At 33.7% G+C, this 60,948-nt stretch overlaps 2 long non-coding RNA genes across 2 annotated transcripts in view; both read left to right on the top strand.

The window, feature by feature from the left end:
• The first annotated feature begins 24,050 nt into the window (after positions 1-24,050).
• Positions 24,051-34,761, top strand: LOC127835081 (uncharacterized). The gene is made up of 2 exons (XR_008028337.1): positions 24,051-27,914; positions 34,643-34,761. It is a non-coding gene; the product is annotated as an uncharacterized LOC127835081 (long non-coding RNA).
• A 23,522-nt stretch (positions 34,762-58,283) lies between these two features.
• The window catches only part of LOC127835076 (uncharacterized), a 4,230-nt gene continuing 1,565 nt past the window's right edge, over positions 58,284-60,948 (top strand). Inside the window, exons 1-3 of the long non-coding RNA XR_008028333.1 lie at positions 58,284-58,361; positions 59,603-59,682; positions 60,101-60,322. This is a non-coding gene — a long non-coding RNA (uncharacterized LOC127835076). The remainder of the gene's footprint in view (positions 58,362-59,602; positions 59,683-60,100; positions 60,323-60,948) is intronic.

Raw genomic sequence — 60,948 nt, 5'->3', positions numbered from 1 at the left:
TCATCGGATTAAGGTACATGTATATCATGCATTTCGATAAGCATGGCACAATAAAATATCTATGTTTAGCGTAGCTTTTCTTTTCACGCAATTAAAACAATCCAATAGTTTACTGCATTGTATTAATATCTGTTTAATAAATGAAAAAAGGTCCCACATTATTGTTAAAGATATATAATCAATTAGTTTGATTAAAAATTCCCAAGAAAGCATACATTTTCCTCATGAAGCCCTGCCACGGCTTGCATCTAACCTATGAGTTGCAACAAGTTGCACATGTTTGGTGCGAAACTTGTCCTGAATTTCACTCTCAATATTGTTATAACGTTTAGAGCAAAGGTTTTAATGCATTACGCTATTGGTTCACGAACTTTGTTCTTTTAAATAGTTCATCCGCATGAATAAGTTTGGTGCTTCCTTTATAGGATAAGAAAATGTGCATATAACAAGTATACAATTATTTGAAATACTTTACATTCAAATAACAGAACAATCTACGCTTAATATTGTCCATTATTTAGAATACCATATAAGTAACCCTTATGACGTTGTTACACAATAATTAATTTCTATCAATATGTTATTGTCATGTTGTACATAATAACTGTTAAAATGAACTTGACGTTTATACAAGGAACAGCATAATACACTAATCGACTAATGCATGTACTTAAACAGACTTTGCAAACAAACGCTTTCTTCACTGCGCATTCCTCTTCCCGGCTCACGGCCACCACCACCTTCAAGAACTAATCAATAGAACAAGCTCTGAAACTCATATATATCCTTTACTCAACAAATCATACACATTTAAGTTACAGATGTAAAAGCTTTTCTATAATAGTATACGAATTTTATTTAAGGAGAAAACCAGGGTCTAAAACGGAACATTATGCGTAAAATATGTTTCTTTAGGGGTGACGCATTATATTCGCCTTCTTTATATGACGTAACGTTTAATTTTAAATTAAGGTAGCGCACCTCTAATGGGCACATATCCAAACATAATCTAATTAATTATTTTCTTAATCAGCATCATTTCTCTGAACTACATGCAAATTTGTAGGTAGGCTTTCCATGCTTTTTAAAAAAATATACCGATTTTTTCAAAACCACCCCCACGCTCGGCTTTTGTCCAGTTTATTTTTACCCCTGGGGTATATAAAAGTTCCATAATTCATTCAAATTTCCAAATATGGGCATGCAGTTGGTCTGTACATATGCTGTTAAGGTGTTTAAAGTTTAAACATGATGAAATAAGTATTCTTTTACAGACATTTATTTTTTACAAATTTGTATCTATTGAAGAGCGCCATGAAATGTAAGTGATTTCAGCCAAGTAAAATTGGGTCGGTTAAAAAAAGAGGTCATAAAATTCAAAATAGTATCATTTAAGTCATATTTTAAACTTAGTTTTTATAGAAACACTATATACAGCAAAAATACCAAGAACTAGACAGATTTACCGTTTACTTTTTGAAATAAAAATAAAAATGCAACACGCATGGTTCGTATTTTCAACAGTAAATCACCCAATTTCGCCATAACGTTGTTTTAATTTTCATAATTGAAGAATGTGCATAAAAATTGCAACATATTTAACAATAAATATAGCTTATATGCCAAATTAAATCAAATTACGTAAGAAAATAAATAAAACGCGTCGCAAAAAAGTATACGTCGTCGGGAGGATTCGAACCTGCGCGGGAATATCCCAAAAGATTTCTAGTCTATCGCCTTAACCACTAGGCTACGGCACCTAATAGTAGGCTCTTCAACCTTCGAAGAAATCGCGGGAAATCATTAGAGGTGCGCTACCTTAATAAAATAAATAGCGGCGTTATAATATCATAAGCAGCTAAATATTTTGTTAGCATTTACTTAATCTTGGACGCTCTTTCCGGAACATTAAATATGTTGTTTAATTAGTTATCAAATAGTCACATGTATTAATATTATTTAACTTTATGGTATGTTATTCAAGCGCATAACGTTTTCATATAAGATGTTTGGTTATAACTCTTGTTTTAGAGCTAACATCACTACACATAACACCGTTCAAATCGTAAATGTAAAATGTATTTGTTCTAAATCGAACGAATTGAAAATTATATATTAGACATATTATTATTTTAAGAACATAAATGTATACACTTATAGAAGAAGTACAGTCGAGTCTAGGGACAGCTATTGTTGGCTAGTCTCATTGGAAAACGAATAGATCCAGTAACCTAAATTATGATAATTTTGTTTTTGTATTTTCGTTAATTAGAAATTCGGATCGTGAACTAATATGCGTTGTTTTCCATGTTTCGTTGTGTCATATACAAAACAAACAAAAAACGAAAAGAAGGCATATACACGGACCTAATAAGCGCTGCATCATCATCCCTTATAATATGTACTTTTGTCAGCGTAAAGCATTGTATTTTTGACCTGTGTTAAGGCGTTCCACACCACAATCGTGGTTCTGAAAAAAGTTATAAATCATGTATAAGTCAATACAAAATAACTTCATAGGATCACGACTTTAATAAAACAGCAGTAAAAGAGAATAAATTTTACTGCTTAATATGTATACACAATACAGAGAACCAGACCCGTTACTGTCTGAGGCACGATGAAATAAAACCCAAATGAGAATCAACTAAATCTCTGTTTAATTACAAAGCGTAATATACATAGCATGATATATCTTAACATTCAGGCTATCGTCGTGCAATTCAGGACGAAGTAGAACACGTTTATAAAAGGCCAAATTACAAGCTTGGTTGCGTATATCTTACCACATATTAAAAACAAATGACATTTAATGCATTACATCAGAACATGTCAGTGTCCGTTCATTTTTGAGATAGATACAATTGAAGAAATGTGTCGATGGTTACAATGCAGTTCGGAGTTTATTGTAGAATCAGCGTATATGTCTCTGGTAAACATAATGAATTACATCGTTTGACTTGGTAATGTTTTACGATATGTTGGTATGGTACTTAAAAGTGGTTAATTTGAAATTTGACATGTTTCTTGATATACGATATGACTTTATCGGAAAGAGTAAACACTATCGATTTTTATAAAGTTGCTTTTATTGAACAAATCGACAGCGCTATGGTTGCACTGTAATTGGCATCAACATACCAGCGCTACATGCTAATGTACATATAGTAACTGAGTTGGCCCTTGATAGCTTATAAGTGTCAACTGTGATGTATCAATTATACTTACGGTGAAAATGTTATACTTTCAACATTACTTAACATTTTTTGGCAAAAATATATTTAAGCCTCGCTCAAGGAAACCTTGGCTGAATGCATGTGCGTTAAGTGCAATTCTAGATTATCGTGTGCAGTTCGCACTGGCTAATGAGTGACGACAATATCTGATTTTATAGAATGTTTCGATTACATGAAAATGAAAATTCAGTTTAGGCGGAAAGTGTCTTCCCAGATGAGACTTTGAGGACTTTAGTGTGTGCTTCATCGATGTTGAGCAACAAGCGCAATCTATAGGAAACATCATTAACAACTAAAAATTACAACTATATATCGTTCAAAGCATTTTACTTTTGTCGGCTTTAATTTGATTCCCATTCTGTGTCGTACCATCCCCCAAGGGGCGTAATCGTCAACAGTGAATGATGCACAAAAACAATTCAAATACCATGTAACGAAAATTCAAATACTATTTGACGATATTCCATCAGAGCGATAGTTTATGCCGAAGTGCAAGTCTCTGCTGAACTTGGGAGCTAGCCATGGTTGTTTGAAATAAAATTGACTGTGTATTCAGAAAAGTCTGTTGTAAAATCTTATTATTCATGGGACATTACTCTTTGTTGATTTCGTAGGTTGATTCATCCATGTATTTAACACAAAACCATTGGGAAATGACCGACGCAAATTCATTTCATTTTTCGAAATCAGAAAACTACAAATGTGTCAACGAATAATTATTTTTTAAACATCGAACTTTCATTCCGAAGAATATAAATAATTATAATTCGCGGAAAATATATTGTTAATAATTTTACAGAATGTGACGTTAATGTTGATTTACACTTAAATGTTTTGTGACTAATTTTGGGCGATTTGTAATGTGTTGAGCAAGTTAAAACCGGCTCATAGCCTTAATGCTTTGAGTTGATCGTTTCAAAGCGGTGATCACATGTGTGTTTGTTGTGTAAATGTTTGTCGTGTGTACTATATTTGTATTTGTTTCAACGTTTTTCTTACTATCTACAACCTGACGCACATCGGGTGACACGTCTATATTTGAAAGAGCCATGCATTATAACATTACATTACTTTAACTTCGAATAGGGTGAAACTTTGAAGAAAAATATGTGGTTTCGGTTTTAAGATGTGTTCATTGATGTGTGTTACATCTTGTTATTAGTGATATTTATATGCTTTTAGAGGTAAAATAGGATGTTGTCAGTTCGTGTACGTATACCGTTCGTAGCAAACAATTGCGTCCTGTATCGAATCCCAGCGTACTGACCCTGTGATACCGAGCCGCATAACACCATCAACGTCGAAGCAGGTCCATGCCCACGCGCGCAACAAACCACGCCTACGAGCACCGGCTCCCGGAAATGATGTAACCGTGCACTTTCTATCCTCCCTCTTGCTGCCCGATACACCAATATATCCAGGAGCTCCCTGTGGTTTCAGACTGCGCGTGATTGAGTACGTTAGGGATTGATGTTTGCCTAAATAATCGTGTTAGTTTTTTTAAGAAGTATTTTTCGTTGAATTTTCAGACTTTTAAACTTAATTTAAATGCCGAATAATACAATCATTACACTTTACTTACGTTTAGTTTATACCTTGGCAACGTAATGAAGCACGGTTCCAAATGTTCACGATCTAAAGAGACCTAACCACATTGTAGGAAAAATTCACAATCATCTAGAATCTGTCAGTGTCTATGATTTAATTGACAGAATATTGTTTATACTTACGTCCCTTTTGACAAGTTCTTTACTACAGTTATACAAAACTATGAGATTATTAAGTGTACTTTTAAAGCATGCACGTTGAGATAAGATATTAGCTTATAAAACACGGAGAAATATTCCCCGTTTAGTTTAAATCTATTTATTGTAGTTCGATTGCATCGAAAGCCTCAGGCTTATTGAAACGATCTCGAGTCCGTTCACAGTTTGCCACCCAGCAATAAAATCGTGTTGATTATATACAGTTCTGTTAAAAAATTGGTTGGTTATATTGAATTCGCCGATGAGACTTTTCAGCAAAAAACAAAAACAAATCGAAAACATGTTGATAACACGATCTATATTTACGTGGTGAAATGCACACTCTAACAACGGTCATAACAGCACAACGACATGATAATCGCTAACAGAAAAGATAGCTTTTAATAATTGCAATATTATATTTTCATGTTTAACGTTTAAACAAGACTAACCATATAGATTTTCAGATCTACGCCTGATTTCTGCTTCATATGTTATGGACAATGCTTTGACTTGATTCAATCTCTTAAAACATCGTATAATAACAGTATACTATGTGTCAACGTTGATTCTAACTTATACGAGAACGTTAATACATTATATTTACCTTAAATGTTATATACGGATACGTCTAAATGCGCTTATGCTTAGATGCATTTAAACAAAGGTACAGTGTTCTTTCAAATTTTACCTGTACTGTACTACTATGGTTCATCGAAACATTAGGTTTCCATTAAACTTCAGTAGCATTACATCTTAGTTTAAAGCGATAATTTACATAGCTGAGCCTTACACCTACAATACTGATATTCTGCATTGACAGTATGGTTGTTACTAAGCATTTTGACTTCATCAAGACGAAAAACTGCGATTATGTTCGTAAACTAATTATTTTCTTACAATTGTATTTTTCGATTTGGTTAATTTTGAATAATTACAAGTGACCTCGCTTAATAAAGCATCTGTACTCATAATTTGATCTCGGAGACAGAAATAATTTTCCCAATTCTCATCAACTTAAAAGTTTGTTTAAGAGTATGCATTATTTTTATCTATAGAAATTTTATATCGCAAACGGCCTTGGTGAGAAGGTGCTCTCGTCCAGGTAAACAGCGCTTTCTGAATGATAACCTTACTAGTAAGTTCAAATCCTGCAAACATATGTTCTTCCGATCTGTTTATACATTATCTCATTTTATTATTGTACATTTTAGGCGATATAAATACCATATTTGCAAAAAGCAATTATTTTATGTAGTTGAACTCACAGAAAATTGGGATATTTCGACGACATATTTCTTTTAATGTGGCTAGTTGCAAATAATCTAATTAATCAAATTAAATGAATGTTATATACAATTCTCATCATATTTGTTAGAGTTCATGTAAATAATACCAACAAAGTGACTTGTTGCTGATATGCGGACTAAGTTATATTTATATCATACATGAGGCTCTATGCTTTCTGAATAGTGCACTAACATTTGTTTCTTTCAAGTAATCTTTAAAACAAATGCATATTGAATCGTGGGTTTTTCCAAATGCTACTTATTTGGTTATATCCTATAACTTTTTACAATTTTACCCCTTATTTCTCATTCTGCAAATGCCATTGCGCTTTTCGATTCATGATAATTTAAAAAAAAACAACAACAACATTGTTATATTGTTTAAAACATGAACACAAAAGTGAAACTTTTTGTTTAAAAACAGGACTATGGGTTGTTATATTTATTGTCTAGCTTCATATTAAAATTGTTTCGGGTTAAATCACCGAATTTCTTTTTATTGTTTGTGTCTATACATACCTTTATGTAAAGATTGTACAAGTTTTGCATCATGCTATTGTGAAGACATGTTTTTTTATACTACCTTTATATAGCGCCCTTTTCATACTCGAGACGTGCGTTCAAAGGCGCTTTACAGTTTTTCCCTGATCACTGGGTCATAAGTCGTCCGTTAACATCTTGGCGCAGTATGCAGCAACGGCACATTGGCTTATTTACCTCACAGGTACCCGTTAACACACCTGGGTGGAGAGGAGCAGTTGTGGAATAAATTCCTTGCTCAAGGAAATTCCAGCGGTCAGGGCGGGATTCGGTCAGGGCAGGACATATATCACCCATGTTATCTTAGCCAGCTGCGAATTGAGATTTTTCCCTTACTTCAAGTTGAAGATATAAGAATAATAGATAACAAGAGAACGGCATCAATATCATTTGATTTACTATATCTGCATCAACATATCTTAATAAGTATGGCTTGACAGATGAGCGACATGGTCATCGTAACTTACAATGTGTATAACCAAACGTAATTGTTGTAAAATGCTAGACGCCACATAAGCTCCAAACATGGTTATTTCTTTAAATTGTATAGTTTGTTTCCTGTCCAAGTTTGCCATCAGCAAGTGAAATATCGTAAACCTTCTAACATTTTAACTAAATTTTTTCTGATAAACCTTTTTTTGGGTTTACTCACTTAATCCATTAACGTGTATGTTAAATCGATTGGAAAAAAAGACAATCATGTAATTTTAGTTCAATTTCGCTCAAGATGTCTCGGATCAAGTGTTCTTATACTGATTTAAAAGTGTAAAAATGAGCATGTCGACAGTATTTCCTCTGAATATAGATATAGTAAAACATCTAGGTATTTACATATTCTAAAAATCGATCATCGGTGTAAAATGTAATACAAACACAACCTAAATATGTAAACGCTTTATAGTGAGCACATAATCTACAAACATATTATGAGAAAAAAAGAGAAATAATTAATAATAACATGTAGTCAACAACTTATTTAAGTACAACACATATAATAAATGCGCGTTAATACAATATATAAAATGCTATACACACATGCCTTATTTTTCACCTTATCCATACGATTAGCTATTGTCGCTTAAAAAATGTTTTAATTTTGCATATAACATACTTGATTATGCTTGTGTTGCCCGTTAACAAAACGAATATATGAGTTAATGAATATAACGTGCACATTTTAAATAAATATATTAATACAGAGAATACATGGTTGGTTCCGAGATGGATAAAGTTTATCCGGTGAGGCTTAGAAGAAGAAAAATAGGGCGAACTTCAGCGAGTCCTATTTTTATTTTTCGGGAATCTTTCTCCATCTCGGCACCAACCATGTATTTGATTTACCCTGCTTCTAGTTAACTTATGTCGTTCACACATTTTTATCAAAGACGATTAATTGACATAAAATAATAATTTTGGTCGGGCTGCCTACATATACACAGTATTCCTGACGACCGAACAACTACCGCTTGTGTCACGTAAAAAAATAGTTTCACATTAAAATGTTCATTTTAATACTTTTAATACTTTGCTATTGAAAATATGAGAAGAAATAAAAAACGAATCGATAAAGTGATACTTTTCTTTGTAGAAATTGAAAAACAAATGCAACAGCAAAACAAACACAATTTTATTTACCTCAATGACAGCTTTAATCCGATGCTTATAACAATAAAGTTACAACGATATGCACTTCCATGTTCTGTTCTGCCATATCTTTATCGAAAACCATTTTCTGTTCTTCCATCCCTTTATCGAATTGTATTTTAAACCACACTTTTTTATATGTATTTGTATCGATGCTAACCACTCTAAGACTCTGAGTCTGACCCAAAACACGATTTACGAAATCGTAATCCTGTAGGAGTGAGTTATTTTATTCATAAAAGGCTATCGAAGTTAACAATTATGCAGAACAAACAAACAATTCGAAATACGTAATGGATTCGTTCGATTCTTTAAAAAATATATATAATGGTTAAAAATCACCACGTCAAAATTGTCTCTAAAATTCAGAAAGCATTGCTTAAAGTTTAAACTATTATGTTTCGTCAGAGAAATGACGTCACACTAGGTTCGTCATAAATTGTGTATTATTGCATAAACTCTATCTATAATGCCCTCTAGCGGGGTGCAGAAACTTGGCAAAAGGAGGGCTTGAACTGGAGAAATCGTGTATTAACAAGGCGACTCACGTGCCGTTCAAGCCTTGTTATTTGTTTTTCATATCCATAAACTGGTCCACGCGCAGTTACTTCCCTTAGCTTTGTAAATAACTCCAGCCTTCGACGACTTTCCAAGCATACATGGGGAACTGAATAAGCACCAGTTTCCTCATGCATGCAGGGATAAAGGCAATTAATATTCCAATCCACTTTTCAAATTATACCATCTGCACTCTCTTGACAACAGCTTTAATTTATTGGAAACGTCAATGGAGTTAAGGTTATTTACTCAACACTTTCAAAAGACTATGCTGTAAATGTAAGTGTTTATGTACCTTCAACGTTCCTGCTGTATGCTTGAAATACTTCAGTGATACTATGTTGGCAGTATTAATTTTTAGAACATATAGTTGGAACGAAATAAGATAGACCTTTACGAAAGAAACATCTATGAAAACAATGACTTATTCTGACGTTATTTTTATTCGTCACGACCAGTAAATTCCAAAACAATTCCTCATTTCTTACTTTGCGCGGTTGCATTTCAAATTTGCATTAATCCACTGTCTAAACACATTTTAAATTGAAAATTGCCTATCTGAAGTTAAAGCCTTGTCATTTCTGATGTTGACCGAGTGAGGCATATGTAAAACACAACCTCGAACTGTATGACGTCATATGAAATAATGGAATTATTTTGTCGATGTCGAATGAGCAAGAAATATTGTTTTCAATGTTATTTTAATTTATTTTGGTATGTGTCATTTGTTTATGCAATAATAGCGAAAATACAAATTTTCTCGGTCATGATCATCTGCAGGCGCTCTCAAAACGGATTTTTTTCGAGCGCCCACAGATGATCATGGCCTCGAAAACGTGTATTATCCCTATAATCAAGTAAATGAAAATAAAACATACGGAAAGCTGGTTCAGTAATATATTTAAAAAAAAACAAAACAGGATCATATAGAAATACGATAACATTCATGATGCTTCTCAAACAATTTCAAAGGTCAAATATCCGAACATGTTAATCGGCGCGCAGGAAGACGTACTTACGGTAGATCGCGGTCAAGCGAGGTACTGCCGGATATCAACTAGTTTATTCGACCCTTCTTTATTACGTCAATGTTTGCAACACAGGCAGGATAAATATCATAATATTATTTAGCTTTTTTTTGTAAAACTAATTATGAATCTATGTTTATGTTGATTTCTTATGCATTAAAGACAATATTCATTGTTCAAATCTGACATAAATTAGATGTTCTGATCAACTAACTAAACTTTGCTCTATATGTTCGATAATGGAACACGATAAAAACTATTGGATTTACAGTTAAGGCAAACTTTTTAATACACAACAAACGGTCGATTTCGAAAACAATCCTATGTATTTGAGATCCATAGATTGCTTCCAACGTTGACAATTTCCCCTTACATAATTTCAATGGGGTCATACTCCTTTCTTATTATTAAAAATTATGGCTTTTTTGTCATGTAGATTCAATTTATGTACGATCTTTTGAACAAATATTTTGTTCAACAATTTCTGTTTTAACAAAACTATTTTGTCAGTTTAATATATTTTACAGAAGAAACATAGCTGTTCATGTACTTCTAACTCTTAAACATATCCTACGTTTCGGTAATTCATGGTTTCATGTTTTGTCTGCATTAATGCATTTTGATTGAGATCGATTGAAACATGTGTTTGGTTAGCGAATATGGTTTGTGATTATTTCTGGAGTAACTTTGAGGCTCGGCTATCAATCAAACTGGTCCAAATCTTCAATAGTGTTTATAATTGTTCCAAGGGGGTTTAAAGTTGATGTTATGTAATAAAGCAGTTGCTGTTAATAAGGCTATCTATCCTTACAGAGGTTCATACGTTTTATTGTTTGCTATTCATGTAGTATTACAAAAAGTTAAATAATGCCACCGTAGGCAATGGTGATTATATCAAATGCTAATTATATTTCTCGTCGGCCACCTTGGAACATGTTTCAGCAAAAAGTCAAACACGACATTATTTTAAAATTAGATTAGACATGTCTTTAACTAAGTTATACGGAACGATCATTCTATTATGTATTTGTAAATCGATACGCTTGTGATGCTTAAGTTACATAAATTGTTGTTCTTACGATTTGCATATAAATTTAGGAACGTCCAGTGCTTAAAGTAAATTTTCACTTTGTCATAGACACGCGTGTACACTGTTTTATGTGATAATTGTATCAATTGATTGAAATTTCAACAAATAACCCCAATATTGACTTAAAAAAAAGGCTAGATTGACTTATTTATGAATAACGAATTGTCAACACTGATAAAATATACATACATATATGTAAGTATATATATATATATATATATATATATATATATATATATATATATATATATATATATATATATATATATATATATATATATATATATATATATATATTGCATTCGATAATTATGTAAGTCGAATAATTGCGTTCTGTTTCTTCGATGTGGTCAGCTTGACCATACCTATCATTACTGTAGAATAGAACTATACACATTGACATAATTTTAAATTAGTTTATAGTAGTGAATGTCATGCCCCAGAAGTAAACTTGAGATTGTTATTCAAGTTATTCAATTGATTATAATATATTCAATTATGCTACAATTTACCTAATTAGAGTCGAAACTTTAAATCAATTTATGTTTAAGAATATAATCGATTTTTCTAACGTACATAATAAAAACATAACACAAATTTAGATAGCAGAGGACACGTGTATATCTTGTTAGTATATAAATTATGCTCCCAAATTGTATGCATAGAAGACCTGAGTATCTGTGCATGTATACCTATATATGCACCACTTTTAAAGAACAGTGTATGGTTTGTCGACTAAATTAAATGTAAGGATAATCGTCAAAGGAGCATATACTATGTAGCTATATATATAACTATAGTATATATATATATAAACTGTTATAATCCGGATTGTGAATATATATATTATGCCCTTTGTGGCTATATTATTGAAGGGAATTATTTTGATTTTAATGGCAGTGTTCAAAATATAAACTTATATGTCATGTGATATACAGAATGTGATTTATGTATTAGTGTGCAATGGATGCAGAACATATTATATAGGCCAAACTGGCGATAAACTTAGAAATAGGCGATCTGTCCATGAATAACAAATGCGAGACCCCTCAACAAGACAGATGCCTTTAAATAAACATTTAGATGATTGTTCATTTTATGAACCAAAATAAAAAATATTTCCATTTCATAAGGTATTTGCGAACAATATTTCAGATAAGTTAGCAACAGATCAACATTTTATACATGTATTTAAACCCCAATACAATTTCATAAAATATTTATTGAAGTTATGACGTCATAATTGATATGACGTTATCCCCATGACATTTTAACGTTGTAATATATTGTATTATGCCCTGATGAGCTGTGCGAAACGCGTTGGCTATATCAATATGTATTTAAATCCCAGACGAGTGTTTTTACTTTTATTTTATATATATACATTTAAAGTTAATATTTCAAATATTATATTGATATAGTTATGCTACGCAATTTCATTTACTTTTAACAGGTCAAATATAAAAAAGCATTTCACAGTTTTTTTATTATTACTACCATAAAAAGTAATTCAGTTTAATCATGATAATATGTGATGCATATACTTCGTTATATAACGAAACAGCATAGGGCATTCACGTGTGTCCTTATAAAGATGTTTTAGTATATAATTTTGTATATTAATACCTGCAATGTTACTTTTTAAACAAATAAAGAGGTATGCCGATAATAAGAGTGTGTTTGTTCCTACATAACATTAATACGTTTTAATATTTTGACTTGTTAAAAGTCGATTGTCGCTTGTAAAACATTCACCAGTCCTATTAGGAGCCATAATGTAGTTGTAAAGGCAGTTGATCATCTGGTCGGCCACCCCTTCCCCCCACCCCCCACATATAAAACAAACACATATACATATAAAACAGAGTAAATGCTGATATAAAACGGAGTCAATGATGAGGGACAACCGCAGACCATTGAGGGTCTTCTCTGGGGACTTCACGGTGTGACCTACGTACGCCGCATTGTATCGGGTAATGAGATATCATAGCGTATTGTACACAACATTAATCACGTATTGGATCAACATGTGTTTAGAAGAATGTCAAGGAATGAAGTTCGTTTTTCCCTCAAACTTGTGTGTCATTTATCATTAAAATTTAACCCTAAATATACTTTTGGATGCCTTCAGACGTCTATTAAAGTTTTGGTTTAGTATTACTTCTCTTATTTTTGTAATAATGTAGTTTACAGCGTTTAAGTATATTTATGTTGAAGCATATGCTATATTTTCTTGTACAGCACTCTCCATTAGACATTATTTTGCTTCCGAAGCCGCCATCTCATTTCCCGAAAACAAATCACGCATATGAGCCAGATACCAGCCAAATTGTATATGTTTATGTTTTACAAACGTTTTACTAGACTCAATGACAATATTCCTGATATTTAATTACTGGTTTTGGATTGCACAGGCTGTATAAAGGACGAAATCTCTGATATAAATACTACTTAAATTGTATTTATTGTGATCCTGTTAATGGCTGTTTTGATTGCATAGTAATCAGAAATTAACATCGAGAAATGATCGGTTAATCTGTTGTGTTTAAATTATTTACGTTTGGTCACTTAAGGAAGCAGCTGCAACTTTCCCTGTGTCAGGGTTCCTATATTAATCTGTGTAATGATTAAAAAAATAATACTTGCATAGTTCACCTATGCAAAGATTTGAAAATCACTTCTTATGCGTTTGGGTCTTGATCATAGAGATTTGTCGCCGCCAGAGATATGTCCAGATTGTAATCGGATATTCTTAACAAGGGATGACAGGAAATATGTGGTTCTTGGCACATAAGATAGCTTAACTATTTGTGTGTGTTTCAGTTTTTTTAGGTACCATAGGGTGCCACTCACGACAAAAGCATTAACTGACTTGCTTGCCACCGTGTCTGTGCTCGTGACCAGTTGCGGGGGATTCGCTATTAACGGTCGCAGTGCCAAAGGAAGCACAATGGCGTCCACTTCCAGTAAGTGTTCATGTGTGCTAACAAACGCCCATAGGTTTTTTTTAGAGCCTTGTGCTGTATTCTGGATTGCTACATGTACCTTAAAATAAGATTTACTTAAAACTCTATATAATTGCGCACCATAGTCTGTCTTTAGACGTTTTGAGATTTATAAGATTGCATTATGACTTTTGTTTCTATACAATATATTGTCCTTCTAAGCGTTGACTTGATATCGTTTATGTAAATATTCATAAATTGTTTTATAAATAATGTATCATACATGTGCCTTCGAGTTGTTAAATATATATATTTTTAAAAGTTGAGCTGCTGATCTCATTTGTTATGCACGTGAAACATATTATAGATCGGTCTTCATATTGTCAAGAAAAACATTCTTTATTTTTATTTAGTGGTTATACCTTTTTTGAGGATAATATTATCATACGAACGCTTGAACTGTTCATACTTGGCCTAGATATTTTCAAGATAAACATGCTTACATAATTATATCAGGACTGAGTCATACGTAAGGCTTCTAGAGTGGCAACTGTTCTCAAGACAAATACCTGGTGGCCTAGTTTTTTGGATGAACTTTAACCACATGCTAAATCGTTTTTTGTATTATGAAGTAAATCGTTCTAATATGTTCATCAAGATTTGATAAAAGATATGGCTCCCTCAGAAGAAGCAACATTTTTCTGTGTTTTGACCTGGTAACCTCATTTTTGGTCGCACTTGACCAAGATTCAAACTCGACCTAAATGGTGTTATGTTACATATTATGACAAGGTGTGGTCAATAATGGTTGAAAACATGTGACATTAATAGTGGTAGCGAACTTAAAGTTGACTTCGCACGACACACGGCGCACTACGACGGAAGTCTAACCCAGACTGGCTACAATCGATCACTATGATCACTTATTAAACAGGCATACGTATTTGAACAGCAAAATACAACTCGGATATACGTTTACATTCCGTTGATATAGAACACGTATTACTCTGATCTTATATTATGCCAATTTTTAATGGATGAACGTTTTACGATAAAATATACACTCCCACAAAAATCAACAAACCCCTACATTTGGAATCTTAAATAATTGCGTACATGAATAACAATTAAAAAAAATGCAGTATTAATATCTTTTGTGCGAATGCACGTTGTACGTCATTATATTTAATTAAAATTAATTTCATTATTTCATCTTATATTTCCGTTCTTTAAACAACTTTACCTCTAATTAAATAAATACATAACGTTGATAGGAATGGTTCATGCATGTTAAGCTAACTTTGAAAACTCTCTTATTAAAATAACATTGTATTTCAAAATATTTTAGCAGGCTAAGGCTAAAAGGTTCCTTTATACAGATGTATTCGAGATCCATTAGTATACAAACAACACCGGACAGCATGTTACACAATATAAAATAGTCGAGCTTCAAGGCTGTAATTCTGTTAAAAGATTTGGTCTCAATGTTTGCCAAATGAATTGTATTTCAGTATTCATGTCTTTAATTAATGGCAATCTTATCTGAAATATGTATTCCTTGAATGGACGTTGTTATATTTAAATGAATTCTATAAGCAACGTTACACAACACATAGTCTAATAGAACATATTTATTTATAAGTCTATTTTTGTGGTTTACTTTTGTTTTAGGTTGTATTCAGAATATTCATGAACATAGAGATTCAATAGCAACCACCGTATACGTTGAATAAACAGAAAGCAAAGCAAATGGAGAAAATATTTCCTTTGAAACTAGCGCAGGTTATGGACGATATTGGAGTGAATAAAGAAATTGTATCTTTGAGACGCTACGTACATCTTGTGTATGAACAATATTGGCCCATGACTATGAAGTCATTTACTTTTAAAGATTTCATATTTGGTAGTCAAAGCGAAGGCTCTACGACCCTTGGTATGACGTCAGACTCCGATCATCTTTCTTATAATATAAACGATGTCGCCTGTGTAAACTTGTCGGATTATCAGGATTCAAAAACAAATTACATTGTTATAAAAGAACCAATGTCTTTACCGCAATGCTGCTGCCTTCAATTATTTAAACGATCGGAGAGCACAACATATTGTCTGACGAGCAGGGACATCGAACCTGACAGAGAAAGAAATAAAATTAAATTTATATTTGATGAACAAGGTCGAGTATTGTTAAATTCCATGTATTATTTAAACAATTATGTACGAAGTATTAACAACCTGGGTTCTTTCAGAGCGCAACAACATGGACCTGCATTACAATGGAAGGGTATTGACACGGTCATGTCAATACGCTGTCTTTCTTTGCCGGATAATTGTATTGTTTTGTTTAAGAGACCAAGGCCGGGCCACTGGCCAACGAAAGGAACGCTTTCGGCGTTAGAACAATGTGAAGTGTATATGGTTTATCCCGGAGTCCAAGGGCATACATTTGGTTACGATACTGAACGTCGATTAAGCTTCATTAAACTACAATACGACAATAAGTATGTTGAGTCGCAGTGGCGAATATCCACTAACATGACTGAGCGTTTACTGATGTTCGACCTGAACATCGTACAGATGAAGGCATTCGTAATAACTAAAATGATCCGGAAAGAGCTTCTACAACCACTGGTAAATGAACGATTAAGTACTTTCCACATGAAAACGGCTCTTTTGTTTACAGTTGAGAAATTCCCAGTAGAAATATGGAGGGATGACAACCTCGCACAGTGTGTAATCTACTGTCTCAAGACTCTCAAGTGTTTCTTGAAAATAGGCTACTGCCCACATTACACTATCTCCTCTGTCAATTTGTTTGAAGGAAAACTTACGAAGAATGAACTACAGATTGTGAAAAAACATGTTACAGAGATGATTGAATCTAACTTATGTTGTCTTCGAAAGTTGTCGATGGATGACGTAGGTTTGCGACTACTGTGAAACCATTATTAATCGTCAGGCATTAATTTTCATAAATTTCGTCAGTCGACCGATCGGCGAATTTAAGATCCTAACGAACAATCATGCTCTATGTTTGAACAAAAACAAATACCAAATTGAACAATATTTTAAAACTATACCGTAGACATGAGGCATTAAATTCCAACATAATCCATGCACACATTCACTGCTGTTTCGTAATCAAGATTAATCCGGTTTTGACACAAAGGGATGTAGATTACACAAGGTACTTAACTGACACGTGACACTTCTTTAAAACGCGTGTGCATTACAGCTGTATCGAATGCGTTGACTTCGTTTATGCAGAATGGTAATGAATTAGCGCTAATTGTTTATAACTTTATTACCCATTAGGTGCATTGTGTTTTTCAGGGGTATTGCATATTAGCCATCACGCAGCGAATGCCGATGAAAGACAATAAACCAAATAAAAAGATGACGATGTGTGATCAACATGCGTATTTATCACAAATTAATAATGAATATTTTAATTGCTGTTTGTTGTTTGATTGTTTGCGTTTAACCACACTTATTACTATTTTATATGTATCAATTTATTTATTTTTAAATTATTGACATTATTGATTTATATACCGGTAGTTTACTTTTTAAGAACAAACACACACATAGAGTTTCTAATTTTAATGTTGATATCAGAAAAAAAGCATTTTATTTGAAAAAAAAACGCTTAACAAACTGGAACCTCTTTCGTATAACACAAACAGTTTTAAAACGGTATTGACAGCATTTTAATAAAAATCATACCAACTAGAACACATACCCAATTGGCAATTGGCTTCGTTGTTACAAACACTCGTTAACGGTTATACGATCCCACTTGTCCGCTTATCATAACAATGAACGTGTTAATGGCATACATTAAGAGGGTCCATTACTGTCCCTTGATAACAAAAGACTAGTTAATTGGCATGTGACAAACAGGCCCCATATCCTGCAGTGATTCTCAAGTGTGTTCCCGCATTCGTACCACGATTTTTCGCAACTGCGATTGATCGCGAATATGTATTACACACAAATCGGATATTGACTGACGCATTTTTTAAAATTCAAAATCAGAAATCGGCGAATTTAAGTGCTGACGAAATCGTCATTTTTATAAAAATGGCGAAATTTTGTGCTGTCGAAAATAAATGGTTTCACAGTATCTGCGAGTTCCGAGGGTTTAAAAAACTGCAATGTACCATCTGTCTCGGAAATTCGTTACACACTTATCATGATGTTGTTAGAACATTTGCGTTTTGTTGAAGTACTGCCATGCATAATTAATTACACCTATATACAATTTGCGAGTGAAGCAATTAAGTCAGCATTTACAATTGACCACCCATACAAGAATGAGCTTGCATTTCTTTTTCAAAGTATATGTAGCAAATTTGCATCACATGAAGCATCTTATTGTATAGGAAACGGCAGGGAGGTGACAAATGACATAATTAAAATGTACGAAACTTCTCTTAGATCACAGGATATATCGAATCATTTAAGATATGCGTCAATGCTTGTATCCACAGGTCAGTTTGAGCGTGACTGTTCATTGCTTGAAACAATCCAAACTATGATGACAACATGTGTTTTTCGAAATGCAGAATTATTAGAACAAAGCATCAATGTCAAACCTAAGTCAGATGAAAGATCAAACAAGCTTATTTTAACAGAAATATTAATGGAATATTCAGCATGCATTGAGGCTCCTATCGTATTTGTTACAAATAAATACATTGTGTTCCAGGCCTTCTGATATCCGAATATTTTAGGGCCATCACAGAAGATGAAATAGAGGTTGTAAATATGAGGAGATGTGAGGTGGTAAGAGTAAGTCGTGGTGATATTATTCATGAGTTTAACTCCAGTTTAATACCATTCCTCTTCTATTTACAATACCTTTCATCAAATGATAAAGAAAAAAAGCAAATTCCATTTTTCTTTCTTTCACTCTATTGCGAAGTAAACAATAGATCATGCGACCACTTAGAAAGACAGCGAGTCGCAAAGCTTGTCGACAAAAGCGTGCGTGAGTTACACAATGTTACGAATAGCCTATTAGCTACAGCATTTAACATGTTAGGTCATGTTTTTGAATTAGAAAATAGTTTACCAGATGCATGGACATCATACAAAAATCCGTTGTTATACAGCCAAAATTCAATTCTGCGTATTGGCATCTTTTCAGATTATTTGGGTACATTGTGTTTACTCAATTTTGCTAATAAATTTAATTGTAGATCGAGAACATCGCAAATACGCGTTGTTCAATAAGTATTATACATTAAATTGTATGCTCAACATATATGAAGCAATAAACACATGCGATTATAGTATTCTGTCTTGCTTTAAAAACGTCCGTATTTTTGTATAAGGAAATGTTAATGTTTCTACATTTTAGTTTTGTTTTTTGCATTGCATTCTGTTTTACATTACACTTTTTGGTTTGAAATATATATTGAGGACACTTGCATTGGCTGGTTAGCTCACCTGAGCATAATGTGCTCATTGTGAGCTTTTGTGACCGCCTTTTGTCCGTCGTGCGTCGTGCGGCGTCAACATTTGCCTTGTTAACATTCTAAATGCCACATTTTTCTTTTCAATCTTCAGCAACTTTGGTCGAAAGATTGGTCTCAATGATATCTTAGATGAGTTAGAAAATGGTTACGTTCGCTTTGGCTGCCAAGGGACGGGGCATGTTTCATAATATGGCTAAATATGGCTATAGTAAAACCTGGCTAACACTCTAGAGGCCACATTTATTGTCCGATCTTCATGAATCTTGGTCACGAGATTCATCCTAATTATATATTGGACGAGTTTGAACTTGATGCCAAATGGTTAGAAAACATGGCCGCCAAGGGGCGGGGCATTTTTTCTTATCTGGCTATAGTAAAACCTTTAAACACTCTAGAGGCCACATTTATTTTCCAATCATCATGAAACTTGGTCTGAAGATATGTCTCAATTTATCTTGGATGTGTTTGAAAATGGTTTGGGTTGGTTGAAAACATGGCCGCCAAGGGGGCCGAGATTTTCCTTAAATAGCTGTGATAAAACATTGTTTACACTCTGGAGGCCACATTTATAGGCCAATCATCATGAAATTTGGTCGGAAAAATTGTCCTAATGATATCTTGGACAGGTTTGATGGTTTCGTTTGCTTGAAAAACATTGCCACCAGGGGGCGGGGCACCTTTCCTTATATTGCTATATATTGCTTTTGTAAAACGTTGTAAACATTCGGGAGGACACATTTATTTTTCGATCTTCATGAAACTTTGTCAGAAGATTCATCCTAATTATATCTTGGACGAGTTTGAACATGGTTTGGGTGGGTTGAAAAACATGATAACCAGGAGACGGGGCATTTTTCCTTATATGGCTATAATAAACCTTGTTTAAAGCCACATGCATTGTCCGATCATCATGAAACTTGGTCAGAAAATTTGTCCCAATGATATCTAAGATGAGTTGACAAATAGTTTTGGTTGTTTGAAAAACATGGAGACCAGATGTCGGTGCATATTTCGTTTTGTGTTGCTATAAGGCTATAACAATACTGTGTTTACACTCTAGATTCCACATGTATTGTCTGATCTTGATAAATCTTGGTCATAAGATTTGTCTCAATGATATCTTGGGCGAGTTTAAAAATTGTTCCAGTTGGTTGAATAACGTGGACACGAGGGAGCGGGGCATTTGCGTTATATGGTTATTGTTAAAACTTGCTAACAGCCTTTACGTCACATTTATTGTCTAATCTTCATGACACTTGGTCAGAATATTTGTTTTAATGATATTTTGGATATGTACGAAAATAGTTCCGGTCTATTGAAAAACGTGGCCGTTGTGGTTTTCACTATTCATGAAAGATGGTTTGAAAATTTGTATTAATGACATCTTGAGCTGCATAGAACATGTCAGTTCCTTTGGATCGCATGTAAGCGACTTTAGGCTTTTTAGCCCTCTTGTTTTACTAAGTTATTTTTGGTTAAAAATGAAGCTGAATTTTAACGACACACGCATGTACATCTTTGTATTTCCCTTTTACACTTATGCAGTATTTTTTTCGGAAAACGATGTAACCTTTTAAATTGTATTAATTAGCTCAAGAAACATACTTGTCGATGCAGTGTTATTAAGTTAGTAGTTCTGACTTGACATGATGTAGAGAACTGAGATAATTACATGAGTAAACATTCTATTTATAAGAGAAAATGTTATGCTATGTTTTGTGATACATTTCCGCCTTGTAAAGTTTTGTGATGTGAATATATGTATGTAACGACAGATCTCCGTATGGTTTCAAATAAAAAAGACGACATATTGTATATGAATAGCTTTAATCTTTACTTGTTTAACTTAGTGTTTTTTGAATTTGTGAAAGAACTAGTTATTGAAAATGAATGGTGAACCTTTTTTAAGTGTGTGTATTAATGCATAAAATGTATATTGGCTGTATTTATGTCGGTTTTATAATATCTTATATTATCAAAGAAAGTAAATAGTACAGACATGTGGTGACGCGGCTTTTGTAGAATCTCTTTACTGATACCATAACTTATAAGGATTATTTTGCATGCATAAGATATACTCATAATTGTTTACATTTTAATAAATATGTGGAAACTATCTATAGGATTATATTATTTCATATATTAGATATATTGTTTAGACAAAAGTGGATTTAAATGTGTCCGCTTGGTGATTACCACTTGTGTATTTCAAGAGAACGTCAGGCAGGTACACGTGACTCGTGCATAAAGAGAACACGTGGGTCAAACCGAGATGAAATGCATGCAGATAGAAAACACGTGGTTACCGGATTTGAGAACGTTTATCCCGTGTGGCTTAGATATTGAAAATATTTTTTTCTCCTCCAATCCGATAAACTTTCTCCGTCCCTGCAACCACCATGTATTCTATTTATTCAGTTTATCCGTAGTGCTACTTATGTTTATGTGTTTAACGATGAGTTTCTTTCTTAAATATGAATTCATGTATACCCAAATGGCCAAAAATTAGTCATTTTACTCTTTCCGTCATTATATTTCAATCTTATCTTGAAACGACCATTAAAAGCTTAAAAATGTTAGCTTGTTGTATCCGTCTTTATTTTTATTGTTATACTGCACTATCGACTGTTAGAAAATGCAATTAGTTAACGTTTACGTTAATCAGTTGTCTAGTTTACGAACCTTAATCTTAGTGTTTTTGAACTTTCATGTAATTCATATAACAATGTATAGTGTTTCTGTGTAATGTTATGGTTTATATAATTAAGATTTGAAATGACAGTTAAATAATAATATTTGCGAGATTAATTATAGATTGTATTTTCTGTTTAGAATGTATTATATAATTATTTATCGGACTCATAAGTGATGTGTTTGGCAAATGCTGAAAAAACATTGTTCATTTATTAAAATATGTGTAGTTTAATGAAATAAGGATTTATTTATTTTGTCTATTTACTGTACTTTTGATCTAAACTTAGCCAATTGAAATCAACTGTTTTGAAATGAAAACGACAACAATAATATATACTTGTAATGCCATGCGTAGATAAACAATGCTTTGAAAGAACTACGATATCTTCTTAACAGCATATAACGGTCGCAGGATTTTATCGTTGGAAACCCCTGGGTAGTGCACTTTATGTTTTTCTGTGCGCTGGTGCGCAGGAATACACTTCTAATCACATAGATCCTACCATTTCTTGTTGACTGAAAATAGCAAACTGTCTAGGTTATCCCTGTATTATGCCTTTATCCTACGTATAAACATATATATATACATATATATATATATATATATATATATATATATATATATATATATATATATATATATATATATATATATATATATGTATGTATATTTATATAAAGGCATATCATATCATGTTTTGGAAGGATCGTTAATATATGTGCAGTAAAGACACTCCGTTCTGTAAGATGTTGGCATGTTTATATGTGTAAATTAGTATATTGTTAAATACACATTAAAACCGTGTATAGTATACGGAATGTTTTTTTTAACCTGCTGTTTAGAATTAGAAATTCGGGATTGCAGTATTAATGATATTTTACCAAGAGATAATTATAAAAGGAAAATAAACAGGTAGCGCATGTTGTGTCATGCTCATATATAATTGTATATAACTTAGCAGACGATAAAAAGCACCGTGATTGTCGCAAGCAATTACCACGTTACAAGTTTAATTTCATCGGAAATATATGTAATGGTCATTTCATCATTGATCGTGTCTCTTTATTTTTTATGTTTGAGTTTCCTTCAAAGGGGATTGTTTCGAACAGAATGCTCCCTTTGTGTTTAGAAGTGAATTGATTTACTATATATAAAGGAAATTTGAATTACTCGTTGTATATTTGATGTAGATAACACAACCTGTTTGTTTACTTTCTGTAAAGCTGTGTGTGTGTTTTTGTGTGTATTTCTTCTAATGATTTTTATAATTATTTCATCAATGTCCTTATACAAGAAACACATTAAGACAATTAATAATTTACGGAACTGATCTTTAAACACGTGTTTCACAAGCTCATCCCTATTCCTGACACATGTTTTATTTTTAAAAACGAAATGCTATGTATTACACAGTTTACACCAATAACATTTTTGCGTCAGCCAAATTGATGTCAAGAACCAAAAACACGATAGGGAATTACATTTAAGGTGCACTCTTTTGACCGTTACTTGCGACTCATGTAGCAATCAATATAAACTGCGTTGTACAATTCACTTTTCACTGACAGCATCATACATTCAAATGCATGTGAATGTTTATCCGGGAAACTGAATGTAACAAAACAACGACACAAGCACTTCCTTATTGTACCATACAATATGGTGGTGTGTATTGCAGAACCATAGTTCTGAGAGATCTGTTAAAGCAACCCCTCAAAAAAACTGACAATTTATGAGCTGTTTGATATGACAGTATAATTTACTGTTCAGTCTTTCAGAAAGACTTAATACCAGAATTACTAGAGTTGCGACACCTTAAGGGTTTCGCGGGATGGAATGAGTGGGGAGATCAATTCAAATTGAAAGCCGATTGTTTCGACAAAAATTTGGGTACGAAACAATTTAGGTACGAAAAAAAATTTGGGTACGAACAAATTTGGGTACGAAAAACATTTTGATACGAAAAAAATGGGTTCGAAAAAAAAAAGTTGGGTACGAACAAATTTGGGTACGAAAAACATTTCGGTAAGAAAAAAATGGGTACGAAAAAAATTGGTTACGAAAAAAATTTAGGTACGAAAAAAAATTTGGTTACAAAAACAAATTAGAGTACGAAAAAATATAGGGAACGAAAAAAATGAAGGTACGAAAACTATTTTGGTACGAAAACATTTAACATTTGTAAAGACATAAAACAAACTAAAAAGATTTTATTTCATGTTTGGGTGGTGTCCATTGTAGTATGTCAGGTTAGTGTTGTTTTGTCAAAGCATGAATCAAATTTGATGATAAACAAGAAACAATCGGAGACGGGTGATGCTCCCCAAAGGTTTTTTGGTCACAATATTGCACTATATATTCAGATAAAAGGAAACGTCTTGAGGGGCATAACTCTGGACAAAATAATACAATGGATGGTTAAGTAACTTAAAAATTTCAAAGGGCCATAACTCTCTAAATAAATCATGTAACCCGAACCCACTTATAACATGCGCATCTCCTAGAGGTAGTTAAGATTCCCATAAAGCTTTATTGTATTCCAGTCAGTAGTTGGGGAGAAATAGCCCGGACAAGAATTGCACTACATAAATATGTACAGTTTATAGAAAATGTAAAAGGGCCATTACTCTGTGAAAAATCAACCGAACATAACCGGCTGATAATATGCACATCTCCTGTTGGTAGTGAAGCTTCCCATGCTGTTTCAGTGAATTCCCATAATAAGTTGCTGAGAATTAGCTCTGACAAGAATTGCACTATATGTTCAATGTAAAATTTCAAAGGGCCATAACCCTGTGAAAAATCATCCGCCGAGAACCGGCTGATAATATGCACATGTCCTCTTGGTAGTGAAGTTTCCCATAAATTTTATTGAATGCCAGTCATTGGTTGCTGAGAAATAGCCCGGACAAGAATTGCACTTTATGTACAGTTAATGGAAAATTTCAAAGGGCCATACATTGTAACTCTGTGAAAAATCATCCGACCAGAACCGGCTGATAATATGCATGTCTCCTCTTGGTAGTGAAGCTTCCCATTATGTTTAATTGAATTCCAGTCATTAGTTGCTGAGAAACAGCCCGGACAAAAATTGTGCACGGACGGACAGACGAAGCGGCGACTATATGCTCCCCCCTTAAAAAAATTGGGGGGGAGCATAATAAAGAAGTTGTGGCAATTTAAAGGTGGTACGCAAACTTTAAAATAGATTTATCAATTATATGCTTATTCTTAGTGAAAAAAAGGCCATAATTGTTACAAAATGCTTGATACAGTTATCTGCTTGTGTTTATACATTGGGGTCATGTTGGTTAAGAAGCAAAATACATGTATGAAAGCAATATGTCAAGGGACATAGAAAATATTTGAGGTGATATGCAAACTTTAACATAGATTTATCTATAATATGCATATTCTAAGTGAAAAAGGGCCTAATTCTGTTAAAATGCTTGATACAGTTGTCTGCTCATGTTTATAGATTGGGGTTATGTTGGTAAAGAAGTATCCAAAATATAAAAGCAATATGTCAATGGACATAGGAAATATATTTGAGGTGGTACGCAAAAATTCCAATGCGCGCGCCAACGCCGGGGTGAGTAGGATAGCTCCACTATATATGTTTCATATATAATAGTCGAGCTAAAAAGTAAATATACTATAAACAACAAGCTAACCTCAATCACAACTTTAATGCAATGCAGTTAAACAATAAAGTTACAATGATATGCCAGGGATTGAAACTAATTTTTTTTTATATTGTGGGCAACCATCTTTAGTATTTTGGTTGCCCAGATAAAGAATAACCAGCCCAGAAATACAACATGTATCAACATGTGAATATTATTATAATAGATAATTATATACATTTGCTGACAATACACATGTTCAATGCATGATGTATTATTATGAGCCTGAATTGAATCATGTCCTATTCCTAAATAATGAATGTTATTTTACTAGTATTGATCCATGGTGATCAATTGTTTTTCAATTTTTATTGCACTGTATTGTTTTATGCTTTAAAAAAAAGAAGTTTACCAACTTTTGAAAATGAGTTGCCCAGGCCAAAATCTACTTGCCCTGGGCTCACGGGAAACCACTTATTTCCATCCCTGTATGCTCTTCATTTTCTGTTCTTCCATCCCATTCTCAAAATTAATTTTAAAGCACAATATTTTTAATAACATTTGTATGAATTGCTAACCATTATCACCCAAATAACAATTTTACAAAGCTGTAATCCTGTCGTAAAGATTTAGTTTACTATTATCAGTGTTCTCTTAACTTAAATACCGGCAACCAGCGATTTTGCCGGTTACATTTACTCTTGATGCCGGCTACTTTTCCCAAATATATCAAGTAAATGTCACAAATGCTTTTGTTTTACTGCATAGTTGCCGGCCATATAACTGGCTACTCAAATTTTTCTGGAAAACACTGAATTATGCATGACAAACACACAATACTTACATGTAAATAAACCTTAGATTCGTTTTTAAAATAAATTGACACTTCCAGCTTGTCGTCAGTAAAATCCAAAGATTCAAATAATTTTCCACGAGATACGTCAACAATCAAATGAATGAAAAATAAAAGTAAAGAAAGCCGGATTTAACATAAGTTTCAGGTTCATAAACACAACAAGGTAAAGGTAGTCGGTGAGATATAATAATAATACAGTTAGTAAGGCCCAAACCCTGGGTACGGTAAATATACTAAATCATACCCGGGAATTTTAACACTAAATCGGTTGTTGTCGGCTATTTTGTAAAAATTAATTATGTTTACATTTATGTCAATTTTCTGTTCAATGGCATTTATATTATCAAAACTCATTGTTAAAATCAATAATGTGATTTAATTTTAAATCTTAAATTGTTTAAAGTCGCGTCATTGTATGACGTCGTCAAGTATAATATTTTCCACGACATCGCAGGTTCACTTTTTACTGTCATAGATTTTTTAAAAGAAACATTATTTGGTTTGCAAGGTCCGTTAAATGGGGAACACCATATTCGGTATTTATATTATGTTTTAACAATTAATTCATGCTGTGTAATAAATATTGTATAAGATATTTCGATATTGATTGAAAATGTTTCAAATTGTTATTTATGAAACCTTTTATTTTAATGAGTGTATGCTATTATATTATACTTTGAATAGCATATCTGTTGTACTATAATCTTATTACTCATTTTTTATTGTTAATTTCATTTATTGTAGAGAATGGTCAATGTTAGCATGTTTAACGACATTGGATTTTTGGCGGATATACAACTCGGATACAATCTAATATTTGCGGGTATGTTTAAGTTTATTTACCGTACCCGGGGTACATGTAAGTAAAATTAAGAGTACCCGGGGTACATGTACCGGTAAGTAGTACCCGAGCCGAGTATGATCAATCGAGCCTTAGTAAGTGAGTGATGGTGTATGGGATAACATGCACTGAGGGTGTATATTTTTCACGAACAAGTCAATTGAAGGTGTTAGAGATGCATTGATCCATAAGATTAAAAAGGGTAATTAACCACGGGCTTATTAAAATTAAAATGATGACATTACATTGTACCAGCTGTTTATTGTTGTATACTGTAAGCTTGCAATATTTTAAATATTGTAAACAACTTACCTTGTATTAAGTTGGCACATTGTTGTCAGGTGTAGAAACTTTTTATACATATTTCTGTTAAGTTGCACTGGCTGAACCAAAAGAATTATGTAGTCGTTTCTAAATAATCACGAAACAACCTACTAATGCTTATATGCTTGCCAGTTACTGAGTTTGTGCATTTCCATTCATTATCGGCCTTGGCAAACAGCGTAGAATCAGATGAAACGCCGTGTGATGTCTGCTATTTCGTTACGCTGAATATTTCCATATCCGCGGGTGTTTTTATGTCAAATGTTATGGTTTTTCAATAGATCGTATACTTATCTACAAAACAGCGAATTAGCGTTCACTTTACATCATTTCTGATGATCTTATTTTGTAAATAATTTCTGAGCGTTAATTCCTACGTTGCTATGTCGTCAGCCATTTTGACGGTTGGTTTGTTTACTTTCGGTTTCCACTACAAACGAAATTAATTGATTTGCTGCTTGCGTTTATTTATTGATTAAATAATAAATTATTAAACCGTAATAATGTAATTGTCTGAATATCATTTATATTCAAGATATTATCGGATAAATAGAATACCATTCTAATACCAGGGTGTACTTACATTTATCTCGGAAAGCCTAGCCGTGTAAACCTTTCTTTAACTCGTCGCACTCAATACGTTGAATAACATAGATTTATGTCATGTTCATTAAAAAACCACAATGTGCACAAAAGACATGCATGTGTACTACCGATTGATATTCAAACACAATTATTACGCCTTTGTTTATCGATTAAACGCCTAACTGAATTAATAACGCGTAACGTCAGTTTCTTTGTTTCGTAGCAAGATGGAAGCTAGCCTAAGCGCTTTTCATGACGTCACGCGCGCGTGCCCTTTCCCATAAAAAATATTTAAACGCAAAATACTCGAAAACCTGATTTTTCCCAGGTATAACGCCTACGCCAACAGGTAGATCGCATTCCTGTCCATATACATGTCAAATTTCAGCAAACGTGCTAGGCCAGTATTCAAGAGACCCAAATCGCGGCTATATGCCTCAACTTAACGAAACTTAGCCCCCTTTATCATTCGTTCGATTGAACGTCATCAATGATGACGTCCAATACAGCACTCATTCCATATACAACTGGATAGCATGCATAGATGAACACACACATGTTTTTAAAAACAATGGACCATTTGTTTTTTTTACTAGAGTTGCGACACCTTAAGGGGTTTCGCGGGATGGAATGAGTGGGAACTAAACAAATTTGGATTCAAAAATTTTGGGTAAGAAAATGTGGGAACACAAATTTTGGGTACTAAACAAATGTGGGTACGAAAATTTTGGTTACGAAAAAAAATGTGGGTACGAAAATTGTGGGTACAATGGGTCAATGTTAAGGTTTTAGCATGGCGGACGCCGGACGGCGAAAAGACACGACACGACGCGATGAGCTGGCTATGACAATACCTCAGGTATTCTCCGAAAACAGCCGAGCGTATATGCATAAGTCAGTGAGTAATACTCAACAAGACTATTGTCAAGCAAATTTGTCCCCTACCGGCTCCACCATTGTCAGAATTTATTTAATGTTTTTATTTATTGCCATAGAAACCAGAATTTTTGACGTAGGAACAAAATGAAATCACGTGCATAATGTCCTTATTGCCATCTATCCATGTTTCAAGTTTCATGAAAAAATATTAAGAACTTTTAAAGTTATCGCAGGATTCAGAAAAGTGTGACTGACTGACGGACCCACAGAGCGCAAACCATAAGTCCCCTCCGGTGAAACCGGTAGTGGACTAATAAAAGCTAGGCACGGCGTATAAAATCAGAACCACTGGGTCGAATCTGCTGAAACTTGGCCACATTATAGATTATAGTCCAAACAAGCTACAGAATTAGCGTTTTTGGACCTGACGGCGTAAAACATTAACCAATAATGGACAGCACAAAATGGGTCATTTTGTACAAAAAATGTAAACTTCAAGTGGCATTTAATGACCTTTAGACATCAGAAAATTGCAAATTTTTAATATTCTGCACACTTCGACTTGTTTTTTTTTACAAATTTAGAAGCATTTATGCTTGGGATGTATATAAACCCTGTTATTCAGTGTCAAATTTGGCCAAAAATCACAATACAATCCCAAAAATGGCTAAGCAGCAATGCCCCTTTAACATTATTCCTTATATTTAATTGTATTGTTTAAAAAGATAACTGTGTATATTTAATCATAATGGCTCTGTATATCACACATGATAGGGCACTGCTGGGGCTTGAACCCAGAACTCATCTCACATTGTAAGATGCGTTTTTCAATTAAACTACAATGACTGTATCTTGTGAAGTGGAGCCAACATACACCCACATACCGGTAAGTGAAAAAATCATTCTGTCCACATATTTGTACTGGGCGTTAGTGAAAGTGAAAGTCTTTTTCCAGGTTTTCCCTGATTTCCAGGTTGGCTGGGAACCATGTTTAACTATGATAAAATGTTCTTTAGATGCCATGTGTATTAATATATAGGTCTATTTTTCTGAGATATTAATGAAAATGCCTTTGGGTATGTGGCGAATATTTAAAAAATCTGCAACTTGATATATGGTGCTAACACGGTAAAATTGTATGAGCCCAAATTATAATAGATGAATGCCTATTATGCTTCTCTGCTTATACTATGACGACATGTTCATACAATGCCATTTTTATTAATATACATGTATATGCCAAATTTAATGAAAAAGACTTGAAAATGTGTCGCAAGATACCAAGTAAGAAAAAAATCAGCATTTTTATGTAGGGTCTTCACACGGTAAAATTATTTGTGCCCAAAATAATAATAGATGAATGCATATTAGGCCTCAATGTTGCTTATACTATGACGACTGGTTCATACGATGCCATTTTTATAAATGTCTATGCCAAATTTAATGAAATAGACATGAAAATGTGTATCGCCAGGTACCAAGTAAGAAAAAAATCAGCATTTTTATCTAGGTTCTTCACACGGTTAAATTATTTGTGCACAAATAATAATAGATGAATGCATATTAGGCTTCAATGTTGCTTATACTATGACTACTGGTTCATACGATGCCATTTTTATAAATATCTATGCCAAATTTAATGAAATAGACTTGAAAATGTGTGTCGCCAGGTACCAAATAAGAAAAAAATCAGCATTTTTATGTAGGGTCTTCACACAGTAAAATTATTTGTGCCCAAATAATAATAGATGAATGCATATTAGGCTTCAATGTTGCTTATACTATGACTACTGGTTCATACGATGTCAATTTTATAAATATCTATGCCAAATTTAATGAAATAGACTTGAAAATGTGTGTCGCCAGGTACCAAGTAAGAAAAAAATCAGCATTTTTATGTAGGGTCTTCACACAGTAAAATTATTTGTGCCCAAATAAGAATAGATGAATGCATATTAGGCTTCAATGTTGCTTATACTATGACTAATGGTTCATATGATACCATTTTTATAAATATCTATGCCAAATTTAATGAAATAGACTTGAAAATGTGATTCGCCAGGTACCAAGTAAGAAAAAAATCCGCATTTTTATGTAGGGTCTTCACACGGTAAAATTATTTGTTCCCAAATAATAATAGATGAATGCATATTAGGCTTCAATGTTGCTTATACTATGACGATATGTTCATACAATGCCATTTTTATTAACATCTATGCCAAATTTAATGAAATAGAATTGAAAATGTGTGTCGCCAGGTACCAAGTAAGAAAAAAATCAGCATTTTTATGTGGGGTCTTCACACGGTAAAATTATTTGTGCCCAAATAATAATAGATGAATGCATATTAGGCTTCAATGTTGCTTATACTATGACTACTGGTTCATACGATGCCATTTTTATAAATATCTATGCCAAATTTAATGAAATAGACTTGAAAATGTGTGTCGCCAGGTAACAAATAAGAAAAAAATCAGCATTTTTATGTAGGGTCTTCACACGGTAAAATTATTTGTGCCCAAATAATAATAGATGAATGCATATTAGGCTTCAATGTTGCTTATACTATGACTACTGGTTCATACGATGCCATTTTTATAAATATCTATGCCAAATTTAATGAAATAGACTTGAAAATGTGTGTCGCCAGGTAACAAATAAGAAAAAAATCAGCATTTTTATGTAGGATCTTCACACGGTAAAATTGTTTGTGCCCAAATAATAATAGATGAATGCATATTAGGCTTCAATGTTGCTTATACTATGACTACTGGTTCATACGATGCCATTTATTAAAATATCTATGCCAAATTTAATGAAAAAGACTTGAAAATGTGTGTCGCCAGGTACCAAGTAAGAAAGAAATCAGCATTTTTATGTAGGGTCTTCACACAGTAAAATTATTTGTGCCCAATTAATAATAGATGAATGCATATTAGGCTTCAATGTTGCTTATACTATGACTACTGGTTCATATGATGCCATTTTTATAAATATCTATGCCAAATTTAATGAAATAGACTTGAAAATGTGTGTCGCCAGGTACCAAGTAAGAAAAAAATCAGCATTTTTATGTAGGGTCTTCACACAGTAAAATTATTTGTCCCCAAATAATAATAGATAAATGCATATTAGGTTTCAATGCAGGGTTGGCATATTGACTGGTCAATTGAGTATTGACCGGGCCGGCAGTCAATACCCGGTTAAAACCGGTCAATACTGGTCATTACTGGTCTTTACTGGTCGATTAAAAATTGTAGCATTTAAACATTACAAAGGAGCCATTTTATATTAAATCAATAATTATTCTGTAATTGATAAACTTTTTTCTGAGTTATTTATTTTTAAAAAAATCTTTAAAAAGCTGTAAAAAGTTACTTCTTAATTATTTATGGAAACAGCCTCAAATACATAAGGACTAAGGCAATATCTTTATCTCAGTGTATCACATCTGTTACTAATTAGCCGGATTTTACATAAATTCCAGGTTGATAAACACAACAAGGTAAAGGTACCTTGTAGTCGGTGAGATATAATAATAATACAGTTAGTAAGGCTCATACCCTGGGTACGGTAAATATACTAAAACGTACGCGGGAATTTTTTAACACTAAATCGGTTGTTGTCGGCTATTTTGTCAAAATTAATTATGTTTACATTTATGTCAATTTTCTGTTAAATGGCCTTTATATTATCAAAACTCATTGTTAAAATCAATAATGTGATTTAATTTTAAATCTTAAATTGTTTAAAGTCGCGTCATTGTATGACGTCGTCAAATATAATATTTTCCGCGACATCGCACGTTCACTTTTTACCGTCATAGATTTTTTAAAAGAAACATTATTTGGTTTGCAAGGTCCGTTAAATGGGGAACACCATATTCTGTCTTTATATTATGTTTTAACAATTAATTAATGCTGTGTAATAAAATTGTATAAGATATTTCGATATTTATTGAAAATGTTTCAAATTGTTATGTCAATTTTCTGCTAAATGGCATTTATATTATCAAAACTCATTGTTAAAATCAATAATGTGATTTAATTTTAAATCTTAAATTGTTTAAAGTCGCGTCATTGTATGACGTCGTCAAGTATAATATTTTCCGCAACATCGCACGTTCACTTTTTACCGTCATAGATTTTTTAAAAGAAACATTATTTGGTTTGCAAGGTCCGTTAAATGGGGAACACCATATTCTGTCTTTATATTATGTTTTAACAATTAATTAATGCTGTGTAATAAATATTGTATAAGATATTTCGATATTTATTGAAAATGTTTCAAATTGTTATTTATGAAACCTTTTATTCTAATGAGTGTATGCTATTATATTATACTTTGAATAGCATATCTGTTGTACTATAATCTTATTACTCATTTTTTATTGTTAATTTCATTCATTGTAGAGAATGGTCAATGTTACATCTAGTTGCCAATGCTTGTCGTCAACGTTAGTAGTCAATGCTTGTAATCATTGTCGTCAATGTTAGTCGTCAATCCTTATCGTCATTATACATGAAGGAAATAAAAGCAGAAACAGAGACGTATTCTTGATTACTTGCTTATTCCTACGGCGTCCTCTCAACACTCGTACTAAAAAGCATGTTAATGCTGATTTTTTAAAAGAGAAGTTTGTTTAAGGTAAACAATATTGTTTTACGTTAATCGGTAGCATGTTTAACGCAGTGTTCTCCAGAAACATCTGAGAAGCCAGTTATATTTTCAAAGTAGCCGGCGATTAAGCAATAAAACATGTGCATTTGCACCATTTCAATTGATATTTTGGGGAAAAGTAGCCTGCATCTAGATTGAATGTAACCGGTGAAATCGCCGGCTGCCGGTGCTTCCAGAGACCACTGTTAACGACATCGGATTTTTGGCGGATATACAAATCAGATACAATCTAATATTTGCGGGTATGTTTAAGTTTATTTACTGTACCCGGGGTACATGTAAGTAAAATTAAGAGTACCCGGGGTACATGTACCGGTAAGTAGTACCCAAGCCGAGTATGATCAATCGAGCCTTAGTAAGTGAGTGATGGTGTATGGGATAACACGCACTGAGGGTGTATATTTTTCACGAACAAGTCAATTGAAGGTGTTAGAGATGCATTGATCCATAAGATTAAAAAGGGTAATTAACCACGAGCTTATTAAAATTAAAATGATGACATTACATTGTACCAGCTGTTTATTGTTGTATACTGTAAGCTTGCAATATTTTAAATAATGTAAACAACTTACCTTGTATTAAGTTGGCACATTGTTGTCAGGTGTAGAAACTTTTTATACTTATTTCTGTTAAGTTGCACTGGCTGAACCAAAAGAATTATGTAGTCGTTTCTAAATAATCACGAAACAACCTACTAATGCTTATATGCTTGCCAGTTACTGAGTTTGTGCATTTCCATTCATTATCGGCCTTGGCAAACAGCGTAGAATCAGATGAGACACCGTGTGATGTCTGCTATTTCGTTACGCTGAAGATTTCCATATCCGCGGGTGTTTTTATGTCAAATGTTATGGTTTTTCAATAGATCGTATACTTATCTACAAAACAGCTAATTAGCGTTCACTTTACATCATTTCTGATGATCTTATTTTGTAAATAATTTCTGAGCGTTAATTCCTACGTTGCTATGTCGTCAGCCATTTTGAAGGTTGGTTTGTTTACTTTCGGTTTCCACTACAAACGAAATTAATTGATTTGCTGCTTGCGTTTATTTATTGATTAAATAATAAATTATTAAACCCTAATAATGTAATTGTCTGAATATCATTTATATTCAAGATATTATCGGATAAATAGAATACCATTCTAATACCAGTGTGTACTTACATTTATCTCGGAAAGCCTAGCCGTGTAAACCTTTCTTTAACTCGTCGCACTCAATACGTTGAATAACACATAGATTTATGTCATGTTCATTAAAAAACCACAATGTGCACAAAAGACATGCATGTGTACTACCGATTGATATTCAAACACAATTATTACGCCTTTTTTATCGATTAAACGCCTAACTGAATTAATAACGCGTAACGTCAGTTTCTCTGTTTCGTAGCAAGATGGAAGCTAGCCTAAGCGCTTTTCATGACGTCACGCGCGCGTGCCCTTTCCCATAAAAAATATTTAAACGCAAAATACTCGAAAACCTGATTTTTCCCAGGTATAACGCCTACGCCAACAGGTAGATCGCATTCTTGTCCATATACATGTCAAATTTCAGCAAACGTGTTCGGCCAGTTTTCAAGAGACCCAAATCGCGGCTATATGCCTCAACTTAATGAAACTTAGCCCCCTTTATCATTCGTTCGAATGAACGTCATCAATGATGACGTCCAATACATCACTCATTCCATATACAACACATTCTTTTAAACGAACACCGCCATTTGTAATAGCATATCGAATACAAGTTGTTCTCTTAATCAAGTTAATTAAACTATTTATATCAACAGGATACAGGATATTTACAAGTGATTAACTCAATTCTTCACTTGGGTGACATACCGTTTGCTACAGACAAGCGTAAACCAGTTATAAACAGCATTCCAGCAATCTGTTTAGACTGGAGCAAGTGTTACTTGATGTGTTTAATAGTCCCAATAATACGTATCGACGCATGCTGTTACATTTAAAATGTCAAACTACGCCAATAGCAGTTGTATCAATATACAGTAGTAAGCTGCAAATCAAGATACAATAATCTGCAAAATAAAGTAAAGAATTATGGTGGTCACAACAATTATGTAATGTAAAAAAATAAAAGCAAATAACTTCTGAATGATGCCATATATATTCATATAACACTAGAATACATCGAAACATTTACCGGCGCATGCTATGAAATAATGTATATAGTTCTGTTAAACTATTTTGAATTTAAAACATGTTACCTTTAAATGAAAAGCTTTAACAAAAGAAACGATACCAATTCAACATTTTATGTACGTTTTATTTCAACAATTATTTTCAGTAAAAAAGTCAATGAGATATATAATATAAATAATTAGTTGTATATATCATGGTATTAAATTAGTTAACACCGATACCGAACTATTTCCACTTTTAACTTATATATAATGAAAATTCAATGTCTCTTATTTTAGCTAGTTCGGGCCACATGGGATAGGTGTTTAAAATACTCATCGGAAAAGAAAGACTGTTATATGTAATAGGGACAATAACTGGGAGGGGCATCCCATAACGACAAATACAAAATGTTTGCTGATCGATATAACGTGGGTATTATTGTGGTATTGTTTGCAACTGTAACAACATTTATGTGTACTAGTTGAATGTTATTAACATGCACAAATACTTAATTGTTGCCGATCCAACATGGGTTGTATCGTGGTGTTAGCATCTGTAACAAATTTATATTTATTTACAAATAATATAAACATGCACATATGATATATCTCCGAAGGAAATGTATCGAAAGCTAATTTTATTATATATAAAAATACGAAAGCAATTACAATACAACTATTTCGTTATCCGACGGTGAGCAACTCAAATAATAAAAACAATACAACATACAATTAATAAATAAAAAACACGATACAAATGCTATCGAATTTTAACCTGTTCGCATTTATTTATGAAACCAAGCAAAAATGCTATATATTTGAATTTTCAAACGGTTACAGTAGTGTTTAATATCAATGTGGCTGATGCACATTCTTGATGACGTTAAAATATCCCCCTTTTGTCTCCCCTGATTTTTTGAAAACGCGCGAGTCGAAAGGCGATATTATTACAGCGATATTTGGACAGTCAAAATATCGCGTGTCGCTTCGTGTATCTCGCAAAGTATCGAGTATAGCTTCGTGTTTCGTGTGTCGCGGTCTGAAATCAGACCGCGATACACGAGATTCGGATAATATGGGCGATATTTGACTAATAAAATATCGTGTATCGCTTCGCGTGTCGCGCCAAATATCGTGTGTCGCTTCTTGTTTTATGTGTCGCCTTTTGAACGCGAGACACATTTTTTTGCGCGATACTCAAAGCGACATACGATATTTTGCGCGATACACGAAGCGACACACGATATTTTGCGCGATACACGAAGCAACACGCGACATTTACCACGATATATCGCCTTTTGGGCTACCTACACAAGGGCGATATTTCGTAATACATTCTCGCGCGTCGCTTTGTGTATCGCGCAAAATATCGTGTATCTCTTCGTGTGTCGTGTGTCGCCCTTGATGAAAGAAGGGTGAGATTCTAGATGGCACTATCCGGATTCCGTAACATAATAATGATGTGTTGCGCATAAAAAGCCTCCGCTTTTGATGTCTTCGAAAGCTGCTTTCGATGAAATCACAAACTTGAGACACTACGTGTCATTAATTCACTTCGAACGCGGGTACTTATCGGAGGAAAATAAATTATGTTCGGAGGGTTGAACACGAAACACCATGCGTTCATCCAATAATGAAAACGAATACCAACAATTATAATTCAGAATTATTTTGATATCTGCACATATTATAGAGAACCATTCTTAATTATGTGGATAAAAAATAATCAAATAAACAACGTGCAATAACATGTACTATTATTGACATATCTCTATGATTACCGATAGCTGAAGTCACTAAACTCTACTAGTTAGATGTAAGGGTAAGTCTGTAGATGTTCATTAACGCTAAGTAGTCATGTGCGCATCCGCGCTGTGATTCTTTAAGCGCGCTTTGCTTCGCGCGGTTATGAACATGACTCTCCCGGCTTGTATATCTCATAGACTGTCGTCGACATTCTTCTTGCAGAAAAACCGATACGAATCTGATGTATCGAACTCTTTATTCCATGTCTCATGCTGTGTATTTTCCGATTTGGACGAAGAAGAGACGTCCAGCGATAGATGGCGGACTTGTAATAAGTCATTCCGTCGAAACGATGCTATTGTCGTTCTCACGCTGGAGTTTCTCGTACTGTTCAGCCAAACTATTGTGTCGCTTTCTTTCCACGTTGTCGCGATACACGGCTAGCTCTTTTACGTATGGCCTTTAAGTGTTCTTGGAGTTTGTTTTATGTATTTGGACATTGCTGGGCCTCACATTTTTACGTGGCAAGCCTAGTACAGACTCGACGGGCACGCCAAAATATAATTTTGTATGTTGAGTGGGCAAGAGCACTCATTTCGTATCACATTACATGCGTGAACGAGCGATTGTATTGCTTTATGTGTATTATCTAAAGTGCGCAGCCTCTATATCGGCGCACCTTTAAACCGTTCTCATTGGCATTTGCCTTTAGGATAATAACCAGCTGTGTATGCCTGCAGAATAAATGTTATTGTACAACGCGGCCTAATCTAGCGCGACAAAGCGTTCTTAACGCTATCCATGGGAACTTTCTCCGGAAACCCGCAATCGACAAATGTAGCGATCAGTTTGTTCACTAGAAGGGATCGCGAGAGCATATCTCCTTCAGTGATCAGTTATAACAATACGCTTCCCATAACCGCTCGTTGATGCTTCAAACGAAAGAAAGTCACTACACACGTGTCGCATATGGAATTTCGAGATGTTTACTAAACCAGTGGCAATAGAAGGGCAAGTTTTACTACGAACGATTTGTCACAATTTCAGATCCATTTTGATATGTCGGTATACATCGTAGGCCAATCAGATCGTTGTTTGAACAATACCATTGTCTGATCTCGACCCAGGGTACCGACAGTGTCACGCAATGCTTAACATTAACGCATTCTAGCCGATTCGCAAAAAATAATTTGTCGTATTGCTTAAAATATGCAATTTAGCGTGTCGAAAACACCCTATTGCGTTCAATCCATATAAACGGAGCCGTTTTCTTGGGACTTGATTAAATTGCTGAGGTGACTATAACAAGGTCATGCAATTGCCAGTCTATAATGAAACAGTTTATATAAAAGGCGATAAAAGACGGTACAATATATATACTTTCAATCTAAGTATCGCATCGATATAAATTTAGTCGTGTTTGATACCGTCTTTAAAACTAAATAACCAAGGTAGACTATTTTACTGTTAAATAGATTCACCTTTTGAATCTCTAAGTTTACGCTTATTGTTGGATGCTAGACGGGACACAATGCGCAAAACATGTTTACTGGAAACGCAGTTTATTCATTTGACATATCCACTAGGCAGTATACCGACTTTTAGGCAAGATTAGTGAAGTAGCGCGAACCGTATAGGAGGTGAATGGGGTCGTCAATGCGGGCACTTGCATGCGCATCCGTGTGTGTACGGCTTTTAAGCTTCCTGAAATCAATACACACGCCTATTATGTCGTCTCTTTTCCGAACAATGCCGCCGTGGGATGAGTAAAGAATGGATAATGGCCGAACAACGCTTTACTTAAATCTACGTTAACTGCTCACCTTTATTTTGTGTAAAGTATGCTGTTTGTCTCTATTTCGGATACTCGACGGAAGGCCCAGGTCTTTATGTCCATATCTCCGGTTATTTTTCCATAATTTTCCATGAATCTTCCGGAACAAGGCGAAATTATTACGCATTGAGCGTAATAAGTCCACACAAAATAGTTCGCATTAACTACTATTTACTTTAATCTACGTTAACTGCACACCTTTATTTTGTGTAAAGTATGCTGCATTTTAGGGAATAGTACAAATAATTCAAATTAGGTTTCACACTAACATTCATGTGACAGTTTATCTGTATATCACACTAACATTCATGTAACAGTTTATCTGTATACTCCTTATTTACTTGACCATATACATAGTGGTTGAGGAAGACTTCTTTTGTTTTCCATCGTCCAATTTTCATTACTGTTTCAGGTAATGTCCCGATTGACACTGCTTGCGTTGCACCTGTTGGTCTAAACGATTTAGCACTAAATCCTTGATCACTTAAGCCTGCTGCAGTAATACTGTCTTGTAAGATATTTGCAACGGTATCAGCACTAATATGTTTGTACGGTGCATTCAAAGCGATAAATAAGGGTCTATAATCACCCTGACGGAACTGCTCCGTTCTTTCAATATACATCTTAAGACAACTTATGGGATCACATGATGAATCATCACAAGGTGGAATGTTAATTTCAAATCCCTGTCTATTTGTGTCATTTTTAATTGCCCAAAAATGTAAAGTCATTGAGCCATCATTTTCAAAATACACATCATCAACTGACATAAATGTCGGGTTTAGTAAATTTGTCTGCGGATCAAAGCTTTTCCCTTTTGGGTCCAAATCGGATGGCCGTGTCATGCACACAATTGCAAGAAGAGTTACAGCTTTCATACGTAGCATTTTTAAAGTTAGTTTGTCGTTAGATTCCATTTTATTAAACGACTGTACGAAAGCCTCTATTGGCATCGGTTTTTGACGAACCATTTAGTCTCTTAGTAGCTGTTTTCACCAGTGATGTAACGAGTCTTTGAATATCACTACTATCAGTAGGCGATTTCAGGCCCAATGCCTGGAAGAACGAGCTTAAAGCTGCTAGCTAAATCTTCAATGACGACTCTGGACGTTCAGACTTATCAGCGATAGAACACAAATAATCTGCCAAATGGGCTGTTGTAGAAGTATCAGTTGCCACATAGTTATGTAATTTGCAGAATAATAAATATTTTTTAATATACACATTGTAAGTAGATAATGTTGATTCAGCCAAAGAATGTACAGTGTGTTTTGCCGCTCGCGGGGACCAGCCTAAACAACGTAATCTGTTCGCCCACATACTCTCCAAGCGAAAATCTTCCATCTGGGATTTTTCAAAGGTTCCCTGGCTCCGATGGCCATCACTGTTCTTTTTGACATTGGAAGTTCCACTGGCAGATCTATTGCCATTTGCGTTAACTGACTGAACCATGGCTGCCCCGGCCAAAGAGGTGCTATCACTGTAGCTGTTGCATTTTGAAGATTTTTCACATTTAACACTCGCGAAAGAAGCGCAAACGGAGCATTCACATAATTGTTCATTTGTTTCCAATTTGTCTGCGCAAGAGCGTCCACCCCGGATGTGAACGGGTCGTGAAATAGAGAATTGTATGTCTTTAGCTGGGTCGACGTTATCGATGCGAATCTGTCCACATCGTGTGGACCCCATTTGCGGTCGAGCATTTTGAACAACTGTGGATGAAGCATCCACTCGTACGAGGATTCTATTCGGGAGAGTAAATCCGCCCTCCAGTTTTGCGTTCCCGAAAGGTATTTCGCCTGAAGTTTTATGTTTGCCTCCATTGCAACTATGTGAATCGAACGCGCTATTGCGTCTAGGGATGCTATGGAACCACCCATACCATTTATCATTGCAACTGTAGTCACGTTGTCTGAGAGAACTTGTATGCTGCGATTGCATAAATCCGCTTTGAAAGATTGTATGCCCATTAGTGCAGCTAATAGTTCGCGGTAATTGGAACTTTGTTGCTGAATACGAAGGGTCCAAAATTCCTGAGCTTGTTTGTGACTGTCTGTGAGCCATGCTCCCCAGCCTGACTTAGACGCGTCTTTGATTAATTGTGTATCTATTTGTTTGTTAACAACAAAAAGGCGTTTCACTGTGAAACAGAGTCTAACCACCACTGTAAATCAGTATATGTGTATTTGTCTAAGAACAAAATGTCACTCCAAGACTTTCGGGTAGCAAGTAATCTATATATGTTTCTAAGAAGTAACTTTGCAGGAAATATACACTTTGACATGGACACACATTGCCCTGCGATTCTTGCTAATCCACGAGCTTGGATTTCCCCTTTAAATAACACTTTTTTAATATCGCGTTTCAATTTGCGAATACGTTCGGATGTGATACGAATTACACACTGTTCACCCGAAGTGTCAATAATATATCCCAAATAAGGTTTAACATATGACTCCACTAAGGAAGACTTTTCAAAATTCACCACCCAACCTAACTCTTGTAAAGTTTTAATTAAAAGCTGTCTATGACTATTAATACTATTAATCTCTTCAGCTAATAAAATAAAATCGTCTACATACACTACAACTCGTAATCCCTGAGAACGAAGATATGTTATGACTGGTCGTAGAACTTTAGTAAAGAAATATGGACTACATGAGTGTCCGAACGGCAACACAGTCCATTTGTAATAATTACCACGGAACTGAAATCCTAACAGCTCTTGATGGTCCGGGTGTACTGGTACATGAAAAAACCCATTTTTTAGATCAGCAGTTACAATATAGTTTTCGGGTTAAATAAATGAAATTACAGTACTTATATCGTCATTTTTAAACTTGGGTGGTTGACATTTATTATTCAGCAATCTTAAATCAGTAATAAGTCTATATTTTCCATTTTCTTTGAAATACAATTTATAGGCGAAATACACCTTGGCTTAGCCTCACATGGTACAACATGACCTAGTAACAACAAGTCATTAATTTCTTTTTACAAAAACTGCGATTGTAAAGTAGAAAACTGCCTGTTTTCACAACAAAAACTTGGACTGTCACCAACTATAGGAAACTTAATACCATTGGCAATATAACTCAGAACAGTTTCAGAAGCACCTATCTGGCGCCATGCATCAAGATTTGATGCTAAAGTATTTCGCATTATTATAATAACTTATTCTATCTCTACATCCGACTGTCGGTTGTCGGGTGTTTTAAAACGCGCTCCTTGCAACTGATCAAAAACATCGCGACGGCCCCTGCCGTAATGGTTACCTCTTCCACTACTATACGATGGATTACCAGAAAAAGACCGTCCACGCCAACGTCCTCTTGGCGGTGTATCAAACCGACGAATACTAGATAATTCAGTGGCAACACGTAGTTGTTTAGTGTTTCCCGATCAAAACCAGAGGCGTTTCCTTGTATACAACGAAAAATGTTTGCTGTAGGCTCATCAAAGTTGCTATTGACTACAAGTGAACCTTACTCTTTTTGCAAATAGTTAATCTGTGCTGCAAGGGTGATATACACTGGCCCTAAATCACTAGGTTCATTCTCCTTAATTTGACTTAAGAGTTTAAAACATGTTTCAACATATCGACCACATTTTGATATAACATTCAGTGTTTTTTGGTTCTCTCTACGAATGCCAGTTCTAGACTCATGAAGCTTCAGATGAGGAGGTAACAGTACCTTGTGTACCGTCTGTTTCACACAGTCAAATTGTTCCTGAATATTTTTAGGAATAGGACCTTCGGCGGTGGCTGCCGATGAGTCAGGACCGAGGGTAAATGGATTGGCCAAGTGTGGCAGATCAGAAGATTGTTCAATATTGGCCTGGTATGGCAAAAAACTGACTTCCGGTGGCGGAAATCTAATGGACGTTTTTGTTGTCGCAGAGCGACCACGGAAAGAGCCTTGATTAAATTCAATTTTGGATAACCTGTCCTCTATGCGCTTTATAGCCTCGTGGAGGGGATCTTTGTGCGCCGAATAATCACGAGTCCGATCCAAACATTCATTTATTTCTTCAGAAACACTCATTTCTAAACTAACATGTGCCTTGGCCCCGCCGTGTGTTCTGCACTTCCGGAACAAGACATGAATCTTCCGGAACAAGACGAAATTATTACGCATTGAGCGTAATAAGTCCACACAAAATAGTTCGCATTAACTACTATGACGTCAGAGATATATTTGACATGTAAACGAACCTTATTCATCAGTCCAGAGGGCGTGCTTATATAAGGTTCTTTTAATAGCATGCCATTACCGAGCCTTGTGATGTGGCGAACGAACAACGGTTCCGACCTGATATAAAGACCCTTAATATAAAACATTTCTCATCTGAGAGAACATAGCTTTGAGTTGCTTTGGTTGTTCCGGTTTATAATTATCTATGTAAATGTTCAGGTTTTTACAGAACATATCCACCTTGTTTCTATGCTTTTTTCAGAACGTTCAACTGGTATCCATGAGCTTAATATATTTAATGGTTGTAATCGTCAGAGATTACGGTTCTGCTGACATGTTATATTGGTTTGGCCAACACGTTTGGGATGCGAATCGAAACTCTTGCTGTGTTTCTCTGAAGATACGCGGACAAACGCCTAATCGACTCGACAGCGGTCGCTTCCTGTGAAGACTTTTTAACAACCGTTTCTACGAAAGAACTGTTTTTAGAAACCACCGCGTATATGTCTGTTTCTAGTGACGTAGCCATTACGGCAGTAATACATTGCTTTGATGGATTATCTAATGTGTGTGAGCATAGATACCGTTTCACGTTGGTACCAATCATACTTCTTGTACTGATAGTGTACTCTGGATATTAACACACCTGATACATGTTCTTCTTCACTGTATTCGGAAATAATATCGCTACTTCAGTAACAGTTCAGTGTTGTTAGCACCTTTGATTGATTTATATCGTCTAGACTATAGAGAAATTGCTTTGGCTCCATTTGTTCGTAAACGTATAACTTATAGTCATAACTTTTTTTCCTCTACAAATCAAACTTCGTGTTTGAAAGCCATTAATACGAGTCGTACATACATATAATTAGATGCAATAACCGATAAGCCTGTCAAGTATAATGTTGGTTGTTTTGGGTAAAAATAGGACACGTCATCTATTTGACCCTCACTTGCGATATTTACTTGTGAGCACGTTATTTGGATGCTGGTTGATTTGTATTTTACTTGTAGACGTTGGCCGTATCGTCTGTGATTTGATTGTTCGAAACATTACTGGGCTGTCTCCTATGTACACGTCATTGAAAACCTCCCTGTCGGTATACGGATCCGGTAACGACAAATCAGCCATTCCTGTTTATTTGCATCTGCTTTTCGTTTTTTTGTTTTAGTTTTCCTTCGTGCGATCTAGATTTTCAATGATATTGAGTAGCTTTTGTATCTGAACATTTTTTGCAAACGTTTGTGGCGTCAGCTAGCTGACCCCTCCTTTTCATTGTATGTTTGGTACCCTTGTCTTTCAACAACTGTATCTTAAACTCGTCTTAGACCAGTTTTATTCTCGGTTCTACGCGTGAATACTTTTAGTCTCAAATTTTCTATCCTAAGACATCTCCAGAAATATTTTCTTAAAACGAATCGCCTTTATTCTTCTCAACTCTTCATCTTTTGGGTCACTAGACATACAAGTCTGGAACAACAAACTCGCCAGTTTCATGTTGTGCAATTATACATTTTTACTGATTAGTAATGTATCGGTTATAGCGACAATCACAAAGTGGGACTCTGATAATGTCATTATTTATCTTCCGAAGCAACTCTTACTTAGCGTGCCCTTAACGTGCTCTTCGAGGCCTTGTTTGACAACGAGTGAAACCTATATCACTTTCATACTTACTGTTTGGGATCCTCGAATAGCGATTCGCTCCGTATCATTGGGAACGTTCATAATATTTACAAGATATTCAATTTGATATATGATGTATTTATCTTACTGCAGTGTCTGTTTCGCCTTTGGGTTTAATTTCCAGGTAATCTAGTTTCTAGTGAAGCGTTTTCATTTGTTAAAGATCTTATATCATTCGCTGTTGGTAGTAAAAATTTACCCTCATATTCAACCAGGTGTAACATTCACATTTGGATTATTCTTCCACTTACTGTCTTACATATGATTCTCCCGCATTACCAGTTTACGTTCCAGCATCTTTGTCCTCTAAGATAATGGGAGTTCCATGTCTTTTCATATCGTTTATTGAAAGAATAATCGCTGTTTTTTAATTATTTCATTTATTTCTCGTTATTTGTGATACAATTCAGGCAATTGTCGTTTCCATTTTGAAAACATTCTCCTTCTTGATATTTTCTTTAGCAAATTTTTGACACCAGAAACATCGGTTGTAATTCTAATTCCATAACGACTACTGTTTCGTCCGTATCTGTTTATGTTTCCGTCTCTTATAGTTGTATTGCGGACCCTCTCTTTTCGAACGTATTGGTTCGCGCTTTTTCGGCGTTATCAACGTATTATGAGGTCATCGACATTTAAGCTAAGGCTATATATCCTCTCCCTTAGATTTAGGCAAGTTATATTCCTATATTTAATACATTGTTTGGTTTTCGTTATTTCTTCCATCTCGTATTATATTTTTCTAATAGGCAATCTCTCATCTCTTTCAGTAATTTCCCTATACCACGAACTCATGTTCCGTGCCTAAACTTCATACTTCTTAACAAACTTATTCTATCTCTGTTCGTATGTAGAGACCTCTTGACACTACTCAAAAACTAATACCACTTCTACAAAGCAATATTCCTTTTTTACAATAATCCGTAACTCACACTTATTTAAAACCACTTCAAGTCCCCTATACAAATGTTGCGCAGTGTTTGTATTTACACAACACATGTACGTTAACAATGTTACAAAAGTTGCATTCAAATCAATAAAGCAAATAACCATTTTTATCAGCATATAATACGATTTCGAAGATTTAAAGCGAGATTACACGATTTAGTCAAATATTAATTAATTTATATAAAATGTGTAAAAAAACTTATTAAACTTATATTTCAATATAAATTGAAATAAAAGTTAAGAAAAACATGTGTCGTAAAATGCGAAATAAGCCAGATATGTAATTCTGAAATCGAAAATGTCCATACAGTCGAATTCGCCAGCATGTATATCATGCATGTACGATGTGAATATAAATTTAGTTTAACGGTTGATTTTAAATTCCTGCAACGATCTATTGATACGACACACGAACACTAACTAAAAGGACGAATTTTTCGGTTTTTGTAGGAAAATATGTACAAACTCTTCGTCACATTCGGCTCGGGGCGCTAATTTGTCTTTGCTGCATTTTATGAAATTCGACTTCAATGTATATTTTATCCTGCCTTTTTGTGTTATTGTAAAATATTTTATCAATTTATTACAAATTGACACATATACAAAATCGTATAATCTCGCTTTAATAAATGTTTCGTCCTTAGTGTAGTTATATATCCTCACCTGAATAACACTTTGAACGTTTTTTTTCGTTTTGAAATACGGACCTGTTAATCTTTTTAATCTCTTACATTAAAAGAACTGACTTCGCTAAATGCTCGGACGGGTTATCTTCATTAAATTATTTTGAAACATTCTGAAAAAAGCAATGCCGTTAACGTTGTTCAACTTCTCCCGCGTGACAGTACAAACGCTATCGATTTCGCTATTTCAGCTACAACAAAATACACGAATATTACATTGGTATGGTAAATGTATTCGCATTATCGTCAATTTTGCAAAAGACAAGCAAACTATTAATAATTGACGCAGTAAGATGAAGTTCGGTTGAACAAGAAAGTATAATATTCGATTCTGATTTGTTTACTACAATTATAGGAAAAGAATTCATATCAATCAACATTTATTTTGATGACATAAATATAACAAATACATTTTAGGTAATGTGACGTAGTTAAAAAAGCAAGGAAGCATCAGAGGAATCAATGATTTTTTTAAACACTTCAAAATTGATAAATGCCAATACTTTAATGTCAACGAGGAAACAATGTCGATACTGAACGTATACGTTTTATATAATTTAATGACATAATGTTTCAAAAATAGTTCAAGGGGTTAAATTACAGCTTTATGTTTTATTTCGACATCATATCACTATATATTTGGCACAATAATTTAATTTAAATTCAGAATCAATCCTATATGTACAACACTTACATGATATTCCTAATACATTTGATTAGATTGTGCTATTTCGGCTTCGAAATACATTGCGGATTTTTTCTGTAAAGTAATTGTAAATATATCTTACGATGCTCCAATGTCCACAGAAATATCAAATAGATAAGAATTTTTAAAATATATTTTACCGGACACTTTTAATATGGATATCAGGACAGATAAGTATGATAAAGTGTTAGGTTTGAATTTTTGGACACCACCATACTGCAGGGCTATCAACTGCTAGATTGTAAAGCTTTATCAAGACACTACTTGCCTAATTAGGCCGTGGCGTTAATATGTCGGTAAATGCAGTGGGAAAGTTTTATCGTTATGTATTATCAAAATTAGCCTGAAATAGACAAACAATTATAGTTAATAATAATTCAAAAACATCAACAGTTCTGCAGTTGTTTTAATTATTAAAAACAAAGCCAACTAGTGACCTTAGTGAAGAGTAGTTTAATTAAATGTAATATTCTTTCTAACGTTTTTTTTAAGAACGTCAATACACGTATATCCGATATTCATATGCATATATCAGAATTCTATTTGGCGAAAATGCGTTACACAAAGAGACAGTTGCCCTCAAAATTTATCTGTTATGTTCCACCATTACAAAGCGCAACTGGAAGTTACGTTTAAACTTCAATCGCAACATATCGTTCGTGACAACAAGTTTTTAGATAGTTGAATCTTTAACATCCGAAAACAGTGTAGGTGTTTACATGTGATTTTGGTTATCTGGATACGGTACAGTGTAAGAAGATATTTATAATGATATTATGATTTCTTAACACATTCTTCAATTAATTGTAATTCCAACAGCAGCTTGTTCTTTCCTTATCTTATATTTAAGACTGTTTAAGAACTTAAAATCCCCAAAGTGCAATTAAACATGAATGTCTACATGTGCTTGTGTTCATAATTAGTACTGTCCTTTTAATTTGTATTTCAAGCGAAAGTAACGTTTTAACGAGATCACCACTTTTCAAATTGATGTTTCGATTGTACCATATCATGGACGTTGTAAAAAATAGCATACGAAAAATTGATACATTTAGTCTTTTGTGTAAGAATGTATCATTTTCAGAAACCGAATCAAACATAGCAAACTGTATGAAGATATCAATAGCTGTATGTCAATACTATTGTAACACAATTTATACAATTGATATTAACAGATGAAAACATCGACAAATCATGTTGACAAATGTACCAGATTATACGGTAAGCAATAATTTTTATATAATGTCAAATGTGTTCTATAAATTATTCATCGTCATTTAAAAACATAACGTCTTTTTTCAATGTAATAATTATGTAGGAATTGGTTTAAAAGGCGTATTTCTTTAAAATAGTTGGCAAAACTCAAGTTTTCTTTGCACGAGAAGTCGCAAGTGGTTCAGATCAAAAAACACATAATAAACCATCGATTAAAGAGAGTAAAAGAACCACATTTAAATAAGACTATAGTTTTCAGTTAACAGTACTTTGAGCATAGGGAAATAGGAATATACAGAGATATGGTGGATAGATTTTAACCGTCGCATTCCAACGTCTGTATATTGCCGCATCAAATATAAAGGAATAATAAGTCAAAATTTGCTCCAGAAATAATTTATATCTCATGATATTGGATGAGGCCAACATAGAACGATTGTTGATCGGTAATTTGTGGTTTAATTATTCTAGTTGTCATAACGATGAGCACACGTGAAACACTGTATGCGTAATTGTATTTTGATTAACTTCCCTGTTATTGAATGATATGTTCGTTCTAATAATGTACAAAGGTCCCCCTTATACAATTTAACTTACCACTATGTGTAACAGTTTAAGATACAAAGTCGTGAATCATGTGTGTGTTATTGAAAAAGAGAAACATTAAAGCTAAATCTGTTTTTATAATCGAGACCATTGGTTTTCCTGCTCTACATGCATACAATGAACAATTGTACTTAATATTTGATATACAATCTCGTTCATCTTTATCTCCGCCGCTGTGGCTTTTGTTCACCTTCTTTTGATACGTACATACGTATGCTAGTAAAGTAAAAACTCGAATAAGATTGCGTAGTTTTAGGTTACACTACATTTAGCAAACAAAAACAGGGACCTTGCAAACAAAAGCGATCAAAATATATTGTCGAATCTAGAACAATGTATAAAGGATGTATCATATATCTTCACATACTTGATATTATACATGCTACCGCATGTTAAATATCACATCGTCAGTGCTGCATCAGCCAAGCTGGTACTTCTACTGTTATATAACGCAGCTCATATAACAGTAGTTATAATAATGCCAGAAGACGAATTGGCTCGTTTTTTTTACAATCCTTTTAAAGTGCAATTAACAACTTTAAACGTATCCTTAACGAAACATTCACGAATGAGTAAACAAGTATAATAATCTCGTAATGATTATCACATTGTATTACAGGGCTGTCGATTAGAGTAGCATCATCTTCATTAATACGTACTTATTATGTCCCGCTGTCTTTCTCTTGACTATCGCCATTTGCGTTGGTATGGATATCTTGGGATGTCAACGATCTTCTACACTTTCAAACTATTGGCGTTTTCTTACAGCTAATTATACACCGTTGCCTTACATCACTTGCTGTAAGTTCTTTGCATAAGCAATATATTCCTTCTGTATACACTGTTGTCTAAACAACACTTTGTGTTTGCTCTTTGCATATATAATATATTTATTCTGTTTTTTATGTACAGCATTATTCTGTGCAATTAACGCAGTTTCCAACATGTTCTATCCCAGTCTTTCTTAGTATAGTTTTAGTTCGCTTTAAAGGGTTATCCATTATTAAAGACGTTTCGAACGTTGTATTTTGTCCCAGAGAGCAACGGTCAAACGGTTTTAATAGTATTTGTCTCATCGGCGCTTTATGTCATGCTGGATTCTTACTGTACACGATGCTTTATTGACTCGGAGACTCTTACTCGTCACTTCATCTCGTGCTTGTGCAATGTTTTCTGATGTTACTCAACCGGTTAGTTCTATAGCATAATCATGGCATTGACAAAAAGTGAATATTTTGAATTGTCTAAGTGACTGAGGTTTGAGTAGAAACCTCATTTATATATATCATTGGTAAGACGTTTTTTTTGAAAATCCCATGAGACGTACACGTGTAATAGGTCAGAGTGCGTGTGCACATACAAAACTATTCTGAACTCCTTTGCTATCTTCTTTCAATACTATATTGATTTATCGAAACTTGAACACATCGCATATTTAATGTTTAAAAATGTTATTATGCGCATATTCTCATTGCGAACAACTTCGTCTAAATTTGTTTTATAATTAAAAGACTACATTAGGCGTATTTTAAAAAGCTGTTTTGCTGAACTACGTATATTGGCACTAAGGAGTAGGAAAGCTTTTACGCAAGGAAATAATAATTGAAATAATACCATTAAAAACGTCAACTTTGACGGAAGTATAGTAAGCATAAATTGTTTAAAAGTACTATGTCTTGCGCTAAAAGTTTGTTTCATATATTCACAAAACCATGTCGATATATGCCTTAACCAATAAAGCCGGTGTACGGATGATTAACTTTTATCAGGGTTGTCCACAAATCGGTTGATTTTCATAACCAGAAGAGTTAGTTTTTCAATGGAAACTTTACGTTAGTAAATGTTGCATATACTATATCCTAAATATTTGCCGGACCATTGTTGCTTGCTATCAGTGTACTGTCAAAGTCAAGTTTCAGTAAATGGTATCAGTTTGGTAAATTTTTATTTGTTTTCGAATGAATCGGCGTCGAAAAAAATTTACCCATTCAGATCGGGCCTTTAAGCGCTTTAAAAAGGGGTTAATATGTCATAAAAGTGCGAACTCATTTTACTATAAAATAGTTTTTTACATGAAATATATAAATAACAGGGTGTTTTTTTCGTCGTAAAATTGTTTCAGAATCCTTTGTTGTAGTTCTACATCCCCGAAAAGAAAACATCAAACAATACACCTTAACAACACATGTATAGCGAAAACAGTGCTTTATTAAAATTGTTAACATTAAAAGCCCGAACACAATTTTATTGTTATACTCACGACGATAATACACTAGCAACGTCGGCTTTTAACGACCGTCGGTAGTTATCGTCAATTCTTGATTTTGGCCTTTTATTCCATGAAAGAATGGTAAAGGACATAATAATTGATGTACACATGACGTCACTTTTCTATCTTTTCGATTTGAACGAGGTCAACCGTATATATGCAAACAAAACAAGTAAGTAAAATTTTACTTTACTAAATATTTATGACGTTAAAACATACGATAAGGAGGATGCCGTTTCTGTACCAATGTCATGTGTCATTGGCTGCACTCGATTGAATACATTTCTACTAAAATACAGGTTTAATACATGGAAAAATGTTCGCATAGCAAAGTCGTGTGTGATTTGCCCTTGAAACTGCAGATATCAGATATGTCGATTAATGCCGACGCAAATTTATGCAAAAGGCAATTATCGACATGTTTTTATTTTAATTAATTTTAACAGAATTAAGGATCTAGACACTATCTGAAACATGTTGATCTATCGAGTTAACCAATAGATCTTGCACCTATCGATATTGCGATATGCGATTCGTAAAAGAAAGGCCTTCCAATTTCCAGTACGTCTTTGCAGCAGTCGAAATTCTAAATTATTGTGGCAAAAGGGAGAGTTCTCATATTTTCCCTACGTTTTCAACTTCAATTTGGTTACTATACGCCTATTCTTGATTAATTTGGTTCTTTAATATAGATGCTTTCAATTTCGTTTGCTGAAACATTATAAACACAGGAGAAGGGTAAATTCTTGTTTTGTCTTTTGCTTCCATCTAAATTGTAAAAAAATTAATGATGTTATGGTTTGCATAACATTTTAATATGACCTGCATTATCTGTTTTGTTGCAGGTAACAGATATGTCAAAACAAGTTAGAGTGCAGTAATCGCCAACGAAAATTGACCTGGCTATTCAGGCCGTTCGAAGTAAGGGAATGTCTAAATGCAAAGCTGCCATGACGTTCGGTTTGCCGAGAACAACGCTTTTTTTCAAATTATATCACAATTTTTAATTTTCGTCTGTAAATTCTTTTAATTTGGGATCGTGAACAATGAATTGTAATAATTGTTTACGCTGTTTTAGGTTTTAATTGCTCACAATAAAATGGAATTTAATAGTGACAAGTTAGCAGAGTTTGTATAAATGTTTACTTGAAAAAGCTTACGATGTCGGTAATAGCCTCATTTTCTTACTAACACAAATCGGCGCCGATATTTCATACCCACAGATGGCAAGAGGGTCCGTTAAATATACTTTTTATAACTTCCGTTTCTTTTTGCAGCGGCTGTCATCGACATGGGTACGTCCTATGTCTTAAACTGTCGATAATAGCCGACGTTCTAAAATTATATGTGAAGTATTCGTTTTACGGGCTAGCACTAAAACCTATCGGCAATCCGTTCTCATACGTTGATTGTATCATTTTATAAGTTCCATAAGTAATCCTCGAAATGTCACAAAATATAACGATAACAACAGACTCGCAAAATTGTTTAATCGTTTCGCGTTGGTAACGCTTTATATGTTTAAGGTTTTTAATTCGTCAAAACATGCATATAATGTATACTTTAGATAATGGTTAATGTTTAGTATTACTGTTTCTTCGCAAAAATCATACAAAAACGAATATTTGCACATCTGGAACATTTTGTATTCAATTGTGTACATTTACTAAAACGTGAACAGGTCCCTTTAACATGTGTATCGTGTTAGTAAAATCACAATTCATGTTACAGTCTGGACAAAAGGATGTATATTCTAATCAGACTTTGATTGAGCTGTCTGCAATCTGCCTCAAACAAACCATATCGTATTTGCTAAATTTTAATATTCAATTGATACACAACCTGTTGCGTTGAAACGTCAGTCGCAAACAATCGCAAGCAAATGTAAGATTGTATATGTTAGTGGTTGAACTTAAAACTTATAAAGGATTTCTGCATTGACAAAGTTACTGTGATTGTGTTGGCTGGATACGCTTTTTAAGAGTTAAAGTATATGTATGCAATTTTCGGCGCTTAATCAACTTTTACCGCGTGCAATGAAGCGTTAGCTGCTAATACACGAAATGGCATAGGAAGCATTGATATCAGAAAACATTTACTCTGTTGAGGTTAGTATGTTCTTAAGTTCTAATTTATGTACTGAAATGTTTAAAAAAAATGGAACAAGTCAGACATGAAGTTGACATCACGACATTCATTCAGTAAATTTTATGCTTGTGCTCAGTACATAAAAATATCGATTAACCGTGTGAACCTTCACCGTCCAACAGTTCATGCACGAAATCTGTGAAAACGGTAGTAAACTGCAGATATTGGTCAATATAAGCATTTCAGTTTGTATTCCAAGTTATATATATATGTGTTGAAAAATGTAATGACTATTGTGAAGTCAAGGGGCGAAAGTTAAGTTTTTAGCCAATCTCATATTTCATATGTCGAATGCTGAAACCGAATCAGGCATGAATATGGCACTGAAAAAAAAAACGAAAGTACTGTAGCTTAGTATCTCGCTGTTAAAGTATGCTGATGATATTGTAAACATTTTTTCATGTTTTGATTTTAGGACAAGTCCGACTCATATCACTATTAAGGGTATCCATTCGAACTATATATACCCCCCCCCCCAAAAACAAAAACAACAACACACGCTCTAAAAATAAAATCATAATTTAAAACTTGGCTTCAAAGCTTACACAATGTAGTATTTGAAAGTCAACTGTCATATACAAATTAACTCGTCGCGTCAGATGCTATCTAACTGTTCTATTTATATCAGTAGTTTATTTGTTCGCCTGTAAACGGATACTTTGCTCGTGAAATCAATACGCGACCTTTACCAAAAAACAAATCGTTACGTTTCAGCATTTACCTGTTATTATTGTAAAGCAGTAGTAGTATACGTGTTTTCACACACACACACACACACACACACACACACACACGAACATGTTCTTTTAATCTTTATCATGACTAAAAGAAAAGGTGTGGATCATTTCAAGTTTTTTCTGATAAATTGGTTTACGTTCATATCGAATTTGGGCCTACATCATTAGCTGAAATAGCACAATGTTCATCGATCACCATTATCTTGCATATTGACGTCGTTAAATGGACAATTGTTGCCAGGAAATATCGCCATCTGTTGCATGTTGCATTGTTTGGTTTCTGGTATGATCCGTTGTTGTTTCGCTCGAAGCCGCTAACGCACTATAATTTCCGTTTGGTAAAGCGTCTTGCTATTGATATAAAACGTATGTCCGCTGCGGTGTCAATACTTGAGGGAGGGGGGGGGGGAGAATCTGATCAGTCATTGTTTTTTTCCTTTAGCTGGTACTTAAATATAGGATCTTGCACGAGTTGTCATATCATACCATATTTTATTAAACGAGTTCAGGAATTTTTTAAGTAAGCGAGCCTTTGGTGAGCTCACAAACGAATTGCCTGGACGAGTTTAATAAAATATGGTATGATATGACAACGAGTGTCAAGTCTTCTTTATCACATGCTTTTAAATCAGCAGATTAAATAAATATTAACGCAAACATAATGATAAATCCCGAATGTTGTTCATATTTCGTGACGTCATTTGAGGTTGAAACGTCATTTCAGCAAAATAACAAAATGCGATTGGTCAATCGAACGAAAACAAAGCCAATGAAAACGCTTAAAAGTATATTACACATGTGTAAGATAAAGAGAATATTTTTTCATGTGCCACGAGTGAAAATATTATTTTTCTATGATCACGAGTGAAATAACAAACGATCTTACACTGACATGAACACATTTTCTGTTTCTTGTATGCCCCTTTTTCAAGAAAATAAGTAACAGATGTTTCCCTTTCGCTGCAAAGTTAACCTTTCTCCCGTGGCGTGCCTCAATACATTTCAAACACACAAAATGACGTAATTAGTGTGACGAAATGACGTCATTATACCAGCGAAATGCTTCAGTTAAACTCTTTTACAATGTAAATAAACGGTTAAAAAGCATAAAAAAAAGAAAATTTGTTGGAATCGGTGGAATGTCGATTTTAATTTACTCGTGGTCATAGAATATATATATATATATATATATATATATATATATATATATATATATATAATTATTTATGATAATGTAAAATCGAAAAAGGAGTTCCGAAAATGTGTTATTTTCACTTGTGAAAATAACAATTTGTTTATTTTTACTGCTGTTATTTCACTGCAAAAATGTCATATTTTATCATTAGATATAACAGAACAAATATTCGTAATTGTTATATTTCACGGGCAACAGGGTATGGCATGTGATTAAAATATATAAGCACTCAGATTCGAAATGCAACTATTTATGTAGTTGTGATTGTGTAAATTCTGATTTCAAGCGTAAATTCTTTTTAAGGACAGCACCACGATAAAAAAGTTGTTTCCAATCTTATTTGCCGAGTACGTTAAAATAATCAATACGATCTGCATTTGCTTGTTGTATAGCATTTTTAGAAACATATTTTAACCTTCCTTATCTAACGTCGAAAATAAAAGCATGTTGTCCATATGAATTGTCCATATGAATTGAATATATATCGTTTACCTGTCTTAATATTAACACATGACAATATCGAAAAATTATGTAAGACAATATGCTAGTACAGTCAGGCGTCAATCATTATTCCGTTAAATGTTCGACATAGACGGTCGTTCATGATGTAATCGTTACCGTGGGTGGGCTATTACTCGAATACTAATTACTCAGATAGTCGAAAGCATTTTGCCAAATGCTTCATCCTTATATTTCGAAATTACTTAAACTTATTATATTACTTTAAGGACGGTTGCTTCCGCTGTCCTTTAAGTTCATACTGATGCAGTCCCCACAAACGAACACGCTGCAGAACAAAATTGCCTTGTTACTTAGCGAATTTTTCAAACAATAAAGTCTAATTATTCTACGCTAATATTTTATTTGTAAATTACAAATAGCCTATACAATAAACGATGGAATATAAAACACGACACAAACCATACAAATGAATCAAGCTGGGGTCATCGCCATGGAACGGTCGATTCGAAAACATAGGATAAAAACCGGTTGCATGACGCGTCAAACGTACTTCTAGCCTAGACTTTACTCTAACGTACATGTGTAAAAAACATAGTTTTTTAAAATAAAAAGCTATACAAGAGAATTTATATTCATAATTGCAAGTGAAAAACAGATGTGTGAAAAACATGGTTACGATGTACCGGTACAGTAAATGCAAAATCTAAATTGTATTGTTATACATTCATCATACTTATCGATTCTTTGCAAGAAGTAAAACGTTATAATTTTCAAAATGTTCGCTTTCAATATTTGCTCCGTACGCCGCCACGCGGTTATGTTCAATTGAAGTGTTCGCTGGTCGTATGAACACATAAAGTGTATGAAATTGGGTAAAGATATTGTCCAGGTCCATCCGTGCGATAATGTCACTTTTTTGTTTTTCGTCGCACTTTCTTTCAATCACTTACAATGCCACTGCATGTCACCAGCGCTGGTAACTGAAACAACTTCTTTTCTATCCGCCGCCATATCGTTCGTGTTTGAATTTCTTATCACTTACATATAAAATGATGCTATTGTCTGCCTTACATATAACACGAGGTAGTGCATTTCAATACTGACGTTCAAATGGTGTGTCTCTTCTTTCCTTATTTGTAGTAATAAATAATTGATACATCTTTGCTTGAATTTTCAACTTCAGTATGAATCCACAACCATTTATAATATAATTTATTTATTTATATATATATATATATATATATATATATATATATATATATATATATATATATATATATATATATATATATAAAATATATGTGACTTCTTTCGACGTTGGTTTCATCAAGCTAGATAGCAATCTGTATCGAGATTCTGAAAGATAAATACTATCATGAAGACGACTAGTAAGAGGATACTTTTAAAATACTTTACACATTCATACGACAAATAATTTGTGAGCCTTCTCCTTAAAGGGGCTTGTTCACACTTAAATTGCATTTTTGGAAGTTTTTCATTTCATGCTTTAAATTCATAAATTTAAACATCGCAAATAACGTGCTCCAGTATAAAACAAAAATAAAGTTAAAATAAGAAAGAAAAAAGTAAGCCGCACCAAGGCTCGAACCACTGACCCTTGGATCGGTTTTTTCCCCGACTAAATATAGATTTTAAATGTAAATTTAAATATAAACACGCATTGTGACAACAACAACAACAACAAATATGGCGGAATCTGTATTGTCAAACACGGAAGAAGAAGGTAAAATATGTTTTTTATTGTAAAACTCAATAGTGCGTATGATTTTCTTTTTATAAAAGTAGATTAAAATAGTATAACTGATCAAATGATTCGTTTTCGTTACATAAGTATATGCATATACATCACAGAACGCGTAAATACTGATTCTCTCGTTTACACTTGAGTTACAGACAGAGACTAAAATTAAAAGCCAAGTTGAATACATAATTAACTTTAGTATTCGCGCAAATAAATTAAATTTATCATTAGCCTTGGAGTACTGAGATCATTTAAACAGTACAGTATCTTTTTCTTTCCTCATAACTGACAGTGACAACATTATTTGTTGGCAGGCAATTCAAGATGCTGTGCATTTATTGACATATTCATTATTGTGTGTTATATGACAATGACATTTATTATTAACTAAAATGCATTTGAATGGTACTGGTAGTTTATTAATTTAAACCCAAAACTCATAGTTAACCCTTTAAGCGCTGGAACCAAATTTTGAAGGCCTTTGCAAACAGTTTGGTTCCAGATGAGACGCCACAGAACGTGGCGTCTCATCAGGATCCAAACTGTTTGCTATTCTGATAGTATTCTTTGAAAAAAAAATCGAAGAAATGGCTAATTTTAGAAATTCAGCGGATGACATTTAGCAGATGACAAATTTCCCAGCATGCAAAGGGTTAATGTATTTATATCAGTTTCTTCTGCACAGCTATTTTATAAATAAACTGAATAACCAAAATATTTTTGAAAATAGTCACACAGTTTAGTAATTCATGGCATCAAATGCATGTATCTGGCGCCAGACAACTCGCCCCAATACCAACTTGCCCCAAAACAAACTCGCATCAAAGATATGGTCACTCGCTACAACCAAGAGACAACTCGCCCCAATTTATTTTCGTGCATCTTATTGTTTCTTTATTTAAAGTATTTTATCTGTATATTCTTTGTTAATTTAGCAAAGCACGTATATATTTTGATAAATGTGTATTTCAACAGTACATTGTATTTTGAATAAATCAAATACAGGTCATCTGAAATGCATGTATCATTATATTTGTAAAAACCAAGAATATTCTGGATATTCCTCTTTTTTCAATTGTTTTGAATATTCTCAAGATTTGATTTCCTGAATGTTGAAGAAAACTTATTAGATAATAATACCACATATTTACAACTCACTTTTTTAATAGAGACCATAAATAGTTTTAAAAAGTGGTTTAAATTCTGTATTTACTTTTCAATAGGATACAACCATAATTAAACCAAGAAGTTTATGAAGAAGGGATCACTGGATTTTGTCACTTTGGTACAAGAAACAGAAAAGGTATACTTATTTAGCTGCATTTTTTTCTGTTGATTTCATTTGAGAATATTGAAATAATTTGTAGATAATGTTTTCAGATATTCAGGCAAGTTGAGATTTCATTATTTTTTTTAGGTCATTTCACAATATTCTTGAATGGAAACAGAAAAAAACACAGTTCAACGCACTAATTGTTCATATATAAAACAAAGTCTTTGTATGTAAAACTGTGTTGCTACATGAGCAAAGAATTTAAAAAATGATCCTACACTACACTAGGTAAATATTGAAATTTTACAAAAAAATCTGACAGGAATGTTAAAAAATGGTGTCATGAAAAATAAAAAATTATATATGTACATGTAGCTACATCTTGTGTCAACACTCTGAGCTTTATGTTCAAAACATTTATTGTTAAATGCAGAAATGTCTTTTCAAGGATATCATAGACCACCTTACTTATACGGAAGCATAGGAGCTGTTGAAGGAAATTGCTGCCAGACAGTCAACAGTTATCACTGACAGCCTGTCCTGGCCCAGCTGGGACCATCCTCAAGCTAACCATGATGATGTGTTTGCAAGAATTGTCCATTTGGTAGAACATGATGAAGACGAGCTTTGTTGTGGCATGGCCTGACAATACTGTACAAGCCAGAGACCAGTATGTTTACTGTTGTTGAATATGACCCATTTTTCATGTTTATTTTTCTGTGGGCCTGTTTAACAGAATTAATAATACACTTTATCTATTTCAAATATGTTATTTTTCTGTGGACTGTTTAACGGAATTATTAATGCATTTTATCTATATCAAATATTTTATTTGTCTGTGGGCCTGTTTAACCGAATAAGTAATGCATTTTATCTTTATCAAATATTGTTGCTTGTAATATGAATATAGAACACGTAAAACTACTCATGTAATTGTCTCAGCTTAAATTAAAAGTGTAGAAAATTTAACTCATTTACTGTCGAAACAGTGGCCATTATGTTCCTGCATCTTAAAAGTTGGACAATAACAGCTAATATCTATATATATATATATATATATATATATATATATATATATATAGATATATATATATATATATATATATATATAGTAGATAGATAGATATATATATATATATATATCTATATATATCTCTATATATATATATATATATATATATATATATATATATATAATATATCTATATATATATATACTATCTATATATATATCTATATATATATATATATATATATATATATATATATATAGATAGATAGATAGATAGATAGATA

Source organism: Dreissena polymorpha, chromosome 6 (genome assembly GCF_020536995.1).
Source record: "Dreissena polymorpha isolate Duluth1 chromosome 6, UMN_Dpol_1.0, whole genome shotgun sequence".
In the NCBI taxonomy this organism is placed as follows: Eukaryota; Metazoa; Mollusca; class Bivalvia; order Myida; family Dreissenidae; genus Dreissena; species Dreissena polymorpha.
This window is presented reverse-complemented; position numbering and strand designations above follow the sequence as displayed.